This window comes from Diceros bicornis, chromosome 7, assembly GCF_020826845.1.
Source record: "Diceros bicornis minor isolate mBicDic1 chromosome 7, mDicBic1.mat.cur, whole genome shotgun sequence".
NCBI classification, from domain to species: domain Eukaryota; kingdom Metazoa; phylum Chordata; class Mammalia; order Perissodactyla; family Rhinocerotidae; genus Diceros; species Diceros bicornis.
In genome coordinates, this window is record NC_080746.1 from 36,085,977 (window position 1) to 36,158,065 (window position 72,089).

A 72,089-nucleotide genomic window follows, 5' to 3' on the forward strand; every position below is an offset into this window, starting at 1 on the left:
CCCCTTCCCCTCTGGTAACCACCAATCCAATCTCTGTCTCTATGTGTTTATTTATTGTTGTTATTATCTACTACTTAATGAGCTAGATCATACGGTATTTGACCTTCTCCCTCTGACTTATTTCACTTTGCATAATATCCTCAATGTCCATCCATGTTGTCACAAATGGCTGGATTTCATCGTTTCTTATGGCTGAGTAGTATTCCATTGTGTATATATACCACATCTTCTTTATCCATTCGTCCCTTGATGGGCACTTAGGTTGCTTCCAAGTCTTGGCTATTGTGAATAACGCTGCAATGAACACAGGGGTGCATGTATCTTTACGCATTGGTGTTTTCAAGTTCTTTGCATAAATACCCAGCAGTGGAATAGCTGGATCATATGGTAGTTCTATCCTTGATATTTTGAGGAATCTCCATACTGTTTTCCATAGTGGCTGCACCAGTTTGCACTCCCACCAGCAGTGTATGAGAGTTCCCTTCTCTCCACATCCTCTCCAACACATGTTGTTTCCTGTCTTGTTAATTATAGCCATTCTGACGGGCGTCAGGTGATATCTCATTGTAGTTTTGATTTGCATTTCCCTGATAATTAATGATGTTGAACATCTTTTCATGTGCCTGTTGGCCATCTGTGTATCTTCTTTGGAGAAATGTCTGTTCAGGTCTTTTGCCCATTTTTTAATTGGGTTGTTAGTTTTTTGTTGTTGAGATGCATGAGTTCTTCATATATTTTGGAGATTAACCTCTTATCAGATGTATGGTTTCCAAATATCTTCTCCCAATTGTTAGGTTGTCTTTTCGTTTTGTTGATGGTTTCCTTTGCTGTGCAGAAGCTTTTTAGTTTGATGTAGTCCCATTTATTTATTTTTTCTATGGTTTCTCTTGCCCGGTCAGACATGGTGCTTGAAAATATGTTGCTAAGACTGATGTCGAAGAGCATACTGCCTATGTTTTCTTCTAGAAGTTTCATAGTTTCAGGTCTTACATCAAGTCTTTAATCCATTTTGAGTTAATTTTTGTGTATGGTGTAAGGTAAGGGTCTACTTTCATTTTTTTTGCATGTGGCTATCCAGTTTCCCCAACACCATTTGGTGAAGAGACTTTCTTTTGTCCGTTGTATGCTGTTGGCTCCTTTGTCGAAGAATAGCTGTCCATAGATGTGTGGGTTTATTTCTGGGCTTTCGATTCTATTCCATTGATCTGTGTGTCTGTTTTTGTGCCAGTACCATGCTGTTTTGGTTACTATGGCTTTGTAGTATATTTTGAAATCAGGGAGTGTGATACCTCCAGCTTTGTTGTTTTTTCTTAGGATTCCTTTAGCTATTCGGGGTCCTGTATTGTTCCATATAATTTTAGGATTCTTTGTTCTATTTCTGTGAAAAATGTGGTTGGAACTTTGATAGGGATTGCATTGAATCTATAGACTGCTTTAGGAAGTATGGACGTCTTAACTATGTTAATTCTTCTGATCCAAGAGCACAGAATATCTTTCCATTCTTTGTGTCTTCTTCAATTTCTTTGAGCAATGTTTTATAGTTTTCAGTGTATAGATCATTCACCTCTTTGATTAAGTTTATTCCTAGGTATTTTATTCTTTTTGTTGCAATTGTAAATGGGGTGTAGTCTTAATTTCTCTTTCTGCTACTTCGTTGTTAGTGTATAGAAATGCAACTGATGTTTGTATATTGATTTTGTATCCTGCAACTTTACTGTATTCGTTTATTACTTCTAAAAGTTTTTCAGTGGATTCTTTAGGGTCTTCTATATATAAAATCATGTCATCTGCAAATAGTGAGAGTTTCACTTCTTCCTTTCCAATTTGGATCCCTTTTATTTCTTTCTCTTGCCTGATTGCTCTGGCTAGGACTTCCAGTACTATGTTAAATAGGAGTGGTGAGACTGGGCATCCTTGTCTGGTTCCTGTTCTTAGAGGGATAGCTTTCAGTTTTTCACCATTGAGGATGATATTAGCTGTGGGTTTGTCATATATGGCCTTTATTATGTTGAGGTACTTTCCTTCTATACCCATTTTATTCAGAGTTTTTATCCTAAATGGATGCTGTATCTTGTCAAATGCTTTCTCTGCATCTATTGAGATGATCATGTGATTTTTATTCTTCATTTTATTAATGTGGTGTATTATGTTGATTGATTTGCAAATGTTGAACCATCCCTGCATACCTGGAATAAATCCCACTTGATCATGGTGTATAATCTTTTTAATGTATTGTTGTATGCGATTTGCTAGTATTTTGTTGAGGATTTTTGCATCGATGTTCATCAGTGATATTGGCCTATAATCTTCTTTTTTGTGTTGTTCTTGTCTGGTTTTGGTATCAGGTTAATGTCGGCTTTGTAGAATGAGTTAGGGAGCTTCCCCCACTCCTCAATTTTTTGGAAGAGTTTGAGAAGGATAGGTATTAAGTCTTCTTTGAATGTTGGGTAGAATTCACCAGGGAAGCCATCTGGTCCCAGACTTTTATTTTTGGGGAGGTTTTTGATTACTGTTTCGATCTCCTTACTGGTGATTGGTCTATTCAAATTCTCTACTTCTTCTTGATCCAGTTTTGGAAGGTTGTATGAGTCTAAGAATTTATCCATTTCTTCCAGATTGTCGAATTTGTTGGCATATAGCTTTTCATAGTATTCTCTTATAATCTTTTATACTTCTGAGGTGTCTGTTGTGATTTCCCCTCTTTCATTTCTGATTTTACTTATTTGAGCCTTCTCTCTTTTTTTCTTGGTGAGTTAACTAAAGGTTTGTCAATATTGTTTATCTTTTCAAAGAACCAGCTCTTGGTTCTATTAATTTTTTCTATTGTTTTTTTAGTCTCTATTTCGTTTATTTCTGCTCTGATGTTTATTATTTCCCTTCTTCTACTGATTTTGGGCTTTGTTTGTCCTTCTTTTTCCAGTTCCTTAGGTGCATTGTTAGATTGTTTACTTGAGATTTTTCTTGTTTGTTGAGATAGGCCTGTATTGCTATAATCTTCCCTCTTAGAACCGCTTTTGCTGTATCCCATAAATTCTGGCATGTCGTATTTTCATTTTCATTTGTCTCCAGGTATTTTTTGATTTCTTCTTTGATTTCTTCGTTAACCCAGTCGTTGTTCAGTAGCATTTTGTTTAATCTCCACGTATTTGTGGCTTTTCTGATTTTCTTCCTATAGTTGATTTCTAGTTTCATACTGTTGTGGTCAGAAAAGATGCTTGGTATTATTTCAATCTTCTGAAATTTATAGAGACTTGTTTTGTGGCGTAATATGTGATCAATCATAGAGAATGTTCCATGTGCATTTGAAAAGAACGTGTATTCTTCGGTTTTTGGATGGAATGCTCTGTATATATCTACTAGGTCCATCTGTTCTAGTGAGTCATTTAAGGCCAATGTTTGCTGATTGATCTTCTGTTTGGATGATCTATCCATTGGTGTAAGTGGAGTGTTAAAGTCCCCTACTATTATTGTGTTACTGTCTATTTCTGTTTTTATGTCTGTTAATAATTGCTTTATATATTTAGGTGATCCTACGTTGGGTGCGTAGATATTTACAAGTGTTATATCCTCTTATTGGATTGTTCCCTTGATCATTATGTAATGCCCTTCTTTGTCTCTTTTTACAGTTTTTGTTTTAAAGTCCATTTTGTCTGATATGAGTACTGCTACCCCAGCTTTCTTTTCATTGCCATTTGCATGGAGTATCTTTTTCCATCCCTTCACTTTCAGTTTGTGAGTGTCTTTAGGTCTGAAGTGTGTCTCTTGCATGCAGCATATATATGGGTCTTGTTGTTTTATCCAATCAGCCAGCCTATGCCTTTTATTGGAGCATTTAGTCCATTGACATTTAAAGTAGCTATTGAGGGCCGGCCCCACGGGTTTGAGGCTAAGTGCACACGCTCCTCTGCTGGTGGCCCGGGTTCAGGTCGTGGGCGCACACCGATGCACTGCCACGCTGAGGCCTCTTCCCACATACAGCAACTAGAAGGCTGTGCAACTATGACATGCAAATATCTATTGGGGCTTTTGGGGAAAAAATAAATAAATAAAAATTAAAGTAGCTATTGATAAGTATGTACTTACTGCCATTTTTAAACTTTTTTTCTCAGTGTTTTAGTAGTCCTTCTCTGTTCCTTTCTCCTTCTATACAGAATCGATGGTCTCTTTAGTTTGACCTCTGTCTGAAAGCTCTACTCTTTAACTCCCCTCCTCTCTCATTTTATGTGTTTGATATCATGTCTAACCTCTTTTTTATTGCATTTGTATCCATTACCCTCTTATCATGGAAATAGATAATTTTTCCTATTTGTGGTCTTCTTTTTTGCCCTTAAATCATTCCCTTTAACATTTCTTGTAGCACTGGTTTCTTGGTGACAAACTCCTTTAATTTTTTCTTGTCAGGGAAATTTTTAGCTCTCCTTCCATTTTCAATGACACCTTGCTGGGTAGAGTATTCTTGGCTGTAAGTTTTTTCCTTTTAACACTTTAAATATATCGTGCCATTCTCTTCTAGCCTATAAGGTTTCTGTTGAGAAGTCAGCTGAGAACCTTATGGGGTTTCCTTTGTATGTAACCTCTCTCTCTCTTGTGGCTTTTAAGATTCTCTCTTTATCTTTAATTCTGGACATTTTGATTATGATGTGTCTTGGTGTGGACCTCTTTGGGTTTATCTTCCTTGGTGCTTTCTGTGCTTCCTGTACTTGGATGTCTGTTTCTTTCCTTATGTTAGGGAAGTTTTCATCTATTATTTCTTGAAACAGATTCTCTGCCCCTTTGTCTCACTCTTCTCCTTCCGAGACACCTATAACATGGATGTTAGTGCACTTGATGTTGTCCCAGAGGTCCCTTAGACTGTCCTCACTCTTTTTAATTCTTTTCTCTTTTACCTGTTCAGCTTGGGTAACTTCTTCTAGTCTTTCATCCAGCTCGCAGATCCATTCTTCTGTATCCTCTACTCTGCTTTTGAGTCCCTGTAGTGAATTTTTCATTTCTAGTATTGTATTCTTCATTTCTGATTGGTTCTTTTTTATATCTTCCATTTCTTTGTTGACATTCTCACTGAGTTCATCTATTCTTCTCCCCAGATCAGTGAGCATCCTGAACACTCTTTGTTTGCACTCTCTGCTGGGTAGGTTGCTCATTTCTGTTTCACTTATTTCCTTTTCTGTGGTTTTGTCCTGTTCCCTTACTTGGAATGTATTCTTTTGCCTCCTCATTTTGCCTCTTTTGCTGTGCTTGTGTCTACATATTAGGTAGGTCAGCTACTTCTCCTGCTCTTGGATAGGTGACCTTATATAAGTGATGCCTTAGGGGGCCTGCAGTGTGCTTCCTTCAGCTCTCAATGTTCCAGGGGTGACCCCTATGTGGGCTACATGTATCCTTCTGTTGTGGCCTGTTTACTCTCCCTGTAGGCACCCAGGGAGGCTGACTTATGGTCCTGGCAAGCTGTTGTAATGCTCAGCTGCTTGTAGTTGTTGTCGGCCCTTCAGTCTCTTTATTGGGTGTGGGGAGCCCCAGCACAGCTGGCTGCAAGTTCTAATGCCACGTTTGCGTTGCAGTATTTCTTTTAAGTGAGTAGGCCCCCTGCCTGGCAGGTTGTTAGGCTCAGGGGCTTACAATTGCTATAAGCCTCCAGCCTTTAGGTCTCTTGTCAGCTCTCTGAGGATTGCAGCTGGGTGGGGCTGGCCTCAGGCACAGGAGCACCCAATTGTTTCAGGCTTTGGAAGGTGGGGCAAACCCCCTATTGGGTCTTTGTGAAGCACAAGTCTTCTGCAGCTGACAAGCCCTGCCGCCCACAGGTCCACACACACAGTCAACACAGTCCTGCCCCGTGTGCGTTTCCCGACCTCCTGAAGTGGACCCAGTCTCTGCATGGCGGGAGCCCCATACACTCCACCACCACCCCACACTCTCCACCCGCTCCCCATGCACCCCCTGCCCCACTGTAGTTGGCTCAGTTGCCAGGCTGCAAAGAATCCAGTGATGAATCTATGCAGGCCCACAAGTTGCCTGAGGGCTTGTTGTTGGGTGGGGCCAGTCTCTAGGGTGGGCTGCCTGCCCTGGCTGAGCTGGATTACATCCGTGCTCTAGCGGGTGGGGGAGACCTGGGCTAGCAGGCCTCAGGGAGAACTCCAATGGCGTCTGTGTCAGCACGCCCACACCAGGCCACAACAATGGCCGCCGCCACTGTCCCAGTCCCTGGAGAGGTCTCACCTCTCACTCCAATGCCCTCAGAGCCTATCAGGTGAGTCTCTTTTCACCGAAGGGTTGTGCACCTTTCTTTCTGGTGATTTAGGTTGTTTTCTGAAACGGGTGAGTTTGTGCGGGGGCCCTTTAAGAGCGGTTTTAATTTCTTTGTGAACCAGCTTTTCTGGGGGTACTCCCCAATGTTTTAGTAGCAGGCAAAGCCAGATATTATGCCGCTGGTCTCGATTGTGCTGGGTCCACAAAATGCCTATAGCGCCAGCACTCACGGCTCAGGGCCCAGCTCCTCCAGGGAGGACTGTGTACCTTTGGGCTGCTCCCAGGCGGCCGTTAAGCTGGCGGCTTGTGAAGGCTGCGTTTTTTCTCTCCAGAAGGGAGTTTCTGCCTCTTCCACCTCAACTAGGATTGTCCTTTGTTGCAAGAGTTCCTCTTATCCAGTTTTCAGTTCTGTCTCAGGTAATTTTTCCACGAGTAGTTGTAAATTGGCTGTGTCTGCAGGAGGAGGTGAGTTCAGAGTCTGCCTACGCCACCATCTTCCCAGATCCTATCTGTCCATTATTTTAATCATGATTATAGAATTGGAGGACTTCTGTGTTAGTAGGATTTCTACAGCATTAAAGATAAAAGCCCATATCTGAAAACAACATAAGAATCTTTTAGATTTACATTCAGGAATAGAGCTTGCTAAAGATGAAATGTTTCCTTTTTTATCCTTCCAGAAAGTATGTGGATTAGCGATAAAGCAACTAACTAGATTCTGCTTACATTCAATAAGAGAATAATTATTTAAAATAATTAATTAATATACATGTTATTATTAAATATCAAACAAACTAACTAATCCTGAGAATCATGAGTTGTGAAAATGTGACTTTCTTTGGGTTGAAAATATGTAAGATAAATATACAATTTTATCCTGCCAGAATATGTGTATTTAATTCCATCAGTTAGAAGTTTACATGTCATCAAAAAAAGCAACATTTAGGGCCGGCCCTGTGGCTTAGTGGTTAAGTGCGCACACTCCGCTGCTGGCAGCCCGGGTTCGGATCCCGGGCGTGCACCGACACACTGCTTCACCGGCCATGCTGAGGCTACATCCCGCATGCAGCAACTAGAAGGATGTGCAGCTATGACATACAACTATCTACTGGGCCTTTGGGGAAAAAAAATTTAAAAAATAAATTAAAAAAAAAGCAACATTTATTTTTTAATTGAGAGTTCAGCCTTCTATAGCAGGTATTATATACAAAGGTCAATCAAGCATGAAGACTGACATGGGTGGGGCTCGCCTGGTGGCTTAGTGGTTAAGTTTGAGCACTCAGCTTCGTCGGCCCGGGGTTCGCAGGTTCGAACTCCGGGTGCGGACCAACACACCGCTCATCAACCCATGCTGTGGCGGCATCCTACATAAAAAATAGAGGAAGAGGGGCACAAATGTTAGCTCAGAGCCAATCTTCCTCAGCAAAAAGAGGAAGATTGGCAACAGATATTAGCTCATGGCCAATCTTCCTTACCAAAAACAAAACAAAATAAAAGATTGACATGGGTAACTTCTTTAACTAGATAGGGCTAGGATCTGTGCAGAAGCTCTGCAAGAGGAGCATGTTAGCTGAAGAACTAACTTAGCACTTGAAGTAGGTGATAGGTTACATTGTAGCTATACCCTAATGACAGAATAAACACCTGCCATTAACAGGACTACAACGCTAAAAACCTGTACAGGTGGGTTGTGGCCCTACTTTGGCCTTTTAATAAAGAAACTGTTGCTTTCTGACCCTGATGCTGTGAACAATAGCATGCTATAACTCACATTTCTACTTGAAAAACACAGTCAATTAACTGCCAAGAAAAATGAAGGACGTTTTTGACCTCAATTCCACAAGCACTTTCACCTTATTTCTGAAATCATCCCACAATCACCAGTCTGGCCACATGCGTGGCAGCTGAATTCCCCAGCAGGTGCTTTATGGTGAGCTAAAGCCTGGCTGGTAAGTCAGAGAAGCAGTTTAAGGGCATTAAAGCAGAAATTAAAGTGGCACAGTATAGTGGCTTGTCTTCTGGGAAATAAGAGAGTAGCAGATGGAACAGACTAGAGAGCAGCAATCAAAGCTGTATACCATCAGAAACTTGGGGAAGTTACTGATACAGAGCAGGGAGAAAAGCAAATTCTTGCAGCTTCTGCAAAATGTGACTAGCATCAATGGACAATTCTCCTGGGTTCTTGTGGAACTTGACTCCATTGATTATGTTAGCGTAGCATTGCATAAATAGATGGGGAAAGGTGGTTTGAAATCCTATTTGGTATTTTAAGTGCAGAAGACACTATGCTGGGTCTTGGGAGGAATCAAAATAAGAAGCAATCCATGTTCTTAAGTACAACCCAAAGAGAAATGCATGGCTTCCACATGACTATATTCAATAAATATATGGATTATTTCTGCATCTATGCACTTAGACCAGCACTGACAGGAAGGGCTAACATGGAAATATGTTTCAGAAAATCTGATATAACATAGGCAGCCACACAGAACCTTATTTCTAAAGGAGATCTGGCTTCCTGGGAATAATTATGAAGACAACTGTGGCTATATAACTGGGTATCTGGAATAAATCATTTCATACAAAACAGAGGCAATAGAGATTATTCTTAAATATTATGTGCACAACAATTTTAGGGGCACTGAGGATAAAATAAAGATAAAACATATCAGGGTCTAGTGCTAAATGGGTACGACAGTCAGTGATAAAGTATAAATATGAAAAGAAATAATTGCAAGAGAGCTATAGGTGAGGTTCGCTCAAAATAGGAATATAAAGGAAAATATATTTGGAAAGCACAGAGAACATATTTGAGTAGGACTTAAACAATGAGCAGCAATTTGTCAGGCAGAAAAAGGAGAACAGCATTCCAAGTATACCTAACAGTAAGTAAGTAGAAAGACACAAAATATTAAGTATCCTGCCATTCAATTCTTCAATATGCTTCTAAAACATTGCACTTTCTTACCTTTTTTTGTAGTTTATATTATGTTTTTTTAAGCTTATAAACCCTCTAAACTTTTAGGCAAGTGTTGTATCCCTTGTATCTAGTACAATGCCTCTCATTTAATAAATGTTTAGTAAATGTTTTAAATGATGAATGGAATAGTGAAAATTTTAGTTTGGTCACTAATGTTTGCTTAAGTCACGATCTATATGAGAAATGCTAGCTGCTCTAGTGGATAAATCTCAAAATATCTGTGGCTTCACACAATTACAGTTCATTTCTATTCACATCACACGTTCCAAAGCAGGTGTACCTGATCCCACGGCTCACCTCCAAGAGATGACAAAGGACTAAAGCACATTCCATTTTGTGGATATTTGCTGTCTTCTCCTCATGGCTCCCAAGGTTATCCTAAGGATTTCATTACATTTCTGCCAGATAGAAGAGTGAAAGGGAATGGAGGGTTGTGTATGAGATTTTTTTCAAGTGAGAGGATTAAAAGTAATGTATACTCAATAGTGTGCTGAAGTTGGCTTATATAGGCTCATGAGAGCAAGTTGTGCACGTCTCCTTCCAGCTCTGTGTTCAGTTCATATTGGTGGCTCGAAATGGACCATAGTGAGACTATTTAAACCACAGAGTTGGGCAAACTCTACAAATGCAGATTGTTATTATTATTATTACTAGTATTATTAATTTACTTATTTTACAGAGAGCCTACTTACCAGCAAGTTAGTCTAATATCACTTCCATCCACTTTCTATTGATCAACATTGTTAGATAAAATACAGGACACCTGGTTATATTTGAATTTCAGATACACAACGAATGTTTTTTTTTTTTTTTGGTATAATTATGTATGTCCTAAATGTTTCATGGGACATAGTTACACTAGAAAATACATTTGTTTATTCCAAATTCAAATTTAACTGGATCTCCTGGATTTTTATTTGCTTAATCTGACAAGGTAACAGGCCACATGAAGGGATCTTGGAAAATATGGTTTACCTGTGTGCTCAGGGAAAACAGGAAAGAGATTTTAGTTAACTATAGCAATACATGTCAACTTAAATTTCCTTTTAGACATATAGGCTGAATATCTTTCTTTTGCCCTCCGGGTCCAATCTCCATCCTTCTTTACCCTGCCCTGTTCCTGGATTAGGCTGTCCTGTATCAATGTGCTTCTTTGCTCTCCAGCTTCTGGTTGAGGTCAGTCATTTGGAGGCAGAGGTAGAAATCTGAAGAGTCAGAGTGGATTGGGATCAGAAAACGTATTCCCTGCCATGTCATCATGGCTGGTTTCATCTGCTCCCCTTGTTGATACGTATACTTTTTAAAAGTTTGCTGTGATTTAGAGTTAGGTTACACTACACACACAAATCTCTCACAATACATGACTACTATATAAGTAGCTTGCGGGTCCTGGAAAAAAAAAATGTTGCTATTTGCTTCTGCTGTGTTCAGATATACTTTGGGTTTTTATAGCAAAATGGACTTTGAATAAGTTGTAATTCTCAGCTAACTGCCGTAATTAAGATGGTGACTTAATGACTGTAAAAAGAGCTGGAATGGAGGCAAGTATGGGAACAAAGGATGTTACTCCATATTATTACTGAACTTCTCTCTCTTAGCTGTTGAGTCAAAAAAATTTCTTTTTTTTATTAATAACTGTGCTCAAATTGTGCTTGAAAGTTTTAATAGCTTGAATAGAAAAACCAACATCTTATTCTGGAATAACTATTGATATTTTAAGCAAGATGTACAATGGGTTGATAATTGTAATATGAAACTGTGATTTAAATTAGTTCTCAGGTTCAATTAAAAAGCAATACTTGCAGTGATGTTTCTGACACTTTTTATTCAGAAAATAAAAACAATTGCTTATGAAAGTGTTATTTTGAAATAAAAGATTTGAAATTCTACATTCATAGTTAATCTGAAATGTAATTGGAGTGATTGCACATCAAATTTTTATAATGTAGACAAGCGTATTCCATATATCTGATGAGGCTTAGATATATTTACAGATTCTGCACATTTTCTGAAATGTCAGACTTGGTATAAAACGTTTGGGCTACCTCCAAAGAAAATTAGATTCCAGTAACTAAAGAGATTCAACCACAAGTCTGTGACCATTGCAGGGATGATGCTTCATTAACCATTCTGTTGATCTTAGTTATTTTTATGATTGGCCCCCATTAAAGCTTGATTTTCTTAATTCTTCTTTCCATGGCCCATATGTAAAATTTAACTGGCATTTACATAGGCATTGCTGATCTTGCAGACAGTCATTCAAAGCCATTCAAATCTAACTTAGATAAAATTAATGAGAGCACAAAAAAATTATTAAGTTACATGTCCTGATGTTGAATTCAGTGGAAGACAGTGAAATTTATGAAAAAGTATGCCGAAAAATTTGAGGTTTTTTTCTGTGAGGTTTAAAAAACACACACAACTATTTCCTTTTTTTTTTTTTTTTGCTATGGAACATTTGCCCTGAGCTAACATCTGTGCCAATCTTCCTCTATTTTATATGTGGATCACTGCCACAGCATGGCTGACGTGTGGTGTAGGTCCATGCCTAGGATCTGAATCTGCAAACCCGGGCTGCTGAAGTGGAGCACACTAAACTCAAACCCCTACCACGGGGCTGGCCCCTACTATTTCCTGTTTTTGAGTGTTTGATTATCTGTGCTTGTATATCCAGTTAGTCAGTCATTCAATATGCATTTATTGAACCTACCATGTGCAATGCACTTTCTAGGTTTTGTGTATATTATAATAATGAACAAGTTATATACTTTCCTCAAAATATCCTTTCTCTATATAAATAAAAGTTTAATAAATATTACCTCAAGAATATGTCTACCAGGAAGCCCTCATTGAGTTCATGGGATGGATTAAGTGGCTTTATTTCGTGCTCTCAAAACAGCTTATCCATAGTTCTATAATAGATTTATTGTATTACATAAAATTATTTATTTGTCTGTTCTACCAACTAACCTGTTGGTTTCTTGAGGGCAGAAGACATATTTTGTTTCATTTTTTTTTTTGATTCCAAAAACCTGGTGAAAATGATAGAGTATAGCTAGACCTAAATAAATACTCATTTCTTTCAATTTTTAGGCTGATCTGTTGTATTAATCATGGTTCCAGCAGAAAAATAAGATACCTTTATTTGAGTAATTTCAAGAGTTTTTAATCATGGGACAATTTACAAGGCTGTGTAGACGTAGGGAACCCAACAAAGAGTAGTACAGTACCTTGCGATGGCAACGACAGAAAGCCATTTACACCCTATATCTGAAAGGCGAGAGGATGCCATAATTGCTGTAAACCCAAGAAAACAGCTCTGTGGCAAGATTTGCCTCATAGGAGTTATGAGCTAAGAATCAGAGGAATAATATCTCTATTTTACACACCTACAACTCTCCAGTTTCTTCCCAATTACTTCCATTTGCTGGATCCAAATGAAAGCCAGAGAGCAAGTCTGCTAGGTCAGTCTCCTGAGGAAAAGAGCAGAACGGAGAATGGTTAAAATGTGACTATATAGAGACAATAGAAAATATCCAATAATACGTTAAATATGTTATATAAATGACAACACAACCCAAGATTATCAGCAAAAGAGAAAAGAAATACAAAGTCAAAGATACTACAAAGTAACAAAACCAAAAGTCTGTAATCTTACATTTGAGAAACTATCAGTATGAACTCACTTATTTTTCATAATAATGCATGTTTGCTAGCTCTGAACATTGAAAAGACTTAGAAGTCATGACAACCTAGATCAGTGAAGACCCTAGTGCCTAGATTATTGTCTTTAATGCCATTTCTTCCTGAAAAGAATTTGGGTTCCTTAGAAAAGTGGCTAATTTCAGGTGATGCACAAAGTGGACCAGATGACACTGGATCATGTTGTTGGACCAGAAAGCACAGAAAGCAAAGATGGTTGAAGTTTTGTAAAAAGGACACAAGAAATAAGATGGATGGATTATATCAAGGCCAGTTTCTTTGTTGTGATATTATACTAGAGATATGTAAGATGGTACCATTGCGGGAAATCAAGTGAAGAGTACAGGGATCTCCATCTCTCTTATTTCTTACAACTCCATCCAAATCTACAATGATCTCAAAATTAAATTGTTTTTAAAAAAAAAAACGTGATGCTGGTAGGCATCTGTTGCAAAGAAAGAGAAAGAAATAAGAACTCTAATGGACTTGAATGAACTTCCGTTTAACAGAGACAGGATAGTTTGAGCATCAGAAAAGAATAACACCCGCAGTTTCTGAAAAGATATAAAAGCTCTATAGATCCAAAGATTCATAGCAATACTTAAGGAGAAATGTAGTACCCCATTAGAACTTATTGGGGCACCAATTATCTAGAAGATTGATAAATAAAAGAAAATATTCAAGTATCTATATTACTTTCTCTGGTAAACTATGTTTCAGGTTAACCAAATAATTAATAAGGAAAGCTTTCCTATATAGGGGGATTGGACCTAAAAAATACAGATTTTTTTTTTCATTATTATTTTGCAAACTATAATGAAATGATAGACCCATGCAATAATCATCAATGCAAACTAAAACTGTTGGGTAAATGGTTGTTAGGGAAATTTATTATGAATCAATCAGGCTAACAATATCTGATACTGTTGATGGAACATAGCACAAATAACACTGTACGACGTCTGTTGTTGTACAATAGAATGTAAACCACACAACTTGTGAATTATTCTAGGCAAATAAAAGAACTTAAATCTAATGAAATAGCTACACCTCACTTCCCATTTAGAGGAAATAGGAGGTTGGTGGAGGAAAAAGTCAAACAAATCCGGGAGGGATACAATTACAGTTTGTGGGAAAATCCACCCATTTTTGTCAGCACAAAAATGGCACGAAAAAGAGAAGAGATGAAACTGTTCAAATATTAAAATAAACATGACACATATCAACTTAATGAAATGTGTGAACTTTTTAATGTTCTGATTCTAATAGTGTGTAAAAGACTGCATTTGATTATGTTTGAACACTTCCCTACTAAAAAGTGAAGAGACAAACTAAGAAAAATAAAGAAAACGCTTAAAATGTTACATAAAAGTGACTCGCAGGATATTTCAAGCAGGGAAACTGGAAATTACGGCAATCATCTCAAAAAAAGGAAAAAGGAGAGGAGGAAGAGAAGAAGAAAGATGAGAAGGATGAAAAGGAGGAGGAGGAAGAGGAGTGGGGGGAGGAGGAGGAGAAATACTAGCAGAAAAAGCAGATGTGTGTGATTCGAGGTTCAGATATGTGTAGTTTTGACCTGAAATTCAAGGTTTAGATATATGTAGCTTTGACCACTCCAGCAAGGTAAAGGCCCGAATCATTCAAGGCAAAGGGATGTTTACCAGATGAAATAACTTTCAGCAACCTTCTGAGGAAAGAAGCTTGCTTTTTACTCTAACTTTCCTCACTTTTGGACTTGGAAATAGATAAAGAAAAAAAAGTTTCATCTTTTTGTGAAAATGACCTCTGGTATGTTTAGAGACATTTCGTATATTCCTCTTCAGGTTTTTGGACTAAGCCATAACTCCAAATTTCTGTGGTCAAAGTAAAGGTTCTTACTTTTATCTAAAATAATTTTTTCAGAAGTCTAAGGATCGCAACATATTTTATCATTCCCTTTAAAAGGCAGCTTGAAGATTTTTGTATTAAGGAAGTGATCATAATCAGTCAATTCACGGTAGCTTTTCTATTCCTACTCAATTTTGAAAATTTCTTTATACCACCTTTGACTGAGGATCATTATCCTTCAAAGGGATTATTTCAATTCTGGTTTGGTTTGTCTTACTGACATTTAAAATAGTTGCTGTGGTGTCAGCATTTGTGGTCTGTGATTTTTTTTGTAGGGAAATTACCAGCACAGAAGGTAGAAACTACCTATTTTACTATCATTTTTTTCTTACATTTAGTTTTCTCAAAAATATAATCTCCCTGTTTTGCCATCTATCTCCCTTTTCTAAATGTTTTCAAAATTAAAACTACCACCACCTCCAAGGATATCTTGATTATACGTTTGGGTTTGAACATTTTGCTCTCTAAAGATAAATGTCTCATTTATCTTTAGATAATGTCTCATAGTATCCACACAAATGGAGGTAAAGACATTAACACAAGATCTTTCTTCATTCATGTAATCATCCAATAATCTTATATCATTTTATCTTCATTGTTTTACTATTAAGTTTTATAGATTTTTAACCATATTTTATTATCCATCTCCCTTGTGACTTATTTTCAGACACTTATCAGCAAATATTTATTGGTGATACCTTTGAGTGAAGATATGTTTCACCTATCTACAGAATAGAAGACGAAGGTGGCAAGTAAAATTTGCTCTTTTATTTCATAAAGCCAGTAATTTCAGTCTCTGTCTCTGTTGATCTCTATTTTAATCATTGCCCAATTACATGTTAATAATGGAGGTTTTATAATACTTAATAGAGGTTTACTATTCTTCTCTATTATCTCATAACTGCAGAATGCAATAGTATAATTCTCTGTAACATCTAATGTTAATGGATTTAGCTATAGCATCTAGATTGTCAGAAAAAAATTTTTATTCTATTATATTTTTGGGCTAATATCTTTCTTCAGTTTTTAGAATTTCCTTTCTTCTATATCCACCACTTCAGATGTGTCCTCTTTCCTAGAAGTTAGTCCTTCTAAGTGTTTTTTCCTTATGGATGCTAACCTATTGGTTTCCTTTCTTATCTGACAGCACTTTGTTCTATATTACTGACTCACTACCTGGAATTTATCCTGTTTCCTCAACTCTTCAGCTAAGAGATATGATTATCTGTCTGTCCCAAATCATAACAACTACTGACAAATACTTCTGTTTAATTTGTGCCAGGCACTGTTCTAAGCGATTTGCATATAAAACATATTAAATTTTAATAAAGGAAAAAACCCCTATGACAGAGGCATCTTTGACAGGCATTTTTTCTATTCATCAATAGTTAGCTCTATAGTTCCAGGCACACGAGAGGTTTCACTTCCCTATCAACTAGAAGTTAGGCATGGCCATGTCATTTACTTTGGCCAATTAAATGCAAGTGGAAATAATTTGTTTCACTTGAAGGTAGGATTATTTAATTGGCTGAGTTCAACTCCCCAGCCTCCTCATGGGTATATTATGGAGGTTCTTTCAGATCAAAACAATCTGGGATTCTAAGCCTACCCAAGGATAGAAGCTGCTCAATGAGTCACCCACACCAGTAGCAGGCTTTGCATGAGCAAGGAATAAATTCAAGTTGTGTAATTTCACCGAGGGTTTGATATCAAGGTGCTAAATAACTTAGATATTACCAAAGAATTCTCTAAAGAAAACAATATACATGTCTACACACACGTACACAAGAGTGGTTGATGTATAGATGGTATTGAAAGCCGTGAGACTGGAGGAGGTCTCCAAGAGAAAAGGATAAAGACTGAGCCACGTAAACCCTCCAAAATTAAAAAAATCAAAGGAAGGAGCAGAGAGTGGTAAAGGAATAAAGAAGGAGAAAAACAGAGTATAATCGATCGTGTCAAAAGCTTCTGATAATTCATATAAATTTACAATTGAAATTTGACAATTGCATTTGGCAACATGTGAAATGTTGGTAACCTTGACAGCAACAATTTCAGAAGAGTGATATTAGAAAAATATTAATTTTTAAGTAAATGCGCAACAATAAACTAAACTACATGTTAGGGGACTCAATTCATTAACATAATTGAATTGTTGAAGTACAAAATATATTTGGGCAACATCACAATTTGAGAATGAACAATTTTAATTATTCTTTTATTGGCCACCTAAACTGCTAAATGTTCATTGCACTAAGCACACTAATGTGAGAACAGAATTGAACTAGAGATATAGTCATTTATATACCACATTTTACATGATTAATGCAATTTGGAAATAATAGTAGCAGTTGCAATAGGTTTCAAATCTTACTAAGATATATTTTTCAGACTCTATTGACATAAATGCTATCTAGAGAATTTAGCATCTTCATATCAACCTCTTTCACACCAGCAGCAGAGTATTTCATAAAAGCTGCATATTTCCCTGGATTCCTATACCTTTGTAGATAAAAAGACAGATGGTATATGGCCAAAGATCTTGACCTAATGACCATATCACAAAAGTCAATTAACGAGATGCTGACATTGAAGCTATACTAACTCTAGTTTATCCTTTATCTGATGATTTGGAAGGCAGTTTGAGATCCAGGAATTACTCCAGGTGATTCTTGGGAGCAAAAGGTATTGATACACACTAAGGAGTGTGAGAATTCCTGCTATTTAATTAAGTGAAAAACAAATCACCTTTTATTTACGTGTGATAATGAGATCATTATTTGCACTGACATCGACGTTACTTGCAACTATTCTCACACTATATATGATGTGATAAAATTATAATTTTAAGTTCTTTTAGCACAAGATCTTGAGATATACATATAGTATTGAGGGAACAGCACACTTTCTGAAGTACATTGTAGAAAGCAATATTTTGGACTAATGTTCATTTATTAAAGAAGTGTTCATTGTACACCTATTACATGCTTACACTATTCCATGTTTGCAAGCATTGCATAAATAACCACTTTTATTTTATTTTAATGATGTGCAACTATTTTAACAACAAAATAAATAAATGTCAAAATTTATGATACAAAATATCTTATATTTGATAAATTATAAATATTTAGACATTGAAAATTTCTTAGTTCTAATCAGTAGATCAAAATGTTGCCTTGTCTCTTTCATCAAGTTAGAAAATAAGAAATTTTAATGATATTGATAAAAAGATTAGAGGTGAGTATAATAACATTCCTGCTATGCTATTATTGTAGAAGTAAAAGTGCAAAATAGATTTACTTGTATGTTTCTCTATTAATACTTATTTCCAAAAAAAGCCGAATTGTATCTATGAGCTTCTAGTGATACAGTTGGATTTTAATTGACAATGTCCATGTTCTAATATATCTACTGTTCTTGAAAGTACTACTCTTTCTAATGCATTTCTATAATTTTTATTCTATGTACAAAGGGTACAGGACCTCCGTTGTCTTGAAACAGCTAGTGAGAAATCTGAACACTAGTGACGAGATATTTGTCATCAGAGTTGTCTATAAATGACAAAGATTTACAGATAGTAAACTTGTAAAGAAAAAGGAAAAAAGAAACAGACTTCAACTCAATGTTTTAGCCCTAACTGAAAAATAGCAAGTCTAAAGGAAGCTCTGGACTCTCTGTGACAATTGAACAATAAGTGTACTACAGAGACATTTGTGGAGAAACCTATTGATAATAGGCAACTGTACAAATAAGTCCAGCCTGAGTAGTTGCACTGGAACAGAAACGAAAGCTGAATAGTGCACCTTAAATCTCTTCACACACTGCTGAGACAGAAAAAATTCTCTCCTGTTTTCTTGATTTCTGCTGGTTACACCCCTGGAATTATGAGATTGGTGAAGTAAGAGTATAGGAAACTAAATGCATTATCTATACCTCATTTTGACAACTAAACTTATATTTAGAAAAAGCCCACTGATTCTAGAATTCTGTCTCTGACTTTTTCTTATGTGGAAATTCTGTATGAATTTCATTTATAACTTGCTTTTTAGATTCTCCCATCCTTAGCCTTCCATCTATTAAGCAATGTAGTAATTATTGAAAGGAGTCTAAAGTGAATTTAAAATATTGCATATTTTTTCACTTAGATGATATTTTCCTTACTTTATACCTTCTTAATTGATTTCTACAATGTGCAAGGTAGGTATATCATAATGTACAAAAAATAAAGCCTTTCTCTTTCTAAGGATCTTATAATACGTTAAACGCTATCTACACACACACATACACACACGTGCAAGGAGTTATGTGATAAAATTATAAAGTGATGTTATACTTCAGAGATATGCTTCAGAGATGGATTACTTCCAAAAAATTTTCTCTGAGGAAAGAATCTACGAATTTAAACCAATGTACTGTTGATGCAAGAAGAGATATTAGAGAAATCAGCATAGGCCAAATCATTAAATTCTTGCAAGTGATATTTTAGAATGTTTAGAGTTTATCCTAATGACATTAGGGAGATATTGAAGAGTTTTTAAAAAGAAAAGACAATAAAATAAAATTTAAATGTCAGTATATCCCCCTCTCTGGTTGACTAACAACAGTGGTCTTTTGTCAACTCATTAATTAAATTCACCAGGCAGAAGAGCCTTCACTTAGTGCTTATCTGTAGTAAAGGAAACAAGATAGGCAACAATATGGATTTCATGGCAACAGCTCAGCAGGGATTGATGTCCCAGTAACTTTGTATTTGGGAAGCAATCATCAAAAACGAGCCTAAGTGGATAAGGACCGCCTGAGTTAGGGAAACCATTTTTTTCTAAGGTTGTTTAGGCTTTTAGACCTTGCAATTTTAAAATTAATTAGCTCCAGTTTTCTAGATTAACTGTATCTCCTCAATACTGGCTGCTGGCTATGTAATTAATAAAAACATAGTGAAGTGTAAGTGCATAGGGTAGATTCTCATTTGTTTTTAATCCAATATAGGTATACTCCTATAAATTCCTTGAATTTTTGTTTGAAGATGATTGACAAAGGGTCCAATATTCAAGAGCTGTTGAAGCTACAGGAAAGGCCACATTCAGAACTAACTTTAAGCTCTTTCCTTCCAATGAGAAACTTCATGCTGGCACAATATAAAAAATGGATGCAGAAGATGGTGACCTAAATTAGGTAATGGCCACTGGAATAAAGACAAATTCATATAGTCTAGAGGTAGAATTTACAAGATTTGGTTCTTGGTAAGGTTTTAGGGATGATTGAGTGGGAGGAGTCAAGGATCATAATATCTATTGTTCTATGTTAGATATTTGGATGAATGGATATAATGGACATTCATTGATGTAAAGAATACCAGATACAGAGAAATAGATTGGTATTGGAAATGGGGAATCTGGAAACATAATTAGCTGAATCCACAGACTTCTAGGAAACAGTCAGATATTTGGTCTCACTAAAAGATTAGTTCATAATTCTAAAGATAGTACTAAAATCAGGTTCTTTGTACTCAACTAAGAAGTCCCTTATACAGGGAAAACACAGTTGGTATATAATTAAGACAAAATTAAATTTTAATATTGCCTTCTTCCAGCACTATAATGAACGAGGATGAAAAGGTAGAATCTCTAGCCAATCATATAGTAAAAGTTATGGTGTGCCTGCCTGGAATTTAACCTCTACAACACAGAATTGCTGGGGGACATGAGAAATGCTGGTGACCATATTGTAGAGGTTAAATTCCAGACAAGTGCAGCCAAGAGATAGGGGGCACTCTTCCTCTATCTAGCACCCAAGTATGGCAGATCAAGAATATTGGGGGCCCCGATTGCCCTCAATCTGGAAGCATTGAAAAATGAAAAGTGAGGGAAACTATGAATTTTGAAGTTAAAAAGTAATAAATATGAGAAACAAAACGAGGCCAAAAGATATTACAGAATTCTAAAAAGGGAAGACTCATTCTCTTGCTGGCCAGTAGTAGTTAAGAACACAGATTTGAGGGTACTCATACTTGAGTTTTAATTTAGTCATGATACTTTATACTTGTGTAATCTTTTTTTTCTTAATATTCTGTACTCAAATTTGTTATAACAGAAAATTACATTAAGATGCATATAGTCCAATGTTAAAACTATATACTACCTCAAGTTTGCTCAGTTTTCAACAGATGCTATCTACCTGTGTATTCTGGGGCCATTTATTCAGCCTCCATATTTCTTCTTTAACGTGGGGATAATGTTCCAGTCTATTATACTACATAAGTGATGCTGTGTCCTTTTATAGCTATCATGGCTGGGAACACGGGATATGCCTCTATTAATTTTAATCACCCAGATCAAAGTTTTTCTGGTTTCTCCACTGTATTGTTACTATTTTATTTATACTTGCAACTGGTTAACAATCTTTTGGGAAACACTTTGGAACCATGCAAATATCCTCCTCATGACCCACCCTCTTTATCTGCCTCTGAAAGCATTACTTTTTTTTGTAATGTACATGTTTATGTAAGTGCCTGTCTTAACAGAGTAACAGAACATATGATATGTTTGAACCTGAATAATATGCCTTACTCATATTTGCACCCCAAGTGCCTTATATAGTTCCACTGCACTGGTCTATAACAGACATTCAGTAAAATGTGTTCAAGAATAAATTAACAGTTTTTCATTAGTATTAGTTAAATCAATGTAATTTAGCTTTGGTTTAATTACTTAAACCTTAATCACCATTGATAATTGCCTTACAAGTAAAACAAATACTATTAATTTTGCCTCTATAATTTGTCATTAATAATCACTTTTGTGTCACTTGTACAAGGTCATAATCATTATGCGTACAAAAAATCACTTTCGTAATATTTGTTATTAACATTTAATTCACTTAGACTCAGAGAGAGGTATCTTTTTCACCAGACTGTATCTTATGCTCATACTCTCAGGCTCATATTGCCCTCTCCTCTCATCTCTACAATTTCAAATCTTACATCTATTTCAAAATTCAGCATATGTCAACTCTGCCATAAAGCCTTTTTTATTATTACAGTTCATTTTAATTTACACTTCTCTATACCCTGTAATTTCATATTCCGATAATAATATGTACCAATTATGTTGCCCTAATTATAATCAAATTACTTACACAAGGAAATTCTGACCTATTTGATGGCATATCCTGCATCGAATAATTCCTCTAGAACTCCCACAGTGTTTTAAAAATTATCATTCAAAATATTTTGTATTTAATGGAATATGTTAGTCCTCAGCAAATTATCAAGTATAGTATTATATTAATATACATAAAGCATAGTATTATATTAATGATACAATAATAAACTCTTTTAACATGGCTTGAAAAAAGTTCTTTGAATGTTTATGGTTTATAAATGGATAATACAGAATATTATGATTGATTAATACGCACAAGCTTCCCTATTACAATGGGGACAGAGTTCTTTTTATTTTTTATAACAGATAAATATGTGATGTTTTTCAATTTTTATGATTCAAAAGATAGTCCCTATAGGACTCAGTTAAGACTTGGATCAAAATCAAATCAAATGCTTTATCTGCTAAAACACCTTTGGTGAACCAGGCTTCTGTATGTTAATTACTTAATCTATGAAAACAACAGTATAGATAAAGATTCCACGTGCAATGTACATTCCCAAATTGCTGGCTTAAGGAAGACTTCTATGGAATTATTAAAAGCAAATGCAGTTGCCTTCTTTGACTAATGCTTTTTAGGACAATTACACTTGGTAGTTAGAAAAGGAGACAAAAAATCACAGTATATTTGGTTCTTTTTCTACAAACAACATTAATACTTGAAGAATCATTATCAAAGAGATACAGAAAAGCCTCGCTACAGAAGTTTAAAGTTTAAAAGGTAGTTAAAAATATTGAGAATGAAAATATTTAGTATAAGATTTTTTAATGTCTGGAATATAATCAGAGAAGAGATAATGTAAGGTATTTATATAAACACACTGTCTGAGAAAAAATAGAGTTCTAGACCACTCAATCTTATGTTCTCCATGTATAAAATGTAATTAATTCTTATTTATTTATTTATTTGCTGTGTGAGGAAGATCAGCCCTGAGCTAACATCCATGCTAATCCTCCTCTTTTTCTGAGGAAGACCAGCTCTGAGCTAACATATATTGCCAATCCTCCTCATTTTTTTCCCCCAAAGCCCCAGTAGATAGTTGTGTGTCATAGTTGCACATCCTTCTAGTTGCTGTATGTGGGACACGGCCTCAGCATGGCTGGAGAAGTGGTGCATCGGTGCGCGCCCGGGATCCGAACCAGGGCCACCAGTAGCAGAGCATGCGCACTTAACAGCTAAGCTACCGGGCCAGCCTTAATTCTTATTCTTAAATAATTCTATTCCAAATTCCTTTTCACAGAAATAGTATGGAAAGTTATAGGGATTGGGAAAAATTATTCTGACATTGGAAATGATGAATTTCATACCATAGCTTTTACAATTTTACTGACTTTTGGTTTTTTATTATTTCCTAATAGTTTCTACTTTGGCAGTATCACCAAGGTATTGCAGAGCTTTCTAAGCTGCCAGACCCTCCCTCCCTTCCTTCCTTCGTTCCTTCCTTCCTCCTTCTTTCTCTCTCCTTCCTTCCTTCCTTCCTTCCTTCCTTCCTTCCTTCCTTCCTTCCTTCCTTCCTTCCTTCTTCTCTTCCTTTTTCTCTATCTCTCTCTCTCCCTTCTTCCCTCCTTTTCTTTCTTCCTTCCTTCAGTCTTCACCTCCATTAATTCAAAAAACATTTATTAAGTGACTGCTCAGTGCTATGTGCTAGGGAAGAAATGGTGAACAATATAGTCAGAATTTGTGCCCTCACCAAGTTTATATTCTAATGGGGAAAACAGAAAGAAAAACCAAGCAGAAAAACAAAGTAAAAATCATAAAGTGGGATAAGTGCTGTTAAGAAAAAAACATGGAAAGTGAGGAAACTCATTAACTGGAGGAGAACTGAAATATCTTTTTATTTTGTGGTTAGAAAAAGTCTCAGTGGAATTTAAGTTGAAAAACTGAAGGAGGTCTCATTGTAAGTTTTGAAGATGGTATTAGGTTAGTATTATAAAGACAGCAAAATATAAAAATGAAATAAGGCATAGAAGAGTTTGGGTTTTGGGAGGCACTAAAAAAGTCAAGGTGATAAAAGAGAATGAGAAAGCATTGGAGGAAAAGGCAGGAGTCAGATCATACAAGCCTTTGTAAGGAATTGGATTTTATTCTGTGTTGATAAGGGGAGGACCGAAGAATTTTAAGCAATGCTATAATGTGGCATAATATAGATTTGTGTAAACTACAGATAATATCAGTTCAGACTGATTATTTCTCACATCAAAACGTGTAGGAAGCAATATTTTTGTACCAGTATCAATGTAAAAGGGTGTGGGCTATTAATCACTAATGATTGAATAGGGAAATTAAATCATTCTACTACTTGTATTTGATTTCAAAAATTAAGATCACTAACCATCACTGAAAATGGGACACTGACCAAAAACTTGTCACTTTAGCTTGTGCTACAAAGGTAGGATATGCAAATTTCACTCCTCTGGGTTCTCTCAGCTGTAATTCCTTTGCAGCTGCTGATGTCTCTCCTCCAGCTGATCCCTTAAGGTCTCTTGTTCAGCCTGGGAGAATGCAGTGTTTCACTCTTGGGGCCCCCCCTGCCTGGCCAATTAGCCCAGTAGACATGATTCAAGATGACCGAAACTCAGTTCTTTCATATATGACCCACACTTGTTCCATGGCATCTTTTATTAAAACAACATTGGGAACGTAAGCTAAACCCCATGTGGCATCAAACTTTTCTTAACAGGGCATCAGAAAGCACGTTAATCAATAACTCCCTATCTATATTTCTTAAACATGAGTCACACAACAATCTTTTGAGTTCCAGAAACTGTAGGTTACAAATGTTAAGCTATCAGAGTAGTTTCCTTAATCCCATAACTCGGAAAGTTAGATGAAAAGCAAAGCTTATATTTTCCCATGATGGAAGGTGGGCGGAAGCATTGTACTTTAAGAATGTTCCTCTATTCTTCAACTTCTCCATTGCTCTGCCTCTCTAATGATAGTTTTTTGAGGCTGGAGTTAGGTCATCAGTTAAACATGGAAAACTCACTTTGGAATTTTATATACATGTATATATAAATATATAAAAATTAAAATATAAAATATAAATATATATATACACGAATCTCAGATACTCACTTGAAAATGAGACTAAAAGAGCTCCATTTTAACATCAAGTTAAAAATCAGACATAATGATGAATGTTTTTGTATGGAGGAAACTTTCAATCTACTCCTTAGATCATGAATAATTAAGGTAGCTAATTGAATTTGAAAGGATGTTTTTTTATATTTATTCATCCAAGCAAAAATCAAATACTAAGAAATGCTAAGATACTAGGAAGTGTGCTGGACACTGAGAACACGCTAGTAAACAAGATCTCTACTATCTTATAATCTACTCTGTATATATGTGCACCTGCAGATTCTAGCAAATTTACAGGGGATGTTTGAAGACGTATATATGCAAATATATTTATTTGGGGAATATGTATACACACACACACATATATTCTATTCTCTAAAATTAGGTCTATGGTAGGGAAAACAATAAGTATTTGAAAAGCATTAAGATATCATACTTATATATATTCCTGAGCTGTAAGGCCTTAAAAAAAGTTACCTTTCTATGAAGACTATTTTATAAACATATTATGCTAGTTAATTGAGTACCTGTATTTTGGCTTCCTTATTTCAATATTAATGATTAATTATAATTATCTACTCATCTCTGGCTATTATATAATTATAAAGTAAAATCACTGGGCCAATCTGATTAGGAAACTGATGAGCCAATGTTCTATGCCAATTAAGATAACAAAGTGCAGATAGGCCTCCAAAATAAATTTTAAAATGCATTTAATTAAAAATACTTGAAAGATCCAAAAACATTAAGAATTAGTGGTTGTGGAAATGGTAGAAATTTGAAAAAAAAAATGAAGAATAACTTGTAGCAAAGACAGAAGACTCTTTGTGATCTTTTTCAAGTTAACATCTATCCACTCTTTAGAATTCCAGTAAGATCAAACACTTTTTGAAACCTCCCTGAACTCTTGATGCCAGATTGGTAGCTCTCTCTATATGCTTCCATTCCATTCTGACCCCAGATAATTTATAGCAATAATCATATTCCATCATTGCCTATGGATTGTCTCTCTCTCTTTGGACCATAAACTCCTAGGGCAAAAGTGCTGTTTTTTTCATCTTTGTATTAAGTTTTTAATAAATATGTATCAAATGAAAAAAGTAAATGCAAAGTGTTGACTATTGAAATTTGTAATAAGTATTCCTTGCTCTAATAGTTCTAAGTGACAAGTCTCCAGCTCTGATTCATAGATTATGGAAAAGTAATATGGTATCTATTTAAAGCACATTTGTGGGGGCGGCCAGGTGGCTTAGGGGTTAAGTGCGCGAGCTCCGCTACTGACGGCCCTGGTTCGGTCCCCGTGCGCACCAACCTACTGCTTGTCCGGCCATGCTGAGGCCACGTTCCACATACAGCAACTAGAAGGATGTGCAGCTATGACATACAACTATATGTTGGCGCTTCGGGGAAGAAAAAAAGGAGGAGGATTGGCAATAGATATTAGCTTAGAGCCGGTCTTCCTCAGCAAAAAGAGGAGGATTAGCACAGATGTTAGCTCAGGGCTCATCTTCCTCACAAAAAAAACAAACATTTGTGAATGTTATATTTTCTCTCATTAAAAAGTTGTTCTAGATTTCTACCCCTTTCAGGTAATAAATAATGATTTGATATAAATGAATCCAAAAATTTGTATAATAATTTGATATGAAAATATACTTTCAGATATCATATAATTTACTCAAGTGTTGTAATTCAGGAATTTAATATTTCTTAACACGAAGCTGGGGTTCTTTGTTTCAGAAGAAAGAGTATAAATTTCATAGCTATAATTTTTTAAAGTTTGCATACTCAAAAACAAATGCACAGATTTGTCATGTAAGTTTTCCTCTAAAATGCAGTGAGATCAAACTGTCTCAACAATTTCTCTTTTTTTCAATTAAAGTGACTTTATTTATTCATTTGTTTATTTTATTGTGGTAACATTGATTTATAACCTTAAGTTTCAGGTATACATCATTTCAATTTCCATGTAGATTATCTCAGGTTTACCACCCAAAACTAATTACCATCCGTCACTGTACGCATGTGCCCCTTTCCTCCTTTTGCCCTTCTCCCTCCTCCATTCCCCTCTGGTAACCACCAATCTAATCTCTATATTTATCTGTGTGTTTGCTGTTATTGTTGTTTTTTATCTTCCACATGAATGAAATCGTACAGTATTTGGCTTTCTCTATCTGACTTATTTTGCTTAGCATAATACCCTGAAGGTCCACCCATGTTGTTGCAAATGGCATATGATTTCATCTTTTTTTATGACTCAGTAGTATTCCATTGTGTGTGTGTATATATATATATACCATGTCTTCTTTATCCATTCATCTGTTGATGGGCACTTGGGTTGCTTCCACGTCTTGGGTATTGTCAATAATGCTGCAATGAACATAGGGGTGCAAATATCTTTTCAAGTTAGTTTTTTCACATTCTTTGGATAAGCTGGAAGTGGAATAGCTGGATCATATGGTAGTTCTCTTCTTAATTTGTTAAGGAATCTCCATACTGTTTTCCATAGTGTCTGTACTAGTTTACATTCCCACCAGCAGTGGATGAGGGTTCCCTTTTTTCCACATCCTCTCCAACACTTGGTATTTCTTGTTAATTATAGCCATTCTGAAGAATGTGAAGTGATAGCTCATTGTAGTTTTGATTTGTGTTTCCCTAATAATTAGTGATGTTGAACATCTTTTCATGTGCTCGTTGGCCATCTGTATATCTTATTTGGAAAAATGTCTGTTCAGATCCTTTGCCCATTTTTTTTTTTTTTTTTTGTGAGGAGATCAGCCCTATGCTAACATCTGCCAATCCTCCTGTTTTTCTGCTGAAGAAGATTGGCCCTGGGCCAACATCCGTGCCCATCTTCCTCCACTTTATGTGGGACGCCGCCACAGCATGGGTTGCCAAGCAGCGCGTCGCTGCACACCCGAGACCCGAACCGGAGAACCCTGGGCGGCTGCAGCGGAGCGCGCGCACTTAACCGCTTGCGCCACCTGGCCAGCCCCTTTGCCCATTTTTTTAATTGGGCTGTTAGTTTTTTTGTTATTGAGATGTATGAGTTCTTTATATATTTTGGATATTAACTCCTTATCAGATATATGATTTGCAAATATCTTCTACCAATTGTTAGGTTGTCTTTTTGTCAACAATTTCTATACAGTGAATCTGCCCAGCCATCTGACATATTCTATACACTTATATGAATTTCTAGGTAATTATAAAATACTTAGAAAAAAATACAAGTTGCGTTTTAATAGCCATCTATGCAAATACCACCCAAATTTAACTTATATTCATAATTTATCATATTTGTGTAAGCTCTTATTTAACTCTGATATTTATTTTTATCCAAGGAATCTGCTCCTTGTTTGATGATAAATACTGCTATAAACTCCTAACAACAAAAAAATCAGAGTTTACTAACACACCTCTCTCTATAGTTCCTCTTCCCAAAATGAAATCATTTTAAATTTTTTTATATGCTTATGATGATATTTTCTCCACATTTCTAAATAACATGTTTTTAATATATCTTGATAATATTAGACATTTTCTAAGGAGGACTTAACATTTATATACAACCTATTGTTATTTTTCCTCTACCCCTACTCCATCTAATTTTAGACATTGTCTAATAATGATTCTGCTTCCTTATGCTACATTTTCCTCTCCTCGTTCCACAACAGACAGACATATGTTTCCCAATTAGCTGTATAACATTTTTTGTTTAGTCTGATATTCAGTGTTTACGTTATCTTGAGACTGTAATTTTCACTTGAGTCTAAGTATACTAAAATTATTTATTCTTTTCGTACATAATTTTAGCTTCCCTGAAGTTAATAATCCCACATTTGTGACATAATCTTCTATCTACTTACATTAATTATTCCCCAAGCTCTCCCATAAAACTGAGAATTACTTTTCTATACTGTCGGTTACATCAGACAACTCATCAGTGCTCTTTTCCCCATTGGAGAAATCTCTCCTGGAATCATCTGTCCTCATGAGGCTTTTCTTCATCATTGTCTTCAGAATTTCCTTTGCCTCGCTTCTGTTCTATGACACCTATTTTCTGAATACCAGATATTCTTTTTCTTGGTTTTCTGCCACAAATTTGTTGATATACTCTTTATTAGCAGCATGATAAGGAAAGAATGAAACATAAATACTTTGAGACCTAGCAAGCTTGAAAATACATTTATTCTATTCTTATAGTTGATTAATGGGTTGGCTGAATAGTTACTTCTTAGCAGGAATTAATTTTCCTTCAGAAGTTTGAAACCATTGCTACATTGTCTTCTATATTCTAATATAAATTTTGAGAAGTTATTTAACATGCAGTAAAAGACTATCTGATAATCGAGAAAATTCTTCCACCCTATTACCAAGAAAGCTACAACAAAATGGCATTACTTATAAAAGGCAAAAGTGGTGGTGCAGGTGTAAGATACTTTAAAACCAAATGATATTTGCACCAAAAATTTCGAATTTTCCATATTTTTTTATATGATAATAAAATCATCTCATGATGTACCAAAAGGGTCTGGAAATTACTAAAGAAACTGATATATACTAAGATTTCAGTGAGAATGACATTTTTATGAAATTATTATTATCTATGTGTTTGCATGTTGAAATAATTCTTCTGGAAACAATATGCAATGTGATTTTTAAAAATTTATGTTTTGTGTTTAAATGTTCTTGATATTAATTTAGTTGTGCTATGCCATTGTTAACTAGCTTTTAATATTCTGGGTCTATATGATTTGTGATTGTTAAATATCTATCTCTATTTATTTAGAGGTCTTTAGAGATTGTCTCATATTAAGATATTTGTGATGAAGGATAAAGAATTTCCCCCATGGGAAGCTAAAGGACAATTTCAAATAAATACCAGCAGCCGAGTGTGTCTCTGGACTACCTCATTGTCATTGTCAACTAATAGTATAGAGATTATCTGAGATGCTATGTCTTTTTATGCTTGTGTATTATTTATTGTTCTCTTAGAGAGAGGCTTTCTTTCTTTTTCTCCCTCAATTAGTAAGTGATCATGTGATAATGACACACAGGATCATGAGGCCTTGAATATTTCAGAACCATTTTCAGGGTGCTTATTACACGAGTCAGAAAGTAATAAAGTTATGGAGATTGCTAAATTTAGAGGAAAAGGTAACTTTAATTCACATTTTGTTAGAACAGCATTTAGCATAGTATATCAGCGTTAGAGAAAATAGGTTAAAATATATTAAGATCTCATGAAACCCAGGTAACGATAATTTTATGTGGATTGGAACAATCTGCTTGAACACATGCCTTTTTCTTATCTTCTTATATTATTTTTTGAGATGACTTTTGCTCTATGATTTAATTAGCTTCTTTCCTGGTGTCATCATCCACAGATTCAGTAGAAATGAGAAGCAGTATACTCTGCTCCAACAATATCCAGATATGATGTGGAAAACTGCTTTCTACTAAAAGGATCCATGGCTGCTTGGTTCTTTATTTAGTATAGGAGAATTCAAGATAATCTTGGGATATCTCGCTATTGTCAGAAATCAAGGATTCACCAAAGGGTAGTGGGATATAGTTAAAAACAACACCATGGTCATCATGTACAGAGAGCTGATATAGTGACAATTTGAGCATCCAGAAGAAAATAATAATGACAGCTAAGTGGATCCAGTTGAATCTGTGTAACGTCATAAATTTGTGATACTTGGAGGAATATACAAATATGAATTGTGCTAGAAATAATCCTTTTCACCCAATTCTTGCAGTAAATATGGGGGATGAATCACTCAAATAATAAATAAATTTGAAATATTTTAAGTGGAAAACTGATATAATATCTTTCTCATATGATGAGTTTTAAATAGATGTTATGGTGAAATGATAGTGTATTTATTTTGTTTTCTTCCCTTGATACATGAAGTAGTAAGTTTTAGAAACATTCTCCAGTATATCTAGGCTTGGTTCATTTTGTCGTCACTCATATAGTCACTTATATTTCAACTATCTCATCTTTGCTTAGTCAGTTACAATTTTTCAGCTGCTTTCCATCTTCAAAAATTTTGTTGATCTCCTCTCTACTACTGCCCTTGTTGTTTTCTTCTTTTGTATTCCTTAACTGTAATTTTTGGAGAGTTTGAATGAGAAATAACAATGTAAGTGAATATCTGTTCAATCATATTTAGTGAGTAAGTGCAAGCAGTAGATTTTTTCAGAAATAAAATATTTCAGATATAATCGAATCTACTCTCCCATTTATCTCCCTCATCCCTGAAAACCAACAATACCCTGAAATTAGTGTATCATCTTTCTGTCTACATTTTTATCTGGTTTGTTACTTATGTAATAATCTTAAATAACAAGTGGTGTGTCTCCTCGTGTTTAAGTACAAACGTTTTTCTAGGACAAATACTGGGACAACAGAATGATCTTCCATTATTATACAATTTTAACAACATATATAGCTGCCAAAGCTAGAGATAGGTTTTCCAAACTCTTTTGTGGCTTAGTATGGGCATGGAATGTGAGCTGGTGTAACATGTGCAAATATCTTGTTTAAAAGGAAATTAATTGGCCTACATATCCTCTTTTCTACTCTTTTCTACCCCTTCTGTAAACAGAGTTGCCCAAGCAGAAGTGACTGGCTCCATTATAGAAGATGACTTTAACACTCTACCTATATATTTAGCCATTAACTACATATGGTGATTTGAATTAAAATTACATAAAATTAAGATTATAGTTTTTCAGCTACCTTAGCCACATTTCACATGTCAGTAGCCACATGCGACTATTGGCTACCATAATGGACGGTGCAGATATAGAACATTCCCATCATCTCAGAAAGTTCTATTGGACAGTGCTCTAACGGGATCAGAAACAGGAAAAATGAAAGCAATCCAGGTCAAAGCTTGAAATGCTACAATATCTTATGGAGTAGTTCTCTCTATCCATCTAAATTTCCTGGTTAACTTCAGACTACAATGGGGAAGAGAAATAAATATCTATTTTATTTGAGTCACTTGTTTTGAGGTTACTTTATCAGAGCAGTGTAGCCTATACGTACACACATACGTGCATACGTATGTATGTACATGTATGTATGTGTGCGTATGTATGTATATAAATATTGGTTTGCAACCTCAGGAGTTCCTAGAGTGAAATTCAAAACTGGCCCCTGTACACAGAGGGCAAGGAGACACTGAACAAAGAGGCAGACTGCTCCAGATTGGCAGATGTCAGGTTTAATAAGAAAGGGAACTTACTTATGAGGTTTGTCTTGAGCGACCACAAATGCGTAGATCTCCACATCCTTCAGCCAGAATCTTAAGTCTATATAGAGTCCTTAAGGGGGTTCAGTCAGGTACACCGTCCAGATGGTCTCAATAACACATTGCTCTCTCAAGGCTGCGTTCTTGAAACAGTTTCAGCTACAAGAATGGTGGTTGGAATGTACATTCCGAGGACAAGGAAGGGGGTAAGGAGCTTCTGATTGCCAGTCCAGTTCAGTCCAGCTCATGGGTCAACCAGCAGTCACAACCTCTTGATGACCTCCTCCAACACTCCTCCTCTCTTGACCGGCTCTTACAGTCTTACATGCCCCCCTTGTCCACAATGTGCCCTGAGTGATCAGCAAGGGGTTTTATTAGCATGGAAGTGGTTTGTTTGGTGGCTATCTGGCTGCATTAAAGGCAGATGCTGCAGCAACAGTATAAGCACATGCAAGAGAAAGCAGACTAAAATGACGACTCCTACAATAAGTAACGATTTTTTCCACCCAAAGCTCCGTGATCTAACAGGTGGTCACGTCCTTTTGATGACCCCCTCCAACAATAAAGAGATAGAGAGAGAGAAAGTGAGAGAGAGAGAGAAATTCTGATCTTCAAGTATGCAAATGTCCGTCACTAAATATTCCAAATTGCTTATATGTTGATCTCTCATTTATAGTTTTTGAGAGCCCCTTGTTCCCCATACTCTCACTGATACTTGACATTTTTAGTGAAGATACACTTTTCTCAGACCTTCCATTTTTCCATGTGAAAGTATTTCAGTTACATTAACTATCCTCTTCACTGGAGAATTTGTGACTGCTGGAGAAGGCACCGAGCATGCTCAGGTGATCTTTCTTCTTGACAGATCTGCATGCCTGCAGAGAGGGTGAATTCTGAGCTCTCAGAGCAACATCAAAGACGTGGGGAAACAGGCTGTGCTCCTTTGTGTGTGACTTGTCTTTGATCAGTGCTGCCTGTGACTGAGTGGGCAAGATTATCCAATTTATAGTGTGTTAGTGAATCCGTTTGGCTGCACACCAAAGCCCTGCCTTTCATTTAAGCCTTTGGCAGTCATTTAGCTGAATACTTGAAATCTATCATTTGATTTTCTGTTCAGACTTCAGGTAGGACAGAAAGTATGTTTAAATTGATCTCTTAAAACTCCAACAAGCATTATAACAATTTTAATATTTGGGTAAGCTCATGTTGTTTTAATTCGCATCCCTGATTATTGGTATTATATCTCTATGTTTATTTAACATTTGTATTTTTTATCCAAAATTGTCTGTTCAGATCTTTTGTCTAGTGAAAACTAGATTTGCAGATACAGAAAGCACAGTTTCAGGAATTTTCTTATTTACAAAAATGTTCCAAACTAAGACAAATCTGAATTAAGTTATTGAATTTTAAGGCAAGGAAATACTTTTTCTGCAATCCAAACAGACTGAGGAAATCATCGAGAAAAGGTAAAAGTGAGCTAGTCCCAAACTTTCAACAGTAATATTAAATATCAGAAAATAATGTCTATAGAGTTCAGAGTGGAAGAAAAGATATACCAAGATCATTATATCCAGCTAAGATGTTATTAAAGTATAACTATAATAGGCAGAAATTCTCAAACCTGCAGAATTTAGATATACGATACTTGAGATACTATTGAAAAAATTAAGATGTGAATCAAAATAAAGAATATAAGAATAGCAAAGCCACAATACAAGGGCTAGCAATTAGCAGATATTTTATTTAAATGGATGAATGCTAAACAATTTCATCAATTATGGTTACAGAATAACGAACATAATAATTAAAACATTAATTAATTGTTTCATAGGGCTTACTTTGTGAGGCAGATATACTATTATTATTCCCATCCAATGGATGGAGAAACTAAAGAAAAGTTAAAAGACTTAATGACATTTGCATAGTTATAAGTGGTAAACTTCTAATTGGATCTGGGCAGTCTGACTCCAGATTCTATGCTATTAATTATGTTATATAGAACAGAAAGTAAAGTATAAACCTGAGAGAGAGAAATAATTTGACTATTAAAACAATAGCTAGGAAGAGTGAAGATAAGAGGAAAAATTTAGAAGATTAACTATCCTAATCCATTATAATCAAAACAATAAATGTTACCTAAAATTAAAAAAAAAACACTAAATGAATTGTGTTCTTAGCTATGTTTTTCATAATTTCTTCTTTTAATCTTACGATAATCTTTTCAGAAATTGTCTTTCATGGGGAAAATTATTTATCTAAAGTTTAGAAATTCCTTCAATCTTAATTGTTAATTTTTCTTATTTTAAATGCAGAAAAAAATAAATCTGATTTACTTAATTGTTTTTAATAAAATATTATTTCTAGTAAAGTTTCATTTCCATATGCAATGTATATCTCATTACCTATTTTCTACCTGCATATGCATAGTAAGATGCCAGGAAATGGCTAATATTATACTAAATTTAATGATGGTCTGGGTAGAGAAATCCAACATATCCATTTTTCTTTTTCTTAAATTTTGTATAATATGTTATTTTCAATAAGCTTGTGATATTTTGAATCAGTTTGAATTTTCTAAGTTATAATTAGAGCTCTATATCCATAACTTTTATCTATGTATGCATCTATACTTTTATCCTGCTTATGATGCGGGGCTATGTTTAAAATCTTGTCTTTATTAGTTACCCATTGCTTCCACATCCACTTAGACCTTAACCATTCTATCTGGAGTATGCGCATGTAAATTTTTGTTTCAAAATTTACGTTCTTTATTGTTTCTTATATGCATTTAGTTTCCTCCCCTAGTTTGCGTATTTACTAAAGATTATCCAATCGTCTTGCTATGAAATGCACAACTTTAAAGAACTTAAAAATATAAATTTTCTTATAATAATCAATGATAAAAAAGTTATCTTCATAGCAAAAAATGTTTAAAAAAAGTTAATTTTTAAGATATCACAATATTGTTACTCTCTGTCAGCCTCTCAAATGGTAGCCAAGGATGTTGATAAAGTTCTTTAAATATTTTTTTTAAGATCATAAACATCTTTAAATAGAGTATTAAGTTGTCTTCTCCAAATTAACTAAGATTTATTTAACACTGATTCTGTGCCAAATACCATGCCAAGTGCTTTATACATATCACTCAATTTATTCCTCATAGTAATTATATTAAGCAAACATAACAGCTCCATTTTACAGGGAGACTAAGGCATGATTAGTAAGTAACTTTTCTAAATTTACATAGTTAACAAATAGACAGGAGATATTGAAATAAAGATCTGACTTCAGAGTATGTACTTTTAACCAGTACAACATATTGCTTCATAAATTTTTGATGTTTATGCATGTTTTGGCCTCACATAAACATCAATGAAAGACAGCCAGGGAAGCTTTTAATCCCTAAAGAGGTGTTTGGAGCTCCTGGGTTTCTCAGTGATGGCAGAGTACATGTTTGTGGATATGGCCAAGAGGAATGGGAATTTGAAAGTATGCTATGTTAGAATTGAGGAAAATAGTAAGAGATTATTTGGGTACGAGGGTATTGCTGCTCTTGAAAGTTAAGATAAAAATAGAAAATTTGATCTTAAAAACAATAGAAAATTCACTGAAGAGTTTCATTAAACAGGACAAATGGTATATTTCGAAAATAAAAACTTTTTTTTTTTTAATTTTCACTTAGCATTGGTCATAGTTGGAAAGAGTGTGACAGAGGGATCAGAAGGGAGAGCACCTGGTGAGTGACATTACCCATAACTTTCATGGTGATTAATTCTGAAGGCTATAATTAATCTACTGCTATTTTGTGGCATAAATGACAGCTTTAGCCAGGAGGAATAGGCTAATTGTTAGGCAATAATGGAATAAAAAGCAGTGCATTGCAGAGTGATTACCCCTTATGCCTTAGGTGGTTTAATGAAGCATTAAGTCTGAAAAACATTTTTGTTACCTAAGAATTGCATGAAACTTTGTGCAAATGAATTTGATGATACCTAATTGGTATTATGAAATTAAATTTGTAAATAAACATATGGGAATTAGTCAGCTTCATGCTGTTCATAACTGACATGCGTAGAATATTTTTACAGTCGATTAAAAGACATTAGAAATTTACTATTTCTCTTTTGTTCTCTAGAGAGTTTCTGTTTATATAACATGAGTGTTTATATATATTTGCCTATTTAATGAACATTTGGTAAAATACGCTTTATATTTTATAACTTCCCAGTGTCTTGCTTTTGTAATGAAAGTTACACAGAAGGCTGGCTCTAATATTGAACTCATAGAACAGTTTCTGAAAATTGGCCAACTTCATCTGAATAATGTGTATTTCAAAACGTCCCCTGGTATGGTGGACTTGTATCTGATTAAGGAGGTATACTAAATTTCAGAACTTAGTGCAGTACTATCTGTTACTAATTCAACTTTTAAGGTAGCTATTGTGGGGGAGGAAGAAATTTTTGTCTTCCCTTCTAGTTTCTTCTGGCTGCTCTAAGAATTAAATTGACATGAAACAGATGGGAAAGATAAAATCAAATTTAATTTTGTACATATGGCAACCCCACACACATGAGTCGGACACCACACATAAATGAGAGGTTCAGAAACAGAAAGGTAAGATGAGGTGTTTATGCCATCTTGAGCCAAGAAGTGAGACAAGGGCCTCAGGCTTCAAAGGAGAAGAGGGTAATTCACAGGATGACAAAAACAGCAGATATTCAGTAATTACGGGTTTGCCCTGCCATGCAGATATGTCATAAAAATTTATTTCTGGTAATAACGCTTTTTATTTAAATCTTTAAGGGAGAAGTAAAAGTTTAAATTCTTTAAGGGAGATGTAAAAATTTCTCTTGAGCCCATAAGGTCTTGATTGGCTTTAGCTCATAATATTCCACACACCAAATTAGCATATCATAGGGAGGCCTTTCTGAACCACTTCAGTACTGCCTTTGACACTTCATGAGAAGTTTCACATTCCAGAACTTGGGCTGGTAGCTTACTCCGTGTCATTGAACCAGTTTCTTAGTTCTGAGATTAGGTCAATTCATTTAAACAATTATATCTAATTTCAGGAGGTGGGGATGAAGGTGGGCTCCCAAAGCTTAGGCCTAAGGTACAACCAATCAGGTATTTAATAAGAGGCATTTCTATGGAAACAAAAGAAAAACAATGGTTAATGATTGGAGCAGACTGTATCCCAGTTTCTGAGTTCTGAAGGCAACCAGTTGAAGAGGTTTCTAGATGTTAGGCTTGAAGCATTTTCAGATGGAATGAGGGCAGACACTAGCAATCTGACAGATTTTGCTAGTTTGCAGTTTGAATGTCTCTGATGATCTTTCTGAGTGACCCAGGCTGCAACAGGTATAAAGATCGTCCATACAAAAGCCATTGTGGTGATTTCTCTGGAATTTATATCCAGTTGTTCAGCTTCAGTTTGCAGGGCTTCAGGAAAAAGGGCAGTTTTAGTTCTCAGTGATTCCAAGTGAAAAAAGTGGGAGTAAATTGCGTATGTTAATTTGGAGGGTTATAACCAGGTATTGAAGGAAACTAGAAGAATTCAGGATCAGTCTATTTTACAGGTAGGAAACAAAACCTTAAAAGACAATGAACAGCACTAGAATCTAATATCCACAAGGGTATATTACGGTTTCTATTGAAATACAATTTTTCTCTCTAAAATCACCCCCATTTGTATCAAAAATAATCAAAGTAAAACTAATTTGTTTGTAAAATGAGTCTAGTTTAGGGCCCGGCCCGGTGGCGCAAGCGGTTAGGTGCACACGCTCTGCTTCGGTGGGTGGCCTGGGGTTCGCGGGTTTGGATCCCAGGCATGCACCGACGCACCGCTTGTTAAGCCATGCTGTGGTGGCGTTCCATATAAAGTCGAGGATGGGCACGATGTTAGCTCAGGACCAATCTTCCTCAAGAAAAAAGAGGAGGATTGGCATCAGATATTAGCTCAAGGCTAGTCCTCCTCACAAAAAAAAAAATGAGTCTAGTTTCAAGAAACTTGGCCTATTATTTTCATACATACAGAAAGAATAGCAATTGATCATATAGGCTTTTTAAAATCTGCTTTGCTGGAACTTTTCATAAGGAATCTCCAGATGGAACATTAAAGGCCGCTCAAAGCCAGGAAACCAGGCCAAAGACTTGCTATCAGACTCACCTGCAATACCAACCGATTTGGGTGAATTCCTCTCTTCTTGAGGTTACCAAAATATCTTGAGGTTTCTGTACCTGCCAGCAAGTGACCTTCCTTTCTCACCTAGTAAGGCTGCTTGGAACCCTATCAGCAAGGTACCAGGCTGATATCTCCCAGGGGCTGTATCGGCTCCATAAAGTCAATCCTGGTCCCTTAAAGCTGTCTGGTCATATCTGAGTTTATGTACATTCTCTGTCAAATATGATATTTCAGTCAAAGTTTGGCAATATAAGCAGTTTCCAATTTTGCCCTACTACAAGGAGAACAGATTCTTATTGAATTATGCAAATAACTATATTGCCATGAAAATAAGAATACTCACCAAATTTCTGAATTCAGGAGGAATCAGATAGGGAGAAAAAGACAATATTTCAATCTACTTCCAAAGGTATAATTTACCGATTGCTATAGTCATAGTCGGCTTAGGAGAAAACAAATTTCCTTATATCTGGAAAACAAAGGATAAAAAAATAGCAATACTTCAGACAAAAAGTGATAAAAATTGTAATAATGTTTATCAGTTCACTCAGTCCAATGTAATTAATTCTTGTTGATCTTGATCTTTTGTTAGCGGTTTTACGAAGTCATCAGTTTTTCCATTAGAGTTCTCTAATTTCTTAACCAGTTCAGTGGAATGATCTGAAAGTTATCAGAAACCTATAATTGTCAAAAAGTCCTTTCCATGAATCTTCTTGAAGATGAAGCATTTTTTAAAAACATCAGAGTAAAACAATAACTGACTATAAATGACAAAAGAGCTAACATTATAATGCAATTGACAAAGAAGCTTGGTTATTTTTATGACATACAAAATTTTAAGATAATAACTTGATATATAGATATATAAAAACTTTGCTCTTGTAATCAAAGAGCTGATAAAACAGCATAGGAAATTATTTTGATAAAACATAAAATCCCTGTTTTTTAGGCAGATGACTCAAAAGTAAAGAAAAACATTTCATAATCGTTTTATCAAGAGCAAACTTACAAGTCCAAGAAAACCTTGTCCTTTTAACAGGGAGAAAACCAAATTCTAATTTGCACCACTTACTTTTCATGTTATAACTCATTTACTTAATTAAATTCATTCCAATCGTAGCCAGCTTGACTATGCATAAAACTCATTTTTCAGGGTTCCTTTTCCATAAACTTTCTATAATTTATTTTTTTCACATTCAAATTTTATCCTATGCTTTCCCTCACTTTTTCTTTTTTTTTTCCACTGAAAGCACATATTTTATACTAAGATGTTTTACTTATTTTAGTAGTTTTATTTAAATATATTAATTAGAATTTTTAACCCCAGAAACTTAATTTCCAGTAAAAAATCATAATTTAAACAAGTAAGCAACTGTAAACTGTATGTTACACTCGTATTCTTTAGATTAGTGAATTTGTTAGTACCTTTTATGATTTCTAGAAACATATGTTTCTTTATAGTGCAGTCTTTCAATGTGGTACAGGACATGTTTATTAACAGACCCAAATTTATCTAGTTTCTCTGCAATACGAAATGAAAAGTAGATAAACCTCTCTTCAGTAATTAATATTTTACTATTTTATCTTATCTGGAAATGATCTAAATGTTTCATGAATTTACCATCATTTAATTTAATTTAGCAAAGCTATAAAGTTTCAAGTTACCAAAAAGATTTGGGGAATCTATTTTTAAGTATACATAGCACAAAACATAATTATTGTACCTAAAAAATCTTATTTCATTAACATCTATATAATTCATTTGTTCTTAGCAATTATACTTAGATATTTATGAAAATTTCATGAGAGATTAAAGCAGTTAGCTGTTACCTTAAGTTATTTTTTTTATTGCTGACAAATTTTCTAACATAGATAAGATGAACTTATTTGATAAATAACTCAGGTTATTAGTTGCATGTCTGCATTATATCCAATGCTGATAACTTTGAACACATGCCTATTAATTAAACTAACAAATTTAAACAAGCTTTTATTTACCAAATATCATTTTACATCATATTAATGTGAAAAACGTTAGAGTTGGTTTCAATTACATTTAGAAATAATTTATAGAAGCACTTACTTTAGGACACTTAAATAGAACTCTTTTAGAAATTAATTTAGCTTGTATAATCCAGAGGTAGAAAAATATCACAAATATATATAACATACATCCAAAGAAATACATAGATACATAGATACATGCAAGCAGAGACCTTGAATAGTTTTTATTTTAAAATTTTAGCCGTGAAATGGGTATGATAATGCACAACTCGCTTGTTTATAAAAGAACAGTTGGATTCAAACTGTGTTTCTGATGGATGGAATAAATTAAGGTTATCTGCTTAGATGCCTAAACATTGTTTCTACTAATCTTTGTGGAGAAGACACTTAAGATGCTAGATTACAGGCAAGGATGCTTTTATAGTCATTTGTCTCTTTTTTCTTTTTTTTTTTGTCTCTGAAGGAGGACTAAGAGGTCTAGACAAGAGTTCCTGGAGAGGTTACAAGTCTCTTGAGTTAAATAGGAGAAGTTTCCGGGATTGATGATAGGGAATGGGTGGAATTTGAACCACTTCTAGAACCGCATTTCCAGTTTTGCAAAGATTTGTAAGATAAGGACAGTTGCTCTCAATTCTTCAGAAATTGGGTTGTAACTTAAATGATATCATAGATTAATCTACCCGTACAACTACATTATCCCTAATTTTTTTTTTTTTTTCCTCTGGGTGCATAGTTTTATTTTAACTTATGGAAGAAGGCCTATAAAAAATTCCTATCAGGCTCTGAATATCACCTTCCACTCTGGCCATAGAGCTACTAAAAAAACTCCTTCTAAATATCTTGCCAATTTTCAGCCAGGAGAAATAGTAAACATTTCTGGCAGTATTTAACAATTCCATGGACCCAAGAGGCATCCTTAAAGGTTGCTACCTTCCCAAAATTCAGAGTCACTCCCAAAGATAACCAAAAGAAAGAACCGACAGCTTGCATGTCTGAGGCAGGCAGAAAGCCAAGCCAAGCCCTTAGGACACAAAATGAGACAAGCAAGAAGGCAATAGCTATCTCTTGGAGAGAAAGGGTCAATAACCAATGGGTCTGGATTTGGAAAGAAAGAGTCGATACGAAATTTTATTTTCCTCTCTTTACTGGGCACTACAGAATGGCCACTGATCTTTCTAATTCTTTCTACATTGGTAGGATCTTCTGAAAATGGAGGCAAAAAAGGCTTTATAATTCAAAAGATCTACTGTTGTTCCAGGGACACAAATTCTCTGGGTGATCATCTAGGGTATATCTGCAATAGACATTGCATAGGAAGGCCTAAAGCTGGCAGAGCCTGATTATAGAGTCCAGCAGAGCAAGCCCTACTGTCTGTCTTAGTAAATTTATTTACTGGCCTTCAGCCAGTATACTGTCTACCTATATACTCTTAGAGATTAGGCTGGTGTACTCTCTGTAAATTTTGTAGGAGAAAAAGAAAGTTAAAACAGGCAGACAGGACCAGATCTTAAGAAGAGGACTTTACATTGGATTTTTGTTTGAAGTCTAATTTTCTGTTCTTTTATCTTGTTAGGGAGTCCCTAAGTCTAGCTGTTATATATATTTTTTTCTCCTTTTTCTTCTTAACTGCCAGACAGTTGTACTTCCAACGTCCTAATTTTTTTAAAAAAAATCTGCAAATGTCTGAAGGCAAATATGAAAGGGTCTGAGTAGACTTTGATTTTTATTCTAATTTCTGTTCTATCTTGTTAGGGGAGTCTCAATGGCTAGCTATTATACCAATATGAGAGCTCTCTAATTTTTTTTTTTTAAATTTAGAAGTTTTTCCTACTCAAAGGATCCATCATCTGGCCGTTGATGAGCAGGACCTTAATAGCAACTCAAACCAATAAGCCTTTTAATGGCTTAACCATGGATGCAAAAGGAATCCCCAAAGGATAGTGCAAAGGATACAGCCCTCCCAAGATCCAAAAAGTTTACTCCCAGAGTTAGCCTAAGAAAGTAAAGGCAGTAACTATGAGGGGCCCTGTTTTCAAATAGCCCTTCCAAAACACAGGGAATCACATGTTTCTCTACCTTTTGAACAGAATAGGGTGTTTAGATTCCCTAAGCTCAGATATATAGCCTATTCAGCTGACCACCAGATGCATATGCATCCTCCAGCTTGTGGAAACAAAAGAAAACATTGATCATCTCTGGGAGGAACCAAATCAACAGAAGACAAGAGTACCACTCATCCAAAATCTTTACCAGAGTCACTTTTGCCCAAGAAACTAATTTCACAAATATTTTTCCTGCTAGTCTAAATTTAGGAAAGTTAAAAATACGACCCTTACCATTCTCACTGCCAATAGACCCTGCAGTAGGCAGAGATCTAGGAGAGTGATGGTACAAGAACTCTTATCTTCTGCTGGCACTTATTAGACGTCCCAGATTCTCTCAGCTGCGATAGCCTCAGAGGGAGCAGAGTCCAACCAGGGGAGTTTATCCTGCTGGCTACACCAACTGTTGGGAAGGAAAAAATTGTCCTCTACCCTTCTGGGTTCTTCTGGCTGGTCTAAGAATTAAATTGACATGAGCCAGATTAACAGGAGAAAATCAAATTTAATTTTGTATTTACAGGAACCCCACATACATGAGAGGGTCAAAAACTTCACATGCATGAAAGGTTCAGAGACAGAAAGGTAAAATAAGTTTTTCATGCCATCTTGAACTAAGGAATGGGATAGGGGTATAGGCCTTCAAAGGGGAGGAGGGTAATTCAAAGGATGATAAGAATAGCAGATGTTCACTAATTAGAGGTTTGCCCTTCCACACAGATGTGTCATAAAAATTTATTTATCATACTAAATCTTATTATGGGCAAGGCCCCCAATTTAAATTCTTAAAGGGAGAGGTAAAAGTTTCTCTTGAGTTTGCAGGGTCTCAATTGCCTTTAGCTCAAAATATTCCACATGGCAAGCTGGCACATCTTGTGGAGGCCTGTTCTGAATCTCTTTGCTACCAGAAAGTTTTATCTCTAACATATTGCATATATAAATTACTGATACATGAAAATTGACAACTACTTTTTATTACTCTTTTATCAAGTCTGAAAGTTAAGAATTGTGTTAGAGAGAATAACTTCTTCAGCAACTGTCTTTATAGCTATCAATCCACATTTTAGACCTATGTGAATGTCATCCAATAACCAAGTGAAAATCATACTTGACATAAAAGATAGCATGATTATATGAGTTTACTATAAGAACTTTAAATTTATTTCACATTTTTGAGTTTGCTTTTATAAGTAAAATGTGAACACATTTACTGGATAATTTCCATTCTTTCTATTATTCTGTTTTTTGTGTGAGGAAGATCAGCCCTGAGCTAACATCCATGCCAATCCTCCTCTTTTTGCTAAGGAAGACCAGCCCTGAGCTAACATCTATTGCCAATCCTTCTCCTTTTTTTTCCCCTTTTTCTCCCCAAAATAGATAGTTGTATGTTATAGTTGCACATCCTGCTAGTTGCTGTGTGTGGGACACTGCCTCAACATGGCCAGATAAGTGGTGGGTCGGTGCACACCCGGGATCCAAACCCGGGCCATCAGTAGCGGAGCACGCACACTTCACCGCTAAGCCATGGGGCCGGACACCCCTTTCTATTATTGAAGTACGTGAAATATGGGAGAGGGAATGTACAAGGAGTTATACAGAAAGTAGAATAAGCAAAACAAGTATGCATATAGTACTATATATAACTTAAAAATGTAATTCTCTAAAAGTTAAATTCTCTGCTTAAATTTCAGTAATTTGAACATACAATCTATTTTAAATCACGTTTATTCATACCTATAAAGTCAATAAACACAAAGTGTCTTTTTATCCATGTATCCATTAAAAAACTTGCATTGAATACTTATTATTAATAGGCATTCTTATGTTTTAAGATACAGATATAATAAAATTTCTCTATTAATCATATCTGAGTTCATGTAGTGAGACAGAAGAATTAAAGGACAATTACTATATAGGTATCTCAAAAAGGAAACCAGGAGTCATTATGGATATTCCAAGAAAGGCTTCCAACTCAGCCTGGTGACTTTGGTCAGGTATTAGGAGTTAAACCTGGGTTTCAATATTCCTTTCCTTTTACTAACTACATACATTCAGATAAATTATTTACTAATTATACCTTGATTTCCATGTAAAATGAAGATAATATCAATGATTATTTAATATAATTGCTACCAGAACTAAATATATGTAAAATACTTGTCATGGTCCTTAGCACGTAATCAGTGCTTAATAAATCTTGTTTCTTTCTCTAACATTTGTCATTACCAATTTTATAACAACATTTCTCTCTCTTTCTCATTCTTATGCACACACACATACATATATTGAAAATCCTTCCTACAATGTCCTGTCCCCCATCCCAAATCTTGATTGCCCTGTTCCTCGTGCTAGTTTACTCTTCAGACTATATTTATTACAAAGAATTATTGAACAAAATGTCTACTTGTATAGCATGCTATATTAGAGTTGACATCAGAATAACAACAGATGCTAGATCATTGAATCTAACCTTGCATGAAAGTAAATAAATATGTAGAAGTTAATAGCAGGGAAAAGGAACGAAAGGAGTGTGAAGATTGGGTTTGGAATATCCAGTGTAGAATGTCAAGAATTTTATGATCTCTTTCTCTTTGCTTAGTAGTCCCTAGAAAATAAATCTGTATCATTTGAGTCATTGCCTGAGTCAAAGAAGAAGGGATAGTTTAGAAGACATAAGTGAGTGCCTCCTTTCATCCAATATTACCCATTCCCTTTTCATCCTAAGAGGTAATAAAAGGTTACTGCAGTGCCAGTGTCATGCGTAACATAGGATTTTGGACAACAGAAAGGTTCCTTAGACCGTTGAAAGTCCTCCTTTTTTTAAAATTGCATTTATGTGGGTCATATAGCCTTTTCTTATGAGCTTATATATTGAAAACTTAAAACTCAAATGTTTCCTTCCAAATGTATCATTTGTCTAAGATATCAGATGCTCACCATTTTATTTATAATAATGTTAATGATTAAAAAATGTGTCAAGAAAAAATATGGGGGAAAGAGATCGACTAAATTGATAAAGGAATAAAAAATGTAAGAATCAACAATTAATGATTTAAGACTTCAAAATTTTACCTTAAACTTGTCCTGTTGATGTTCAGAGATCTACGTTGGTGTTTATGAATCTATAGTCTGTCAGAAGTAAAATGTGCAGGAAAATATTCCATGTCTTGATGAATGTGAGTAAAATATTTTAACAGAAATCTCAAAGATGAGTAAGCCATTCTGTCCAAATCTAGAAATTACATATTCCACTTGCTTAATTTAAACTTGAAAAGTGAGAGAGACAGGTAACTAAATCCTGAATATAATCAATGGAGGAAACTATCTGGGTTAATTTAGTTCCCAAATTCTTCTTTTCCCTTAGCAACCTGTGTGTTTCTCTCTGGAAAGCAGAGAAACATACATTTATGCAGATGAAGTCAACTACTTATCGTTTTTGCTTTACCAATATACTTAACTCTTCTTAATCCAACCGTAGAGACAACATCTAAGTTCCTGAAATAATCCATTTTTAAATTCTTAGATTAAGTCAGTGAACTAGTATCCTAGAGGACTATAGTTTCCATCATATATTCCAAACACCCTACCAAGTTACGCTAAGCTTCAATTTATACAGAAAAGGGTATGCCTAGATGCATATTTATTATTTATCTGATTTATGATAGCACCAGAGGTAAAATCAGATGATCCACAGGATTTATGGCATTATTATTTGTAACATAAAAAGTTACTCTCTTCTATTTTAAATTAGCCTTAATAGCATTTAGAGAGAACAAAACAAGGTAAATTGGAGAAAAGCACTGCGGGAGGAGAGTTACATAGCACTGTCAAGTTGAGTATTTATAATCATCAAAGAGCTGAAAAAATGTCAGCTAACTTCTCACAGAGGGTAATTTGGAAAATTTGGCTTGAAAGAGTGTCTTTTTTATTTTTAGGTTGATGTAAAGCGAATTGAAGATGTTAATCAACTTTATGATTTTTTTTGCTGAAGTATGAGACTTAAGGTATTAGATATAAAGCATGATGTGTTGACCTGTCTAGGATGTCTTTCCCAATATGTAATAGAAAACTGACAACCTCTCTCATGCTTTCATCCATCCACAGCAGGAAATATTGATGACATATTTTAGATCCAAATCTGAATGCTTTTCTCTAAACATATCAAGAGAATTTAGAGAGAGACTATGCATTGAACAGTGACATGTTTTCCTACTATGAAAAATGCGTAGAAGAGTGAAAATTGGTAAATTATTTTTGGCAAGTTATCTTTTACAAATGGCAGAATAATGTGTTGGCTACATAAATCAAATAGAGATAAGGGAATAGAGATGTTAAAAAAGAGACTGGAGAGACTATTAAGTAATAGAAGGTGAGATACATAAATAAGCAAACAAACGTTTATGTTCAGCTCTAGAACATTCATTGAATGAATGTACTTTAATAACAAAGAATATTGAAATAGGCAATTAAGTAGAATCTAGGAACACTTTTAAGAAATACTACGTGTAAAATGTTAACATTAGTGTGTAGGTAATGACCATTTCTTCTGCATAAGTAATTTAAGAACAAAAATATTTTTTCCTACTCAAATTCTAGTTAACTCCACATTTACTAGATCACTTAAATTTTTTCCATCTTTCTTTGCAAACACAGAAGTTATACACTTTATCATTAGCAACTATCTATATGTAATAAAAGAGCAGTTTTGTAATAACGTCAGAACTCCAAGCTAGACATCAATGTAATTCAATCACATAATTATATAGAATAGAGAAAAGCAATCGTTGAAGAAGGAAACATTGCTGAAAACGTCAAGTGTTGGGAAAATTTTTCACAGACCAATCAGTTGCGTGACGCTTTCTGAAAGAATCTGAATAATCATCACACCTATTCTTTTCAAAATTGGTTAAAATCTAATGGAACATTTCTTCTTGACTGCTAAAATTGGGTGTATGTTGGATTCAATATTCCTTAAAAAATAAAAGACTTCTGCTTTAGTATTGGCCATTTAAAAGTTGTGTCAGATATCCTTCAGATTCTGTAAAGAAAACATTTTAACATGTGTCTGAACAGTATAAAATATTTATCCTTGAGTAGAAGAAAAATACTGAAAATAAATACAATACTAAATACGAACTGTCCATTTCCTTCATCCGCTCTTCTAAAAATTGACTTTTAAACTCTAACTTCTCTCATATTCAAGAAAAATATCTTTGTGAGATTCAGAGGCAGTAGAAGCTCTAATGATTTCAAATACATTAATGAGGCCTATATATTTGTTATTTGAGGCAGTCTACACAAGCTTATATCAAGGAATGTTTTTCTAAATATTTCTGTAGTTAAACACTTAAGAAAGTTGCCAAGATTTTGACCATAACAAAATGTTAAAGTAATTGGTGTAATGCTTCCTCACATGTCCCTAAAGTGTTTTTGGAATGGTATCATTACAGCTACTTTTCAACTCTGTCTTGCATAAGCTTATACAGTATTTCCACAAGCAGCTGTATTTTAATATCATTTTTTTTAGAGTCATGGAGTTCTATATTTTCTGGCCCTGCACATTTGTAGCTTTTAATAACATCCTGATATTCCATCAGTGGTTTTGAGCATTAATGGAACTATATACAAGACCTACCATCTAATCTCATGCAATTTAAATTACAGTGTAATTTTGCCATACCCACGTATCAATACATCGTAATTTTGGTGGGTTGATTTATCTGGAATCATGAGAACAGAAAGGGACAAAAATGAGAAGGACTAAATGATGACAGTCCTGGTATTATTGATCACATGTATAATTTTACTTTTAAAGAAGTGAATCCATGTGGAGATTGAGTGTCAAAAGATTTACTTTTGATAAGCCATTGGATATCATTAATATGTATATGGAAAATTGTCTGTGTTCTAGATATTTGAGCCAAAGTATAAAAAAAAATGAATAAGGTCCATTCTACTCAAGACCCTTTGTTAACTACATATATAGGTTATTAATCACAAATTATATTAATCTCAAGACCCTTTGTTAACTACATATATAGGTTATTAATCACAAATTATATTAATAAATATAAATTAAATATAACCATAAAGCATATTCCTTTAATAATCATAGACTTTTGTGCAAAAATATTATGCATATATAATATATATTATACATATTATATTATGTTTGTTAATATATATAATATATATTATTTTATATAATTATACACATTATAACAATAATATATATATATTTCCAGAAGTGATGTAAAAAAAGGCAAAAGAAATGAACAACAGTTCACATCAAAGTGTACAAATGACTGTTACACACATGAAAAGTACACTCCACATCACTCACAATAAAATAAAAGCGAATTAAATTATGTCGAGGTACCACTTCTGAACTCTTTCTTTGGAAATATTCAAACACTTGACATAAAACTATTTTAGTGAGACAGTGGGGAAAAAAGCACTTTCATACCGTGTAAGTGAGAGTGAAAAATCATAAAACACCTATGGAAGAAAATTTGGCAATATCTAACTACATATGCATTTATCAACGTTAATATCCTGTTTGTGATATTAAACCATAGGTCTTCAAGATGTTACCATTGGGACAAAGTGAGTACAAGGTACACCCTATCTCTATGTACTATTTCTTATAAGTAAAATTTTAATGAAAAAGTAACCATTAGCTCAGAATAATGGTTATCTTTGGGGAGGAGGGAGGGATTAAAAGTTAGTAAAGAGAACAATGGAGATTTTGTGATATTGGTAATTTTCTATTTTTTAACAACCTGAATTGTGGTTTAACATGAATTATTTATTTTGTGATAAGTCATTGAGGTAAACAATTGTTAGATTTAGAATTTTCTATATGTATTCTATATTTCAACTTTTAAAAATTAGAAAAAATAAAAGCTAACTTGGGAAAATTAATCTTAATTTGCTAGGCATTTTGGCTTGTTGGTAAAACTTTTACAACAAAGAAAAGTAAGTACCACGAGTGGACTCTCTGTGGAAACACTAAGATGTAGGGAGTAGAAAAGGACTGGCCTGCCCTTTTAGTTTACACACATGGGAGAATTTTCTGAATTAATTCTGGGGTTTCTTGAATTGGGTCTCTAATCTGATTAGATTTAAAGACACTAGTGATTCTATTTCCAGTTGTAAAGCATCCATTGATAGTTTATGGCATAACATGACAATAGAAATATGCAAAGTTTCACGATTGAATACTTGTAATCAAACGTTTTTAAGAAACAAAGATTTTGGTGACCAATGTTTTCAAATATTTTTGTCAAACTAGTAAGCATAATGAGATTGGCCAGTTGCTCCTAATGTCATTGGACAAAGTGGAGAAAGAAAAGGATGAGCTCAGGGATTAAAGTTCCCAGCTCAAGAATCACATAAAGGACCTGAAAGCCTCTATGTCTGCCCTGAAAGAAACTCTTATCTCCTGTAGACACAGGGCTGAGATTGACAAAATCCGAACTCAAAATCTCATCCTGCAAGTCACTGAATTACAACACAAATTAAATTCCCAGCCTTGAAGGCTGTCTACTGTTAAGTGAGGACAATGATTGGGAATAAGTGTGTAGGGGAGGAAGACTATCCTCTACCATTCTGGGTCCTTCCTGGCTGGGCTACAAATTAAAGTGACGTGAGACCGAATAGCAGGAGAAAATCAAACAAAACTTTATAACATGTATACATGGGAGAGACCTAGGAAAGACTGAGTAACTCGAGAAAATGGTGGAGGTTCTCATCTTAAATACTATCTTCAGCTAAAGACAAAGGAGGATGTCGGGGGTGGGGGGAGTCAGCTATGGGAGATTACCAGAAAAGCCGGGTAAACAAGAGTAAAGTTAATATGCAGATTTAACTCCTTGCCGTCTGCACTGATAAGAGTTTCTAGACATAAGGTCATCCCCTCTTCTTCCTGGTACAGAGAGGGAGATACCTTTACAAATGGAGATTTCCCTTCTAAATGTAAATGTCTCTTGCAAAGGATAACTTCTATTTTTACTTGGTTTTCGGAGCTTTGATAAGAATGGACTTAGCACAGACCCTCCCAGTCTATCCATACCCAGAGTTATCTGTGGTGATGACCTGTCCTGGGGACAGGACTTCTATCTTAAATTCTTTTAGGTAGTTAGTGGGGAGGGGGAGTCAAAGTTTCTTTCTGAGTCTTCTGAGCCTTTATTGTCTTCAGGTCAAAATAATCTGCATACCAGGGTGGCACATCTTGGGGCTGCCTGCTCTGAACCCCATCGATTGAGATCCTGAAAGTTGAAATGGGGATGTGTGGGAAGACCCAATAAACCTAGGGAATTGAGCTCCTAAATTCTGATGAATCTTCTTTGCGTGTAGAAGTAACCACTCCATACTCAGTAGAAGCAACCAACCCACCCCTAATAGAGGATGCCTCTCCTCCCCCATCTGAGGAGATTAACCTTGCATTGTCTGAAAAAACTCTAATGGCCTCCCCTGGAGCAGTTGCCTTGCAAGACAATTCTGATTCTTTTCAGGACCCACCCTGCCACCTCTCTTTGCTTCTAGACATTTAACTAGACTGGAGTCCTAACAGGCCCCTAAAGGTGAGGTACAAAGTGTGACCCATTAGGAGATGCACTACACTCTGAAAGAAATGGTTAAGTTTTTTAGTTTATCAGACAGAAATTTGGGGAATATACGTAGGAATGGATGTTAAAGGTGTAGGATAATGGTGGAAAGAATATAAAGTTGAATGAAGCCAAATTTATTGATATGGGCTCACTGAGCAGGATTCAGCTTTTAATGTTCTAAGTGTTAAGGGTTCTAACAGCTCAGCTGGTTGATTGACTGAAACATGAACCAAAGAGTGGCCCATAGTGAGTGAGTCAGAAATTCCAGACCTGGGCCAGCCCCGTGGCTTAGCGGTTAAGTGCGTGCACTCCGCTGCTGGCGGCCCGGGTTCGGATCCCCGACGCGCACCAACGTACTGCTTCTCCGGCCATGCTGAGGCCTCCTCCCACATACAGCAACTAGAAGGATGTGCAGCTATGACATACAACTATCCACTGCGGCTTTGGTGGAAAAATAAATAAATAAATAAAATTATAAAAAAAAAAATAGAAAGAAAAAAAGAAATTCCAGACCTGACTTGGTTTAATGTAGAGAACAGATTCAAAGGCTTGGAGGGGTTGGAATTTTAGAGTGAATTTGTCATTTAAAACCTACTCACCCATGCTGGGAAGGTCTAGAAGGCACACTTTTCAATGAAACTATAAGAAATAAATTTGTGAAGGGAGCCCCAGCATCCTTGAAATGCTCTCTGTAGCCCAGACCTTACAGTGGGAACTGTAGCCACTGAATTGGGAAACCTAAAGACAATGAGAGTAATTGGGGTTGCAGAGGCCAAGTGGTAGAACTCAACCACCAAAGGCAAAATGGTCGTGGTTACCCTAACGGACAGCAGAGTCAAAGCAGCAATCAGAATATTCTGACTTACATAGAACTTTGGCATTGGCTAGTTGATTATGGTGTTATTAGAAGAGAAATTCATAGGAAGCATACCAAATTCTTACTTGATCTGGATAAGCAGAAAACTTCTAGGTTAAGTGAACAAAAGTCTAACTTGAATAGTAAAAAAAGAAAGTCATGGCCTCTGAATCAATTCCCAGTCTTGGGCCAGTTTACAGACCCAGAACCCTTTGAATGAAGCGGAGGGTAGGACCCCTTGAGGCAGGACCCCAGTACACTACCAAAAATTTATGCTGTCAGTCTTTCTCACAGCCTTCCCCAAAGGATCTTTCAGTCTATTACCAGGGTAACTGTTCCTTGGGGAAAAAGAAATCATCAGACCTTTCGAGGATTATTAGACGCTGGCTTTGAACTGACACTAATTCCAGGAGACTCAAAATGTTACTGTGGAGGTCAGGTGGTCAATGAAGTTTTAGCTCAGATCCATCTCAGAATGAGCCCAGTGGGTCTCCAAACCTATCCTGTGGTTATTTTCCCAGCTGTAGAATGTGGTATTGGAATGGACATATTGAGCAGCTAGCAGAATCCCCACATTGATTCCCTGACCTGTGGGGTGAGAGCTATTATGGTGGGAAAGGTCAAGTGGAAGCCATTAGAACTGCCTCAACCTAGGAAAATAGTAAACCAAAAGCAATACTGCATTCCTGGAGGGATTGCATAAATTAGTGTCACCAAGAAGATGCAGGGTGGTGATTCCCACCTCATCCCCATTCAAATGGCCTTTTTGGCCTGTGTAGAAGACAGATGGGTCTTGGAGAACGACAACAGATTATTATCAGCTTAACCGGGTGGAGATTCCAATTACATCCACTGTATCAGATGTGTTTTTATTACTTGAGCAAATTAACACATCCTCTGGTACCTGGTATGCAGCTATTGATCTTACAAATGTTTTTTTTTTTTATCCATCCTTGTTAATAAAGACCTCTAGAAGGTATTTGCTTTCAGCTGGCAAGGCCAGCAATACACTTTCACTGTCCTTCCTCAGGAGTATATCAATTCTCCAGCCCTATGTCATAAATTAGTTTGCAGGGATCTTGATTGCCTTTCCCTTCCACATGATATCACATTGGTCTATTGATGACATTATGCTGACTGGACCTAATAAGCAAAAAGTAGCAACTATTCTAGACTTATTGGTAAGACATTCATGTGCCAGGGAATGGGAAATAAATCCAACAAAAATTCAAGGGCCTTCTATCTTAGCGGAATTTCTAGAGTTTCCATGATGTGCAGCAATTCGAGATTTCCCTTCTAAGTAAAGGACGAATTGTTGCATCTGGCCCCTCCTGCAACCAAAAAGGAGGTGCATGCCTACCGGCCGCTTTGGATTTGGGAGACAACATATTGCTCATTGGATTGTGTTACTCTGGCCCATTTACCAAGTGATCTGAAAAGCTGATAGTTTTAAGTGGGATCCGGAACAAGAGAAGTCTCTACAATAAGTCCAGGCTGCCATGCAAGCTGCTCTGCCACCTAGGCTGTATTATCCAAAAGATCCAATGGTGCTTGAAGGGTCGGTGGCAGGTAGGACTACTGTTTGTAGCATTTTACAGGCCCCTGTAAGTGAATCTCAGTGCAGGCCTTTAGGATTTTGGTAGCAAAGTCCTATGATTCTCTGCAGATAACTACTCTCCTTTTGAGAAACAGTTCTTAGTTTGCTGCTGGGCCTTGGTGGAGACTGAATGCTTAACCATGGACCACCAAGTTACCATGAAAACTGATCTGTCCATCACGAATCAAGTGTTGTCTGACACACCAAGTCATAAAGTTGGGCATGCACAGCAATACTCCATCATCACATAGGGTGGTATATGCAAGATTGGGCCTTCAAAGGCCTCGAAGGCACGAATAAGTTACATGAAGAAGTTGCCCATAGGGTCCTGGTCCTCACTCATACTACACTGCCTTCTGTCTCCCAGCCTGCACGTATGGTCTCATATGGAGTTTCCTATGATCAGTTGACAGAGGAAGAGAAAGCCCCGGCCTGGTTTATAGATGATGCTGCAAAAGTAGACAGCTGCAGCACTGCATCCCCTTGCTAGGGTATCCGTGAAAGGACAGTGGTGAAGGAAGAGCCTTCCAACGGGCAGAACTTTGAGCAGTGCACTTACTTGTTCTTTTTGCTTAGAGCAGAAATGACCAGACATGTGATTATATAATGATTTACAGGCTATGGCCAATGGCTTGGTTGTAGATTAGGAATTTGGAAGGAATATGATTGAAAAATTGATGACAAGGAAGTCTAGGGAGGAGGTATGTGGATAGACCTGTCTGAATGGACAAAAAACATGAAGATATTTGTCAATGCCCACCAAAGTGTCACCTCAGCAGAAGAAGATTTTAATTATTAAGTGGATAGTATGACTTGTCCCGTAGACACTGACCTCTTTTCCAAGCCACCCATGTCATCACTTAATAGACCCATGAACAAAGTAGCCAGCATGGCAGGAATGGAGATTATGCATGGGCTCAGCAAGATGGACTTGCACTCACCAAAGTCCACCTGGCTATAGCTGCTGCTGAGTGCCTAATCTACCAGAAGAAGAGACGGACACCAATCCCTGATATGGCACCATTCCCTAGAGTGTTCAGTCAGCTACCTGGTGGCAAGTTGATTACAGTGGACCTCTTCCATTAGGGAAGGAACAGTGTTCTTAGTAAGAAATGTGTGTTCTTACTAGAACAGACGTTTCCTCTAGATATGGATTTATCTTCTCTGAAAACAATGCTTCTGCTAAAACTACCATCCATGGCTGCACAGAATGCCTATCCAGTATCACAGTATTCTACACAGCATTGTTGCTCATCAAGAAACTCCTTTTACAAAAACTAAAGTGTGACAATGCGCCAATGCCCGTGGAATTCACTGGTCTTTCCATGTTTCACATCATCCTGAAGCAGCTGGCTTGAAAGAATGATAGAATAGCCTTTGAAGACTCAGTTATAGTACCAGCTAGATGACAATACTTTGGAGGGCTGGAACAAGGTTCTCCAGGAGACAATATATACTCTGAATCAGTGCAATATATGGTGATGTTTCTCCTATACCCAAGATTCATGGATCCAGGAATCAAGGGTGGAAGTGGGAATGACACTACTTGCTCTTTCCCCTAGTGACCTCACTAGCAAAATTTTACTTCCTGTCCCCACATTATACCCTGGTAGCCTAGAGGTCTTAGTTCCAAAGGGGGGAGTTTTCCTCCAGGAGACACAATGATGATTCCATTGAATTGAAAGTTAAGACTGCTACCCAGACATTTTTGACTCATGTCTCTGGATCAGTAGACAAGGAAGGGAGTTACTGCGCTGTCTTGGGTGGGAGAGACTACTCAGGGGAAATTAGGCTGCTACTCCACAATAGAGATAAGGAAAATTGTGTCTGGAATACAGGAGAAACTTTAATATATCTCTTAGTACTACCTTCCCCTATGATTAAATTCAATGGAAGACTACAACAATCCAGTTTAGGCAGGACTATTAATGACCCAAACCCTTCAAGAATGAAGTTTTGGGTCATCCCACCAGATAAAGGACCATGACCAGCTGAGGTGCTTGCTGAAGGCAGGGGAATACAGAATGGGTAGTGGAAGTAGGTAGTTATAAATACCAGCTATGACCAAGTGACCAGTTAGAGAAATGAGGACAGTAATTGTCATGAGTACTTCATTTTTTTATTAATATGCGTACGTGTGTGATATATATGTATATAAATATATATATATCTTTGTTTTCATTCCTCTAATCACCTTATCATGTTATATAAGATGTATTGACTATATATCATAGTATTTAAGTATTGTTAACTTTATATCATAGTATTTAAACTATAAGATATCAAGGAAAAGCATAAACATCGTTCAAGTCCTTTTCAGCCTCTTCTGAGGAAAGGGTTAGTGTGTTTTCAGTTGTATGCAGCATAATCATATTACGTTAGGCAGAAGTATGGCCTTGTTATTATCTTTATTTGGAGATACATGTGGATGCTAAGTTGGTAAGAGGTAGTCTGTGATTATTAATTTTATGTATCAACTTGACTGGGCCAAGGAGTGTTTAGATATTTGGTCAAAAAATACTCCAAATGTTTCTGTGAGGGTATTTTTGGATGAGATTAAAATTTAGTTGGTAAAGTAAAGCAAATTGACTTCCCGTAAGGTGGATGGACCTTATCAAATCATTTCAAGGGCTGAATAGAACAAAAAGACCAACCTTCCCCTAAGTAAGAGGGAATTCTCCGGCAGACTGCCTATGGGGCTCATCTGCACTATCAACTCTCCTGGGTCTCAAGTCTGCCAGCCTATATTGCAGATTTGGACTTGCCAGTCTCCATAATCTCATGAGCCAATTCCTTATAATAAATCTCTTTCTATATATAGATATATATCGTCTACTAGTTTAGTTTCTCTGGTGAGCCCGGACTGATACAAATAGATAGGATAGATGATTAATAGATAGATATAGATATGTATAGAGAGACATATAGATATAGATGTAGATACATATACACACACATATAGTATTTCATGACACTACCCTCTGAAAAGAAAAAAATCAAATTTGAAAAGCTCAAAAAAATGTAATTTTAATGATACAGCTACTTTTTTAAATGTAGCATATAAATGCATATAGCTGTACAATTTTTGTTGAAAAAGTTGAAAAAATTATTTAAAAAGAGGGAGTAGGATATGTAATTAATGAAAATGCAAGCATATCTTGAAAGAAAGTGTTTAAAATAGCTCCAGGCCTACAAAAAATGCTGAGATAAATTAAATTGTTACATACTTAAGAACAAGTAAATAATTTATTAATTGTGACTTTGAGCACATCATTTAACCTTTTTTGCTCTGTTTTCTCATCTATAAATGATAATAATAATCATTTCTGTGTGACAGGAAAATCATAAGAACTAGATGATTAATAATGTATATGTAAAGGAATTAGAAGGGAGTCTGAAATATCTGCAGTGTAAGCATTAATTATTATTATCATAAATTGGATTCCTATTTCCTCAGAAATTTTAATAGGATTAAAAGTTGTGTGGAATAGGCATCATTTAATGTTCCTTCCAGCAGTGAAATCTATGATTCTGAAAATCGTTTCTGAATAATTTTGCCAAATACATTGGCCTAAATCAAATTCAATTATTTAAATGAGTACACAGTCTTTGTAGAAGAAAGGCTTCCAAGATATATTCTTTTTAGGATATTAGACTTTATTCTAAATTTATTTTTCCTGGCTTTGTAGGTTTTAAAAAAATACTGCAAGTTCTGCCAAATTTGAGCTGACTCTTTAATATCCCTCATTATTATATTTCAGCATGAATCCCCATTCATACATTTCCCTGTTTCCAAATATAGCCCTCATGGGTCATGCAGATATAAACGGCTCATACTTGTTCCAAACACTGAAGCATTTCAAGTGTAAATAAAATATATTGGTCAAAATGAAGATTCTGATGCCACCTCATATACCACAGTGCTATTTTTGTACCGTGGTATCAAACTCTGAGCTCTATGATATACCCTGATCTCTCCTCGTTAAATTTTTCCAACCTCCTGAATAAGCCCTGCACACTTCTGCGTTGTCTTGCCTTTTCTCAGCTCGTTACTTCCTTCAACAAATATCTATCTAGCAACTAGTACACATCAGGCAATCTCCTATGTACTGTAAAAAATAGGCAGACAAAAATCTGTCTCAAGAGAATTTTATATATGGGAACAAGAGCTAGAAAAAAATATTAAACACACACACATATGCAATGAGAGAAAATCATAAGAATTAAGAAGGAAATCAAAACAGAGTAAAGGGATGTAAAGTTTGGAGAGAATGGACACTGGCCTTTTATTTAGATTATCAGGAAAGAAAAAGCAAGGCAGAGGGAGTGTAATAAATTGCACTTAGTTATAAATGCCACAAAATATGTGCAAAATCTGTTGCTGAAAACTATAAAACAATGATGAAAGAAATCAAAAACCTGAATAAATGTGTATATATATAAGAATATATATACATTGTGTTCATGGATTAGAAGACACAATATTGATAAGATGTCAATTCTCCCCAAATTCATATATAGATTCAATGCATTTCCAAACAAAATCCCAAAAGAACACATTTTTTTTAGAAATCAACAAATTTATTCCAAAATCTACATGAAAGACAAGAAAATCAATTTTACTGTATATATTATTAAACATCTATAATATTAGAAAAATTATATTAAAACATTTAAAAATAATATTGTATATATCTCTGTACCAAAACTGAGAAAATCTATATGATTTTCTTTAAAAATATCAATTAACAGACTTATCAACTAAATGTAGAAATACTGCATTGAAAACAAGCCATATTAACACTTTTTAAAAATGTAGAAAGTGTCTGAAGCCCAGTTTCCAGATAAATTTTCAGATAAATTATTCCAATTATCAAAGGAAAAAATTCCTACCACACAAAGTTTTACAACTACACACAAGTATAAAAATTTAGCCAATCCCATTTGCAAAGGTACAACACTGGACAAAGGATCTAACACACATAGACTTACAACTCCCAAAATAGACAAAGTTCCTACATATTAAATATTAAATATTAAAGACAATATTAGTCAAGTATGTCTAGAAATGGAAAAATATTGGCCAGTTCTAATACAGAAACTCTGGATAAATAGAAGGAACTCTATCAGTACAAATAAATAAGCAGTATTAAAATTCCCACTGATATAAATGAGACATTGTGGGGTTGATAATGTGTATTTTTTGATATACTTACAAGTTATTCTAGTATAAAGTTTCTGAAAATTCATTGAGCTCTACAGTCATATGTGCACATTTTGAAGTAGTTTATATTTCACACAAAAATACTGAATTTAATTCTCTAATACTAGATTTCTCAAAGGAGCAAACATGGAGCTAGCAGTCATATGGCACTCTTTAGTTGAAAGAGTAAAATTTTTGATTATGCCTGTGTTACTCTTTTTCATTAAATAAATTCTGTTATAGGCACAATGAAATATGAAGGTTCTAGTAACACACATAGATTATTCTTCGGTGATAGAAAGTAAAGAATTCTAAAAATAAATGTGATTGCCTTAAAATCCCCAAAACTGGGCATTATTTGAGGATGACATCCCTTCTAAAATCTTTCCCATTTTATTTCCATAATTTTAAGCTTTTCACGCAAGAAAAGTAGTCAAAATTAATCTTTATTCTAGACTCTTTGTATGTTAAATGTACATAATACTCCAGAGTCAGATTTTCTACACTCTAATTTCTCAGTTCGGTTACTAACAATTCTGTATATGGCAGTTGTCAGAGCACCATACAATATATTCTTTATTGCCTTTCTGAGTCCAATATCTTCTGTTTAGAGTTTGATTTACATACAATAGAAGATGTGCAATATTTGTGCAGAGAATGCCTTTAAAACGGCTGCTGTTATTTTTTTCTAAGGTACATTTATATGCAGATAGTTCAAATAGTTTACTGAATCTTTCCTGTGTGTTTGTGTGTGTGTGTGTGTAATCAATAGATCTGGCACCATTTTATTATAACTTGAGAACAAATGATTTTAGTAATAGTTTAGCAAAAATTCATATTATTTTAATTTTATAAAACATTGTGAACCCCAATAGAAAAGGTTATCAGGCAGGTGAGCACTGAAATAAACACATTGTGTGTTAATGGTGATGCACGTTTAGGAAAGTGTAATTTAGTAGAGAATAGCAGAGAAGAAAAACAAGTGGAGAAACTAGAAGAATATCAAACAGAGCTTGTCAATTTGATTGTTATGAAATTAAAAAAACAACATCAATAACTCCAACATATTGAACCACTGCTCTGATTAAGCATCTGAAAGAAAGTGGTTTTAACACCTAGTACATGATGTTTGGAAAGACTGCAGTGGCCTGCAGCTACAACTTCCATTTCAAAAGAAATTGTCAGCAGGGAAGGGAAACCAGTTAAGATAAAGTAAGAAATGAAAGAACCTTGACTCAAGTCTCTAAGCAATACATTTTGGACATTGGGGGAAAAATATTGTATACATCTATCTTTATGTATAAAAGCTTTAGCTTTTAACAATGACTTGTCTATATTAAATTAACAAAAACTTACTTAAATCTATTAAGAACATCTGTTTCTTAATGATTTCCTTCTAAAATGTAGGATGTTAAAAATTGCATAGATGTCACTTGTCCCTCACATATTCTAGAGTTCTTTTTTAACTAGAGTTAACCCTTAATAGAATTGAATTTCCAAAAATCACATCTTTAACTAAAGTGTTGAATTTTGTTTTCTTTTGGAAATGTAATTAACACAGACTTCAGTTTAAAAGTGTCATATATTACTGTTGGTTAGAAGTCACATTTAAAAAACTTTAAAAGTATAAAACATATTAATTTTCATTTTAATTTGTTACATTCTAGAATATAATATACTTTAAATAAAATATTTGAAGAAGATGGTATTGAGAGTGGCAACCATTCATTGCAATGTGGCTTCTAACCAAATATATAATATATATACACCAAGTATATATATATATAATAAGTATATATTATGTTAATTATAATTACATATACACTAATTATATATAGTGATTAATACATGTACACATAATATATTAACCATAATATTAATGTCATTATTAATTATTAAATATTATTAATTAGCATTAGTTATAATATTATAATTATGTATTTATGTAAATTTATCAAGGGGCAGATTGAAGCAATCATGCAGGGAGCTTTGATCAAGATGAACAATGAAAATTAATCCTTTTGATTTGTTTGGTTGAGACATAATTAAAATGCAAACATTTTTTAAAATCTTTCTTCCTAACTTGATTAAACAGGAAATGAAGTGTGAAATAAAAGCAATTCTATAGATAAAAATACAAAATAAAACATGATTATTCCAGAGAATGCTTGGATTGTTTTTTACTTAATTTGTATATATTTAACCTGCATGAGAGTGAATAATGTAATCCATATTTTCATGTTGCACTAAGATTTTGCAGAATCAAAAATGTTAAACTGATAGAGAAACCTTGAGAAAAGTGCATATAATTGATCAGACAATATCACCAAAATCAGAGGCCAAGCCTTATTCATCATTAAATTCCTAGCACAATGCCTTGAATGAAGCACCCAATAAATATCCTAAATGAATGAAAATGGGTAGAAGAATATCCATAGATGCATATCAACTTACAAATTATAATTTCAAGGAAAGGTAATGCAGCTTATATATAATACCAAGTCAAGAGACAGATCAAAGTTCATAGGTAATGGAACTAGAATTACTTGTCATCTGATTAGCATGCCTTTAAATGCTATTGCACATAAAGCACAAAATACTTTTTTTCTTTGTGATTATGTAAGTATCCAGTTGAAATAAAAAACCTTTGCTCAAAACATGGTGTTTTTGCACTTAAAACATAAGTGGTCTTATCATTACTTGTATGCAGGAACTTCAGGAAAAAAATTACATAATTAAGAACACATCAAAGTGATCATAAAAGAACAAACTAAAATAATTATGAATCACTTTGGATAGAATGCTGTGAGCTAACTGTACTTACGCCATGAGAAGAGTTATTAAGATCCATGAGCTCTGAGAATGAAAAGAGTTATAGTGTAATTAATATTCATTTGCGAATGATAAAAGTGATATTTAAGGTTACAGGGACATAATGCTGCAGAAACCTAATATTAAAAATCATTTATTGTGCCCTGATCAATATTATTAATGAATATCAAGATATCTATTTTCAAGAACAGAGCTAGAATAAACTTAGATAAACAGAAAACTTTTAAATACTTCCTGTCTTTTCTTTCATCATTTCTTCCTCTGAGTAAAATGATGCCACGATTACATTTTCTTTACGTTTGACCCATTTTTTGCTAATATTTTCTTTAGAATAGTCTTGCTATATACACATACTAGTCTTTCCTTTCACATGAATCCTCACATTATGTATAAAATTTATAGAGATAATGCCTCTGAATAAGACAAAAACGCAGACGTAGATTGGCCATGGAATGTAAGAGAACAATTACAGAAAGCTAGAGAATTTATGAGTGTATTGCAAACTTATAAAATCCTTGTTAATTTGTCCTTCTCTGAGTCAGGCTTGAGAAACACCCATGGTATGAGAGACACAGTGAAATTAATAAAATGTCCTTTTTCTGTGATCCAGATTATCTCTGCCTCTTGCAAGTGACTCCATGCATTTAAGAAGCTGGAAGTTTATGTTAGTCTATGAATAGAAATTTATGGCAATTAGAAAAGCATCCAATCTAATCAAGATAGCTAGTTCCAGGGAGGCATCGACTACTAATATGTAGTTAAAGTGACAAAGAGTGCTAAACCAAGTTTGTTAGTGATTATTTAGTACTGGTTAACAGAAAGAGACTCAGGAGTCTAGCTTATTAAAGAGCTAGACATTATTGTGAAACTTCTCCAATATTTAAATGAGATAGGCCTAATATCCAATCACCTTTGATGATTCCACATCCACATTTTTAAATGTCAGTGTTCTTATCTGTAAAATTGATTCAATAATTTAATCTATCCCATAGTGTTATGAGAATTAGATAAGATGATGCATATAACAGGCTTAGCACAGTGTCTGACAAGTAACAAAGTAACAAACACTTAATAAGCGGTAGGTATGTAGTCATAATAAGCTAAACAATTATTTACCATATATGTATTATTGGTAGTAGTGTTGGTATTGTAAATTATATGAACTCTAAATATATTTGTTTCATTTGCTATATGCAATAAACATGCAGGATACGTATCTCTGTTTTACAGAGATGCAGAAACATATTACTCCAAACCTGGCTGAATCCAAAATTCTTAATCTTGACTACGTATTGCCTGATATGTACTAGAGAGTGCTCTGAGTAACAGACAGGATTGGATAGCTACATCCACTTCCCACCATAAAAATATGAAAGAATTTTTAAAAAATTTTAGCCTCTTGTGTTCAACAAGTGATTCCTTAGAACAAAATCAAGCATCACGTGAGTAATTTAACATATAAACTTTAGAGCCTCTCCCAATCCTGATGTTAAATGAGTACGTGACTTTGGGGTACCCAGATTTTTCTGGAATGGATATAAAGCTCTGGAAGATATTGTCGGGGGAAGAGAGAGAATCTCCCTCTGCCCTTTCCCTTAAGGTTCTTCTGGCTGGCCAAATAATCAACAAGACAGGTTAGCAGGAGAAAATAATACCAAGTTTAATAACATGTATACATGGGAGAAAGCAGGGACACTGCGTTTCTCAATACAATAGCAGAAATTCTCGTCTTAAATATCATTTTCAGCCAATGACAAAGGAGGATTTTGGGGGTGGGGGGAGTCAGTTACAGGAGATTACCACTAAAGCACAGTAAACAAGAGTAAGGTTTATTATGTAGCTCAAGGCCTCACCTTCCACATTGATAAGTCACTAGAAATGAGCTCATCCCCCTCTCTTCTCCAAACAGAGAGGGAGATACCTTTGCAAATGGAGATTTCCCTTATAAATGTAAATGATTGTCTGGCAACTCTTCGCAGGGTCATCCAGAGAATGTGGCCAGAGAGACAGAACTTCTGATAAGAGGGGCTTGTTGGTGCCTTTCCTATTGTAACATTTACCCTACGTTATCTTTACAGCCATCATGATAGATCTATTCCAGGAAGTAGCTACCATGTCAAATTCTTTAGGCAGTTAGTGGGGGAGGTCAAATGTCCTCAGAGAAAACAACCAAGGTAAAGAGATAGATTTCAGGGTGGCCAAATCTTGATCTCCCACAATATTAACTAACAAGGTGGTCCAGGCATGACAGGCCATTTCACAGTTTGTTGAGTGCTGAAGATGGACAAGGCAGGAAAAGGAAAAAACTAAACAAAAGTAACAATTTCTGCTTTGTGTGTGCCAGATACTGAGCTGGGTCTAGTGTTATCTCACAAAACCTCTCAGTAGTTCCAAGACGTAGTTCTCATGAATCCCATTTCTCGGGGAGTTAGGTATACTTCCCAAAGACATAGAATTGCTGCCAAGGAATTTCATGATCCATTTTCAGGTATCCTCTAAGAGTAAGCACTCACCTTTGTAGAGAAGTAAGCCTTATGCAAAATCTTAGAATAGAAAGGCTATGCATGCTTGAACTTGAATTTTATTTTATATGATGGCAAAATGTCTAACATATCAAACTCAATTGTCAAGTTCATAATTCTCACTGATAGTTAAGACTTAAAAAGTGAGATATTTTCCATGTATCTGTGAAATATTTCAAGTTATGCCCAGGAGACTCTATGGGTTTCCTCATTTTAACTTCCTTGGCAGAAAACTGGTAAAATATATATTAATATATCACAAATGAAATTACATTATTATAACTCTTCAATAAGTATATCAGAGCATTTGGGATATCTTCAAAAATAATTTATTAACATTGAAACTAAAATCCCTATGCATATATCAGTATTGCTTTCTTAAAAGGTGTCACAGCTAATGGCAAGATAGGAATCCAGAGCTAGAAAATAATTACTTCAATGTATAAATTACTAATATTTCATATGTTAAATTATAATTATTGACATATACGATATTGCATTTATATAATGATTTACATTTTCCAAAGTAACTTCTACATCTAAATGAATTTTATGCTCCCTGCAGTGAATGTAGATAGCATTTTTCTTTTAAACTAAGTGTCAAAGTAGAGAAAATTATAGAAATTCATTGTCTAAATCTCAAAGATATGCAGAATGTTTGTGTTGCTGTTCATTGCTTTATTTTTACTTGTCGTATATTCCAAGTATAATTAAAGTAATTGTTATTATTTAAGTAGCCATCAGAAATTTTCCTAGAATAAACAATGATTAAAGTGAAGCCAGAATAAAGAATTTCAGGTACTCAAATCTATATAAACTATCCTCATTATGTATCGTGTTAAGTACCAGTTCAAAGGCCTTTGGGGTTTATAATCATTATCATTTCCCTTTAGACATGCCATTCTATCTATACTGCCTACAAAGTAGAAACTAGTTGATTTAATATTTCATACAAAGGACAAATTAGCATGTCCCTTAAAGTGGGGTTATTGCTAGTAGATGGAGCATACACCGTCCATCTCTTCTCCTTTCTGTTACTTAAACTTATGATGACCCCTTGTTCCTGGTGATTAGAGAGTTTCCTATAAATCTAGAAATAAAAATTACATTCCCACAATAATTACTAGCAGTCTGTCAGTCAGTCTCATTTTAAGAATTCATCTGCAGGATATATTTTGCTTCATTTAAACATAATAGTGAATTAGACTATTTCTATTGCAAATAATTCATTGAAATAGTGTTATAATGATTGAGAGCTTCTTCAATTCCAGTAGACTTTAAAATAGACTTTTAAAGATTGACTTTTTTGATTTGTATTGACCTAAGGTCTCTTATTAGAACCTTTTGGGTCAGACATATTTCTAATTGAGGGATTTTCAGATTTTGGAAATGTAATACAGTTTATGTGATAATGCATACTCTCCTCAGCATGGGCATGGAAACAGTTCCTAATTAAGTATATTAATTTTTCAATAAAAATATTAATTAAAGATATTAAAGATAGAGTACAAAATAGTCTTATATCATTTAAAATTACGTTTTCCATCAAATGAGTTCAGTCAAGTCAGATTCTGCAGTAAAATGATATTTTTAAAAGTTTTTATATTTTATAAAAGAAAATTTTAGATTTTGATATTGAAGATAAGGGATTTTATAATCCGTATAAATATTTCATATCTGGTCACAAGGTCTAAAACTTACTTTTTAAATGCAAAATAACAGCAATCAAACAACAACCAAATTACCAATCAATACCCAACACCCCCACTCAGCAGTTCCAATGTGAACTTTCTTTGTAATACAAGGAAAATGCTAATTGACTGCCAAAAGAGAAAATTATTTTGTTTTCCAAGAATTGCTCTTAGACCTACATTTCATCCATATTTTTTTAAAATTGAGTGCATACATCTGTCGTAAAACAATTGGGTTTTGTTCTGTTGTTTTGTTGGGTTTAGAGTTTAGAGTATTTTCATGTGCACCGTATTATTCATCTTCCTTTTTACTCTACGTGGCAGGTAAGATGAATTATGAGTCTGAGTCCCAGAAAGACTGTAACCTTCTCGAGCCTATTAGCCAGTACATGGGAGAGTCAGATTTAGAAGTGCCGGAGAACTGATTAAATGTCTTTTTGAGTCTTATGGTTTAGCCAGCTAGCATCAGAATATAAAGAGGCAAGGTAGCACGGATTAAAACAAAAAATAAAAAAGAGGAGTCTGTGGAGTCATGTTTGCGTGAGTTTGAATTTAGATCTGTCTCTTTGAAACTGTGTAACCTTGGATAAGTTACTCATACTCAATCTTATTCTATTCCTTTCTTTTACTCTTTGAACATTTTAATCACAGCCTGTTTTAACATCCCTTTCATAAGCTTTTATCATCTGTGGTTCCTTCCCTTTTAATATTCTCATTTCTTTCAACTTTTGAATTTATTTCGTATCTGTGGGTTTCCTGATGTGCTTTGTCATTTTATCTGTAAGATCAGTTTTAATGGAAGCTGCTCTCTGGTGAAGAAATTAGTTCCTCCATAAGTCATCACTGCAAATCAGTAGTTAGAAAAAGAAATGATAGACTGTTAATGTTTTACTGGACAAAAATGGAAACGTCTACATTATGCCATTCAAATTGCTTTCAAATAGCTTTTTAAAATTTTGCTAAATTAGGCTACAAAGCCTACCCTCTCCTCACTTGGTAAACATCCCTAAGTCTTCTTCACCCTACCAAAGTTCCATGAGGTTCTTTCCTCTTTGTTGATCCCAAGGCAATTTTAGGAGGGCATTCTGGGTTGTACCAATGAATAAAATAAAAGATGCAAATATAATAAGTTAAAAACATCAAAGGGAGGTAGTCCCACTTACTTGTTTGTAAGCATGTTTACCCTTTTCTTGTGCAATTTATTTTTTTAAGTAAATAGTAAAATATATATTAAATTTGGTGTCTGTGGTTTTATTTTTGACAACACTTTCGTGGGAGTCAACTGTATGTCATGAGATGTGAAGGTTTTATTTTTGGTTTGATTTCATGTTAAAGCTTTTTATTTATTTTTATTTATTTACTTATTTTTTATTAGGATAACATTGGTTTATAACATTATATAGATTTCAGGTGTACATCACTATAATTCAACTTCTGTATACATTACATCATGTTCACCACCAAAATTGAACACCATACAAATGTTCCCCTTTACCCATTTCATGCCCCTTCCCCTCTGGTAACCACCCATCTCTTCTCCATACTTATGTTTGTTTGTTCATTTATCTTCCAGACATGAGTGTAATCATAGTATTTATCTTTCTTCATCTGACTTACCTTACTTAGCATAATAGCCTCAAGGTCCATCCATGTTGTTGCAAACAGCAAGATTTCGCGTTTTTTATGGCTGAGTATTATTCCACTGTATACACACACACACACACACACACACACACGTACACCACATCTTCTCTATACATTACCCGTCGATGGGCACTTAGGTTGTTTCCATGTCTTGGCTATTGTAAATAATAGTACAATGAATATAGGGGTACATATGTCTTTTCAAATTAGGGTTTTCATACTCTTTGGATAAATATTCAGAAGTAGGCTAACTGGATTATATGGTAGTTCTATTCTTAATTTTTTGAGACATCTCCAGGGCTGTAACAATTTACATTTGTACTAGCAATGTATGAATGTTCCCTTTTCTCCAATTCTCTCCAACACTTATTTCTTGTCTTTTTAATAATGGTCATTCTGATGAATGTCAGATGATATCTCTGTGTGGTTTTGATTTGCATTTCCCTAATACAGTGATGCTGAACATCTTTTCATGTGCTATTGGCCACCTGTATATCTTTTTTTAAGAAATGTCTGTTAAACAGATCCTCTGCCAATTTATTAAATTGGGTTATTTGTTTTTTTGTTGTTGAATTGTATGAGTCCTTTATATATTTTGGATAAGCAATTCTGAGCAAAAGGAACAAAGCTGGAGGTATCACATTCTCTGATTTCAAAGTATACTACGAAAGATATAATAATCAAAATGGCAGGGTACTGTCAGGAGAACAGACACACAGATCAATGGAACAGAATTGAGAACCCAGAAATAAACCCACACATCCATGGAGAGCTAATTTTTGACAAAGGAGCCAAGAACATACAATGGAGAAAATAAAGTCTCTTCAATAAACGGTCATGGGAAAACTGGACAGACACATCCGAAAGAATGAAAGCAGACCACTATCTTACACCATACACAAAAATTAACTCAAAATGGATTAAAGACTTGAGTTTAAGACCTGAAATCATGAAACTCCTAGAAGAAAACATAGGCAGTACACTCTTTGACATCGGTCTTAGCAGTATCTTTTTAAATATATCTCCTAAGGCAAGAGAAACAAAAGCAAAAATAAACAAATAGGACTACATCAAACTAAAAAGCTTCTTCACAGCAAGGGAAACCATCAACAAACAAAAGGCAACCTACTCACTGGGGGGAGAGGTGAAAGTTTTAGTATATAGAAGTTTCATACTTTACATTTATTTTGCTAGACCACATGAATTTCAGGAGTTGTGGATCTCTGTCTCTCTCTCTGTGTCCATTTCTGGTGTGTTCATTTTGTTTGTGTTTTAGTTTTGACTCAGAATTTCTGTGCTGGCAAGTGGTAATGAGAGTCCAAACGTATTCACAGAATAGGCTTGGAGTTCCCTTTTTTTTTCAATTCTTCACTTTGAAACAAAGTCCAGCTTATGAAAAAAACTTGCAAAAACAGCACACAGAACAGTTTTTTCCTCAACTATTTCAGAGACAGTTGCCAACATGCTGCCACTTCATTCTCAAATATGATTTAGTGTGTATTTCCTGTGTACAAGAACATTCTATTGCATAATCACAATGCAACCATCAAAGCCAGGAAATTAATATTGATATAACAAAGTCAGACAGAGTGTCCCAATAATGTCTTTATAACAAAAATATGCAAGCCAAAATCATTTTCGTGCTTAGTTTTCACATCCTTGAGTCTTCTTTAATATGGAATAGTTTCTCAGTTTTCTTTGTCTTGCATGATCTTAACCTTTTTAATGATTACAGGCCATTTGTAGAATATCTCTCAGGTTGGGCCTGTCAGAGATTTCCTCACAATTGAATACAATTTATGCATCTTTTGCAGTAACATCACAAAATGATGCTATATTCTTCTCATTGTATCCTATAAGGTAGCATGAGATTCATTTTTATCCTAATATTGGTGTTGTTAATTTTCACAATTTGACTTGGCTAATACAATCACATAGTTCAAATTCAAAAGATGTATTATAGGGGCCGGCCCAGTGGCACAAGCAGTTAAGTGCGCACGCTCTGCTGCGGCGGCCTGGGGTTTGCCGGTTCAGATCCCGGGTGCGCACCAACGCGTTGCTTGGCAAGCCATGCTGTGGCGGTGTCCCATATAAAGTGGAGGAAGATGGGCATGGATGTTAGCCCAGGGCCAGTCTTCCTCAGCGAAAAAAAAAAAACAGAGGAGGATTGGCAGATGTTAGCACAGGGCTGATCTTCCTAACAACAAAAAATATATATATATATTATAAAAGTTTCCCTTGAGATGTTTAACTCATATCTGGCACAATAACAAATCTGTGCAGCAAATATCATCTTTTGCTTACTCAACAGGGTTTGCTTCCAATCCCTTTCTTCCTACTTATAATACCCCCAGGTTCTTCTGCTAATCCAGGAAAAGATTTGTGATTGATCCAAACCACTTATGGTAATACTACGTTGGCATAAAATTGTGATTTGATTTTGGCCAATGAGAAGTAAGAAAAGTCTTCTTGACAAGTATTTTGAGAAAGTTCTTGCTTCCCTAATAAAAGAAAGAGAAGAAATATAGTACTCTTATTTTTCCCCTTATTTCTCATTTTTTTCTTATCTGGAATGCCTATACAATGGTTGGAGGTGCAGTACACATCTTGAAAACGTGACCAAGGAAGCCAATAAGAATTGTGGAACAGAAAGACACAAAGAACTTGAGACCTCTTTGAAACCATTAAGCCTTCGTAGCTACCTGTGGCAGCTCTAAACTTATTTTTACATGACACAAACACTCTAAAACCATTCACAAATATTTATTGAAACTTTTAAATGAGCTAGTCTACTTAAATTGAATTTTTACAGTATTTGACACGTGCTGCATAATCAATATTTGTTAGCTGTTTTACTATTGTTGTTGTTCTAGCCTATGAGGAGTTATAAACAGAATAAATACTTTAAAAGACAAACATGGCATAGAAACATCAGAAATGAAATGAAATGCATGAAAATATAATACTTTCCCTTAAGAAACCCACGATTTAATGAATATTGATTGGAACATTAAAACAAATTATAAACGGTTTCCTTTCTGTCACCCATACTTCAGTGGAAGGTTTCTATTTCTATTGGTATTACCCGTTGTTGGTACATAGGTCCCTGAACATCATATTTTGCCTAAAGCCTTTTCTCGTAGAACCATGACATTCTGCTCAACTATACAATAGGATGAAAATTCCTGTCCTTAGAACCCAACACTTCCTGATTTTGCCATTGAGTGGGCTGTTGATTTTAATATACATTTCATATTTGCCTTAATTTGTTAAATTTTACATCTGAACTAAATACACCAAAGAAATAAACAATACCCTCAAAGCACCCATAGTGGGGGTTTTCCAGGCAACCCACCCCGTCATCCTGACTTCTAACAGCATAGATCCGTTTTAACTATTTTTGCACTAGTTATAAATGGAATTACAGAGTTTGTATTTGTTTATATCTAGCTTCTCTCAACATCATGTTTGTGAAATTTATCCATATCGTTGCATGTAGTTGCTAATTTATTCTTATTACTGTATACAATCCATTTTGTAAAAGTATGCAAAATTTATCCATTGTACTCTTGATGGATATTTGGGTAATTTCCAATTTTCAGATATTGCAAATAGTGCCACTATAAACATCCTAGTACATCTCTCTTGGTGAACACATTTTTGCATATATGGTGAATATATGGATATTCAATATATATTTGTATATATACCAACATATATATATATATAGACACACACACATACATATACGTGGAATTGCTAGGTCATAAATTTATATGTTAAGATTTAGTAGATACTGCCAAACATTTTCCTAAGTGGTTACCAATTGATTCTTCCATGAGCTACGTATGAGGGTTTTAGTGTCTTCACCAACATTCTTGGCAGTATTTGATATTTACATCTTTTTTTTGGTCATTACTGTTTGTTGTGTTGTTCTATGACTTTGTGGTTTTAAGTGCATTTCCCTAATAAAATATTAAAAGGTTAAAATAAGTGACTAGTGCAATTTTACAGTGAATGCATGTCAAATGATTTATTTTTTTCATTAATTAATGAGAGAAGCAGTAGGGTGTTAAAACCGGTTCAAAGTTCATTTGAGCTGCTGGGTAGTCTTGTCAATCTAATAAAAAAATGTTAGGATAAGATTGTTTATTTAGATACAAAGCTAGTTTGTGTCATTTAGGGCAACATATTCTAATTTTTAGACTTATCTTTTCCACCAGACAGAAATTTTTGTATCTTTGCTTGAAAATAATCTACAAAATAAATCTGCTCTTACAGAATGCAAAATAACCCAGTCAGCAGAAAATCGATCGAAAGTGCAAGACCAGAAATGTCCTAAAGGAATAACTAGTAATCTCTTTTACTTATTCCCAAGCTTCAGATAACTTTTCTGACCTTGTGCCACTGCCCTTTTGATGATAATCTCCAAAGATTAATCTTAATTATATTAAAACTCATCTCATAGTATTTGGTCAGATTATTGCATATATGAGGCCATCAAAAGTGTTAATTAA

The 72,089-nt window shown here is 34.9% G+C and overlaps 1 long non-coding RNA gene across 3 annotated transcripts; it reads left to right on the plus strand.

Annotated features, from left to right (window-relative positions):
* Positions 1-6,117: 6,117 nt before the first annotated feature.
* LOC131408512 (uncharacterized) lies at positions 6,118-49,280 on the plus strand. 3 transcript variants are annotated; one of them, XR_009220777.1, is made up of 4 exons: positions 6,118-6,244; positions 15,480-15,557; positions 36,011-36,064; positions 49,194-49,280. It is a non-coding gene; the product is annotated as an uncharacterized LOC131408512 (long non-coding RNA). The 3 variants fall into 3 exon arrangements; XR_009220776.1 differs by lacking the exon at positions 49,194-49,280 and adding an exon at positions 45,215-45,488; XR_009220775.1 differs by lacking the exon at positions 49,194-49,280 and having other exon boundaries at positions 36,011-36,234.
* Positions 49,281-72,089: the final 22,809 nt, after the last annotated feature.